At 52.9% G+C, this 62,216-nt stretch overlaps 2 protein-coding genes across 4 annotated transcripts; both read left to right on the forward strand.

Moving 5' to 3' along the window:
- The first annotated feature begins 245 nt into the window (after positions 1–245).
- Positions 246–13,423, forward strand: CSRP1 (cysteine and glycine rich protein 1). Of its 3 annotated transcripts, none has more exons than XM_084246343.1 (5): positions 246–479; positions 6,025–6,193; positions 8,336–8,465; positions 11,692–11,785; positions 12,237–13,423. In XM_084246343.1, the coding sequence occupies exons 1-5, from the start codon at positions 341–343 to the stop codon at positions 12,311–12,313; spliced, it is 609 nt and encodes a 202-aa protein (XP_084102469.1). In that variant the 5' UTR covers positions 246–340; the 3' UTR covers positions 12,314–13,423. The 3 variants fall into 3 exon arrangements, with proteins under 3 accessions (XP_084102469.1, XP_084102471.1, XP_084102470.1); XM_084246345.1 differs by having other exon boundaries at positions 11,692–11,767; XM_084246344.1 differs by having other exon boundaries at positions 8,336–8,447.
- A 15,232-nt stretch (positions 13,424–28,655) lies between these two features.
- PHLDA3 (pleckstrin homology like domain family A member 3) lies at positions 28,656–31,111 on the forward strand. The gene is made up of 2 exons (XM_084245398.1): positions 28,656–29,164; positions 30,469–31,111. The coding sequence occupies exon 1, from the start codon at positions 28,725–28,727 to the stop codon at positions 29,100–29,102; it is 378 nt and encodes a 125-aa protein (XP_084101524.1). The 5' UTR covers positions 28,656–28,724; the 3' UTR covers positions 29,103–29,164; positions 30,469–31,111.
- The last annotated feature ends 31,105 nt before the right edge of the window (positions 31,112–62,216 follow it).

Consider the following 62,216-nt stretch of genomic DNA (forward strand, 5'->3'; position numbering starts at 1 on the left):
CTCTTGCCCTTAGAGAGGCTTCCACACATGGTCTGCTTTGCTCACATCTGTGCTGGGGGCCTCACCCATGAAGGGCCACTGCCCCAGCCCGGCCTTGTGCTTCAGTCCAGCCCTCAGTATGCCTAGCAAGGGCCTGAGTAGCTGCTCCCTGAATGTCAATCTGACTGGGGGAGGAACCCCTAAAATAGGGTCCTGAGGAGGCTGTGGAGAGCATGCCAGAGGAAGTGCCTCTCAGAGTTGGGCCCTCTGGGGCTCTGCCTCCATCTTTCTCTCCTTCCCAGCCGCTGATGGATGCTGTTCTGACCTGGACAGTCTGTGTTTGTACTTCCCTGGAGGAGTCATGCCCATTTCTGTGTTCCTTTTCAGGATGCCGAACTGGGGAGGAGGCAAGAAATGTGGGGTGTGCCAGAAGACGGTTTACTTTGCTGAGGAGGTTCAGTGCGAAGGCAACAGCTTCCATAAATCCTGCTTCCTGTGCAGTGAGTGTGGGGCTTGGGGCTGCTGTTGCCGAGGGTACTGGACCTGGGCCTGCCCACACAGGCTGGGCCTGTCAACACCCCAGGAACTGGTCCCAGGGGATATAAACAGCCTGACATTTGGCCGAAGCGCAGCTGGGGAGGGAAACACTTAAGGGCCTCTTTGTTCCGCTCAGAAGCCGCTTCTTCTAAGGGGATGAACTGGCCAGGGCTGGTGGGGGTGGCGGGTGTTTGGGGGCTTAGAGCCAAGTTGTAGAGACTTGGTTAGGAAAACTTTCCACTCCATTTTCTCTTCTTTCTCTCCCTGCCACAACCCCCACATTTAAAAGGAAGGCACTTTTTAGCCCAATGTTTCACTAGCTTTTGGAACCAGTTATCCCTTGGAATGGCAAGCAAAGTTGCCCTTCTGGGGTAGCTGGTCTGGAGGAGGAGCTGGGTTCTCCCTCCTTAGACCCCAAGTGGCCATTCTGTCCTCACGTCCCATTCCTACTGGCTCCCTGAGATAGGAGCAAGACCACACTTATCCCCGAGCAAGGCTTGCTCTGATCCCAAGCCTGGGTGAGCAGGAAAACAGCAGACCCCAGGCCTGGGGAGCCCCGGGTGGCCGTGGGGTCCTGACTTCACCCCCCCTGCTGACTGGTGCTTGGGTAAGCAGTGTCCACTTGGGGAGGCCGCCCCAGGTTCCTAAGAGATTTGGGTCATTGTGACCAGAGGACCTGGGGAGGAAGAAGAGTAACTCCAGCAAGACGTGTCTTCCCTGAGGACCAGCCACGAGCGGACGGCCATCACTCAGCCCTGAGTCTGAGAGGCAGTCAGTCAGGGGTTGGGTTTGAGTTCAGCTTTTACTATCTGTGCAATAACAAGCAAATTACTTGTGATTTTTCTCATTCTTACAGAGTAGATAATAGCACTTACCTGGGGGGTGGGGGGGGCGCTGTTGTGAGAATTAGAATGAGAGGAGTCTGGAAAACAAATAAAGCACTTAAAGTAATTATGGGTGTTCAAAAAAGGCTAGGCACTCCACACACACATGCACGCACACACACACACACCTCTCACACACATACAACATGCATGCACACCACGCACACCAATACATGCAGATTCATCTCCCCCCAACGCCACAGACACCGCTCACATACATCACACTCACCCTTGACATTCACCGCCCCCAACACACACCATACCCACACACACGGTGCCGAGGGGTCCATGAGCAAGGTGGTGTGATGTAAAGGAGAGAGAGGCACAGGGGCTCTGCTGCTGGCTTCACAACACAAGGGAATGTTGGAATGTGCCAACATTCAATAGCCCCAGCCCATCTGAGACATCAGGCAGTGAGTGGGGCCCCCTCTATCCTGCGTCAGAGTTGGAAGTGTCCCTTGGCTTTGTCTCAGGTGACTCGTGCTCTAGGGTAGGGTGCAGGTGGGTTAAGGGCCACCCGGCTCCTGGCAGTTCACCAGAATTCTACCTGCTATTGGCAGACGAACCAGTATGGCTCCCGGGCCTCCACGCCCCACCAGGCAGCAAGGCCATGTGTGCTGATGGGGGGGTGCCTGAGCTCTCGGAGCCTCGCTGGCCTCCAGCCCCGGAGGTGACCGCGCACAGCAGTGTCCTGTTATTAGCAGTTCACTGCACTTAGCAACTTTTTCCAGAGGGAGTGAGGTCTTGGCAGTGTCTGGGAAGAGCATCCATGGTGGGGTCCTCAGGGCCCCTTTTTTTGCTTCCAACTCTTGCTTAATCACTGATTAAAAGGGCCCGGCGTGGTGGAGAGGCATCATGCCGGCTGTGGGCTGTGGAGGACAGGCTGTTGGTCAGGCACCGGGGAAGCCAGGAATTCAGGGGGTGGCATTGGAAGGAAGGAGCAGGCCTGGTCGGGTGTGAGGGAGTGCTGAGGATTAGAAACAGTTGTAGAAAGTTAGGCTGGGGGCATGCGGAGGGGAGGGCGGGGGTGTTGTGAAACCAGCAGCATGAGGAGCAGTCTCCGGGTGCAGGACTGCGGGATTCCTGGGCATCAGAGCTGGAAGAGGACCCAGCAAAGGGAGGCATCCCCCCAGCATGCTTCTCCCCAGTACCTGGAGCAGCACGAGCTCACATAGGCCCTCGGGAAGACCTGTATGCGCGGAGGAGTATCACTTCTCTTTCTCAGTGACGTGGGCTGTGTGTCTGGTTGGACTTCTGGAATTCAGAATAACCCACAGAATCACAGGCCTTTCCCTCCTCAGGAAGAGAAAGATCAGCAGGGTTTAGGCCTGGAGGTCATTTAGCACCTTAGGCCCTCGAGGGGCAGGGCTGGGTGGATCCCCAAAAGAATCTAACCATTCCTTGATTCTGGATTCCTCTCAGCTAGGCACCCACATTCCCTTTCTGGAGGGTCTGGGACATATAGGAGAAGTCAGAGGAGCCCACCCTGGGCGTGGCCTCTGACCCGGGAGCAGGGACTCATAGGGCATGCAGTACTCTGGCCTGAGAGGCAGCCAGGAGGCTCAGCTCTGTAGTGGGGGGCCTGCCCCATGCCATTGCCCTTCTCCAGGGCAGATTGGGGTGGCCAGCAAAGACACAGGGCATGAGCACAGGGATGGCTCACCACGGTGCTGCCCCCACCCCAGGCCCCGCCCCGATACCAGTGTCTTCTTGCCCACAAGTTGAGGTTTTCTGCCACCCTCTTCTAGCCCCACATGCTCGACCTACTGAAAGGAAGTATAGGCTGGCAGAAAACAGGCGTGCAAATCAGGGCTGGGTTCTGGCCCAACCCTGCTTCTGGTTAATGCTTGAACTTTTCTTGTGAGCCTTGGTTTTCATTCCAGAAGCAGAGAGAATCCATCTCTCCCACCTCTCACTTGGGCTGCTGTTTCCCTGTGCTTCCTAACAGCATCCTAAGGCCTGCCCGAACAGGTAGCATCTGGAAGTATGTTTTCTTTTTTTTTTGGTGGGACCCTCACCGGCGGCCGGGGAACGAGCCAGCGCTGCAGAGACCAGCGCTCAACCACTGCGCCACCAGGGGAGGCCCTGGTAGTATCTTTTCTTAATAAATATACATAACCAGTCTGTAGCTAGGTGTCTTTTTGGCTTAACACAATTTGCTAGAAATTTATTTAGGTCTTCACTCAAACTTTCCTTTAACTGAGTCTTTGGAGGAGAATAGAGGTAACCCAACTACAGCACCCAGATGAAGGTGGAGGGACAGAAGGCCAAGGTGGGGTGTTGAAGGTGGGTCCTGGTAGACAGGATGGGCCTAACAGAGAGGTCTTGACACCGTATGTGGAAGTCAGGGCTCTGTCAGCACAACAGGGAACGCCTCTGGGTTGAGCTTCCCGATCTCTTACTGGAAAGATGGCTCAAAGGAGGACTGTGTTCCCTCAGCTGCTCTTGTCTGGGCTTTCTGTTTTCCTTCTGGTCCTGGAATTTCCAGTTCAACTTGGGTCTTACAGGAAGCAATTCCAGGCCAGCTCCTGACTTCCCACCCTAGAAGGGAATGTTGGAGCCCTGGCCTGCTGTTCTCTCTTGCTCCTTCCCGGGCTCCAAACCTCAGGGGAGGCTGTGGGAAGTTCCATATTTGGGCTGCCCAGAGTCCTGGAATGAGGTGGGGACCAGAGGGCAGGACAGGAGGGTCCTTATTTAGTCCGAGGTCTCTAACCTGGCGCTGGGGTGAGAGAGGAGCTGATGGAAAAAGCTGGACCCTTTAAAGGCAAGAGAATAGCAGGCCTCCCTGTTGGCCTAGGGGTTAAGTCTCAGTGCTACCACCATGTAGGCTCACCCAGGTGGTACGAGTTCAATCTCTGGCCAGGAGGCTGACCCACATGGCACAGCAGACTTCTCCTGTCTCACCCACTGCTCCCCTCAGCAGTTTATTTCAGTAGATCCACCTGCTCTGTTCCCCACTCTGTCTCTGGTGAATCCTCTCACCCCCCCTTGCACCTCTGGCCTACACCCCAGTTTTTCTATGCAACATGAATAAAATAAATAAAAATCTTACAATAAAGGAATAATTCTTAAAAAAGAAAAAAAGAGGATGGCAAGTTGTAAGTTGCTGAGCTGAGGGCCTTCTCAGGGAGATAAAAGGTATGGCTTCTTCACTGGTTTCCAACTTCAGAATGATGTGTTTGGGGTTACGGTCCACTTGGGTGCACTGGATCAAAGTTCAGAGAATAACGTAGCACCAAACTAGTATTCTAGGATGAGATCCAAAGAAATAGAGTTGATAGAAGTTGGTAGAGGTTGGAAGCAGTGATATTTTGAGGCCTGGGCCTGTCCCTCCTGCCCCCTGAATCCCCATGTACTCACCTTACATAATATAATAAAAGTAGGCAACATTTATTATGTGTGCAGGGCCTTGTGCTAAGTTCATCACATGTTAGATATCATTTAATTTAATTCTCACACCCACATTTTGGGGCAGGTTATTATCTGTGTTGACAAATGGGGACACTGAGACTAGAAAGGCAAAATAATTGGCCCAAGATCACACAGCTGGAGAGAAGGGAGTTGGGATTTCACTCTGGGTGGTCCGACTCCTCTTGGCCCCAGGAACTGTTTTACTCTGGACAGCTGTACACAGCTCTCCTCCCAGATGAACCGGAAGATAAAGGAGGCCCCAAGCTTTCTAAAGCATTCCAATTGCTAACTCACCCCATTCCAGTCTTTCTTTCCCAAGAGTCAGGAAATTCTTCCATTTCTGACTTCAGTTCTTTCCAAGGCACAGTGATTTCTGAGATTAGAAACTTCAAATCTTGGGGCCTCCTTGGTGACACAGGGGTTAAGGTCTCAGCACTATCAAGCTATTTCCAGCCACTTGGCCTGAGTTTGATCCCTGGCCAGGGAACTGACCCACATGGCGCAGCAGACCTCTCCTGTCTCCCCGCTGCTCCCCTCAGCAGTGTATTTCAGTAGATTTGCCTATTCTGCTCCCCACTTTGTCTCTGGGTGAATCCTCTCACCCCCCCAAACCTCTGGCCTGTACCCCAGTTCTTGTATGCATAAATAAATAAAAATAAATATTTTTTTAAAAAAGAAACTTCAAATCTGTGGTTAGCAGACTTGCACCCCATTTCAGAGCCCTGCCATGCTGGGGACTTACTATTCCATTTTCCCCTGGGGCATCACTGTGCCTGCATCCTCGCTCCCCAAACGCATACAGATTGTCCTTCGGGCTGCCTGCCGTGGCTGGAGGCAGGGAAACCCTGCCCTTTTTCTTCCTTCCTTTCTTTTTTCTCTTCCTGTTGGGATATGAGGTCTCTTTGTTAAGGCCAGAATGAAGGCCCTCAGCAGGTTTCCTGTGGTTTGGGGTCAGCCTAGGCTGTTGCCCCTGACAACCCTGGGTTGCCCTACAGCCTGGAGGGGCAGGAGGGTGCAGGACAGAGGAAGGCACATGGGCTCCTGACAGCAGGGGCTGGGCCACTCTGTCTCACCCTCTCTCCTCCTGGCTCACTGGCCCTCATTTCCAGGCTGCTCCTGAAAGGTCATGTGTGCAAAGTGCCCCGAGCTACTGCTGCAGGCCTGGCTGGCCGCAGCTCCAGCCCCAACCCCTCACACTTGCTTCCCTCCACAGTGGTCTGCAAGAAGAATCTGGACAGCACCACCGTGGCCGTGCATGGCGAGGAGATCTACTGCAAGTCCTGCTATGGCAAGAAGTACGGCCCGAAGGGCTACGGCTACGGGCAGGGCGCGGGCACGCTGAGCACCGACAAGGGCGAGTCTCTGGGCATCAAGCACGAGGAGTGAGTACAGAGCCTCTCCTGCCGCCTCCTGCGCCACCCCACTCCCTACCTTTGCTGGGTGAATTTTCAGCCACTTTTGGTTAAACACTCCAAAAACCATTGATTTCAAAGGTAGTCTTAGGGATGCCTGTTTATTTCAAAGGAGTCAGTAGCATGCCAATCTGTGGACCAGGGGGGTCCAGTGGTGGTGGGGGGGGAGCTGGGTTCCTCCATATATGGCTTTTATAGGGGTCAGGGCTAGGAGGCACCCCAAGAATTATTTAGTCCAATTTTCTCTTTTTTTATATGAGAAAAGCCAGCCATGGTGGCTCAGTAATTTGCTGGAGTACCCACAGCCCCTCAGTGTCCAAAGCAGGCTTTCAGGTCTGGGAAGCAGCTGCTTTGTCACCCTAGCCTTGCTTGAGCTAGCCAGCTGTTTCTCCCCACCCAAGGGGAAGTCAAGTCTCTTCCTTGGCAATACCACAGGGTGTCACTCCGTCCCCAGCACCCCTGACCTCTGACATGTAGTCAGTTTGTGGGTCAGCAACTTGGCCCTAGGGGATCAATGGAAATGACAGATGAGTTAGCACATTTCAGCCAAGGTCATTGCCCCAGTGGGAATGATTTGTCAGCAGATTGCCTGGGAAGAAAGAATCTGCTGGTGGGCTGGCTGCAGGGTGGGGGACAGAAGAGGGCAATCTTAGCAAATGAGGTGCTAAGTGATTCTGATGGGTTCAGATGTAGTTGAGATTCAGTAAGTGGGGTCCAGATGAATGGGGTCCTTGAGGTCCAAAATCTGAGAAAGATTTTGGCAGTTTCCCCATTCAGTGGCACACAGCGAGTTTACTAAGGAAAAAGGCATTCCCAGGACACAGACAGGCAGAGGCCATCCTTTAGAAGGGCAGGCTTAGGACCTCCCTGGTGGCATAGGGGTTAAGTCTCAGAACTACTGTCTCGCCCGGCCTGCTGCTTCCCTCAGCAGTGTATTTCAGTAGATCTGTCTGTTGTGCTCTCCACTCTGTCTCTGGTGAATCCTCTCACCACCCCCACCCCCCACCCCCCGCACTTCTGGCCTGTACCCCAGTTCTTCTACACAAAAATTTAAATTAAATAAAGGGGACTGAGGTGATGGTGCACGGGTGCATTGGTGAAGGAAACTCTATGGGGACGACACCTGAGGGGGTGGGGGGAAGCAAATATTGTTTAAAAATGAACAATGATGTAAAAAAAAAATAAAAAAATAGAGACATAAATTATTATAAAAAAATTCCTCTTTCAGACCTTCAAAAAAATAAATAAAGGGTAGGTTTATTAGTAAAAAAGAGGTATCTGTGTAGACAAGGGTAGGCAGAGTTGCATTTTGCCAGAGCAAGGGGTGCCTTTTTTTTTTTAAAAAAGATTTATTTATTTATACAAGAACTGGGGTATAGTCAGAGGAGCGGGAGGCTGAGAGGATTCACCAGAGACAGAGCGGGGAGCAGAACAGGCAGACTGACTGAAGACACTGCTGAGGGGAGCAGCGAACGAGGCAGGAGAGGTCTGCTGCGCCATGTGGGAACCTCCCTGGCCAGCCAGGAATCAAACCGGCACTGCGGAGGCTGCGGACAGCTTCACAGTGCGGCACTCAACCCACTGTACCACTGGGAAGGACCAAAGGGTACATTTACAGAGTGTTCTTCTGGGGGAGTTGTTCCTTTGTGGACTTTTACCTATTGTGAAATCTATCACTTCTGAGGTCTGGCTGGCTTGATCTATAAGGCCTGATGTTTCTTTGTAGTGACAGGCAGTTATTGTGCCCACCTCCAGTCCATGCCTACACATCATCCCATAGCAGGTTTAAGGCTCATTAATCATTTTTACCCATAACTCTAGTTTCTGGCTTGAGAAGATTACTTCCTGAATTTTCTGCTCTAAGCTTCCATCAATTCCAGCATTTTACCTAGGGACTGAGGAAAGGATGATGGTTCAGTCAAAGTGACATTGTGTTGAGCCCTGGTTTGCCCATCTGTAAAGTGGGTAATGGTCTGGTGAGACACGAAGTGAGCTGCCCCCTGCCTGGTGCATGATGCACAGGGCTCTCATGCCCCCCCACCCTTTCTGTGACAGTCCCACCTGTATTTCTCACATGAGGACCTCACGGCTGTGCTTCCCTTCCCCACCCAGGGCTCCTGGCCACAGGCCCACCACCAACCCCAATGCATCCAAGTTTGCCCAGAAGATTGGCAGCTCTGAGCGCTGCCCCCGCTGCAGCCAGGCTGTCTATGCTGCTGAGAAGGTGATTGGCGCTGGGAAGGTAAGGCGGGTGCTGGCATCATGGGGAGAGGAAGGGGCCTTCCTGAAGTGTGGGTGCTGGAATGTTGTGAGTCTGACCCCAGCTCTGCTTAGGGGAGCCTGTGCCCCGGGCTGTCAATGTTTCCCTCTGTCCCCGGAGTTGCTGGTCCTGGTGCCCCCCAGATGCTGAGGCCCTGAAATGACTCGTGGGCAGAACAGCCTTGGCACTGATTATTAACAGCCGGGGGCAAGTCAGAGCAAGTTACAAAGAACCACGTGTGTCTCTAGAGTTGGGGACCACAGACCTCCAAGAGTGGGTGGATGGGTTTCAGAGGTCTGCAAACCCCCTAAAATTAAATGCAGTTTTGTGGGACCATGTCTCTTTCCAGGAAGATCCATAGGTTTCTTTGGATTTTCAAATGATTTATGATCCCAGAATGTCCGTAACCACCTGCTAATCCACATCTATTTATTTCATTCAGAGGATATAGATTTCCAGAAACCCTTCGTATACCCTTAAGACAGAGATTTGCAAAGTTTGGGGCCTATCGGAACCCCTTGGGGGTGTTGTAAACTATTTCTAACTGCCACGCACGGCCTTTCCCCATATCCCAGTGAGCATGGCCTTGCCGGTATCTCTGCGACATTCTCATAGTGGCCCCGTCCCCCAAAGCACAGTTAGACTCAGTGGAGGGAGCCCCTGTTTGTCGTGAGCCAGAGCACATCCCTCAGAGAGGCTGGAGTGAGGTGAAGCAGGAGGCTCTGCCGTATGGCTTCCCATCACAGACTGGATCACAGTTTCAGCTCTCCAGCTAGAAAGGGTTTCTGGATCATCACGGGGGCCCAGGGTAAGGAGGGAGTTGGTCATGTCCACGGCAGGCCAGTGGGACAGTGGGGCAGAGGGCCCATCTGCTGCAATTCTGGATGTGGGCTTGGCTTTAAGACTTTTTTACGCTGGGGAATGGACAGGGCACAAGCAGGCCAGACCTGGCCCATAGCAGGCTCTCAGTTCAGCCCTTGCAGGCATGGTTGGAGGGAGGGAGGTATTAGAAGCTCATTTTGTAGATGAAGAAACTGAGAGTCTGAGCTCTCAGGATCAGTGCAGATCTTCTTGCCGGGAAGTGGCCAAGCTCAGGGTCAGGCCAGGCTCCTCTGACCTCACAGCCCTTGTTCTTACTGTGGTTAACTGTGCTTCGGGCCATTTGATCTCTTTGAATCCATTTTCTCAGCTGCATGGCAGAACGGGCTCTTTTATTACAGCATTAAGACCTTGGGTCTTAGCCCAACCTGGTCTGAAATCTAGTTTTGCCACTCACTAATTGTGTGACCTTGGGCATTTAACCTTCCTAAGCCTCGGTTCTGTATCTGTGAAGGGAAGCAAATGATGGGCCCTGACAAGGTTGTTCCAAAAAATGAAATGAGACTAATGCCTGTGTCTCCTCGGCTTCTGCCGCCATTACTGCTTACTTTGTAGGATTGTTGTGAGGGTGGAAGGAAGATCCTTGCCATTGGTTAAATGATATGAAAACAAGAGATAGCATTAATATTATTAAGTTGCAATGTCTATGATAACAGAAAATTATTTAAAAAAAAAAACCAAACCCAAGGATCGGGATCGTTATTTCTAGCAGTTAACTTAAAGTCCAGGTCTTACCACTAGGGGGCAGGGATGAGAGAAATTCGTGCGCAGGAGAGGTGGAGAGAAGCATGGAGCATGGGGGAGCTCTCATGGACAAGTGCTGTGCCACAAGCGCTGTGGGAGGCTGGGCCACAGGAAGGGAGGTGGGTGACTCAGTCCTTCCGCAGCTTGGAGACTATAGGGTGGAGGCCCTGCTTCTTGAAGGAGGATGCTGATTGCTGAAGGCCCAGGACACAAAAGGGGGGGTGTGGGGGACTCAGATCGGGGTCCCATTTCAGCTCCCTGGACCCTGCTGTCCCTAGAGCCAGGAGGAGATGCTGATATGTATAGTCTGGTGCCCAGGAGTTGAGGGATTTTAGTTTCGCTTCTCATCCTCCAACCCAGGCGCCAGTTGGCTGTTCTGAGGGCATCTCTCCCCTTAAAAGGCCTTGTTTTGTCTGATCTGAATGCTGCCTGTCTGGCAGAGCCATCTACACACTGGCCGCACAGCCAGATCAGGGGCGCTGGTGTACAGGCCCCCTTACCGCCTGTAGACCTGACCCCCTTCTCCCTGTAGGCCGTTAGCTCTGTATTGCCTCCGAGCTCCTATGAGAACTACAAAGGACCTTCTATGGCCCCTGGAGAAACTACATCCCGTGGCCTTCACTGCAGAGTTCAGGGCACTTAGGAGACCCTCGCTTCTAACCAAGTCAGCTGGACATTGGCTCTAGGCTCCTCCGGGCCAGGCATGTGACACTAGTAAGGTCACTGGATCCTTACAGCCTCCTGGTAGAGGAGACTCTGCCGCCCTTCCCTCCGGGAGCTGAGGGCCTTGGGGCAAACAGGCCACCTGGTTCTAGAACTTCAAAGGCCAGGGTGGTTCTGAAAGCTCTCAGTTACCCCAGGCTTCCCTGTGCCAGGCCCCAGTGTGCATGTCTAGGCCTCACATCCGTTCTCTCCCGGAGAGGAAATGCTGAGGCTGTGCAGCCACACACGCTGCCAGGACCAGTCAGAAGACCTCGCCCATGTCACTAATCCTGGGCAGGAAGGGTCCGGAGAAGGCTTGTCTGACCCTGCCTAGGGGAACAGCTATCTCGGAGGTGACCGCCGCCCGCCTCCCCTTTGTGGTGGGTCTGGGTGCCACCCAGCTCTTGCAACACCAACTTGAAGGTGGTTCCAGACCTGCTCCACCACATCTGGGGCCCACGCATGCCCTGCCAGTGTGTCTCCAGCACAGCACATTGTCCTTCCACATCCTATATCAAGGGGAACGGAGCTGGGAGCAGGAACCTGCGGGTGGCAGCATTAACTCTTTTTCTTTTCTTTTTTTTTAAGATTTATTTGTTTATGCATAGAAGAGCTGGGGTACAGGTCAGAAGTATGGGGGGGGGGTGAGAAGATTCACCAGAGACAGAGTGGGGAGCAGAACAGGTAGATCTACTGAAATACACTGCTGAGGGAAGCAGTGGGCGAGACAGGAGAGGTCTTCTGCGCCATGTGGGTAGCTCCCTAGCGGGCCAGGGATCAAAATCCTGCTGAAGAGGCTGTGGATAGCTTCATAGGTTGCTTCTTAACCCCTTGCACCACCAGGGAGGCCACGACAGCGTTAACTCTTTCCTTCCCTTTCCAGTCCTGGCATAAATCCTGCTTCCGCTGTGCCAAATGTGGCAAAGGCCTTGAGTCAACTACCCTGGCTGACAAGGATGGCGAGATTTACTGCAAAGGTGGGTGGCTGAGATTTACTTTTGGGAGCTGAGGGGGCTCAGGAGTAAGTACTAACCAGCTGGTTAAATATAAACCAGTCCTGGCCTTGGGGTTAATTCCAGAGTATCTAGTGTGACCCCTTCAGTTTGCAGAAGAGGAAACCAGCCACCAGCCCAGAGGGGAGCACGGTGTGGTCAGAGCCTGTGGAAAATTGGGGTCAAGGGGCAGGGCCGGATTTCTGACTCCCCTTCATGCTCCTACAGCAGATAATGCTTCTCCTGTCATTTTGGGGACAGGGGAAATGGATACACGAGGGGCCAAGAACCCCCTCACTATTGGGGTTGGGGTGCTGTAGAGGTAAGGGGGTGCTGTGGGCTTTATGCTCCAGAGATGTGGTCAGGCTGGGGGTGCGGGGCCAGGAGAGGCAGGAGGAAGCAGTCCTCACCCTTCCCTTCTCTGCTCTCTCTGCAGGATGCTATGCTAAAAACTTCGGGCCTAAGGGCTTTGGTTTTGGGCAAGGAGCTGGGGCTTTGGTCCACTCGGAGTGAGGCCCATGCTGCCCACCACACCCTGGCCACTCCTGTGCTTCTCATCGCCCTTCCCTCCCAGCAGCCTCGGCCACCTCCAGGCTCTGCCTCCCGCTCCCAGATCCACCACACTTCACTAATAACTTGAACTTGGCTGTTTGGCTCCCTTTGGTTTGGGGTCTGCCTGTGGGCCACTCCTCTAAGGGGCATGGCCTGCCTGGACTGTGGCTATGTCACCAGTAGGAGACCTCGGTGTTTTAGTCTGTGTGGGCCGAGGACTCTCTCCCCACACCCCAGCCCACACCCCTCTTTTCATCGCCTTTTAGACTAAGTGCCCATCAACTGTCCAAGACACCGGAGCCCACATCCCAGAGCCCTGGGAACAGCAGGGGACCCAAGGAGGGAGACATGGAAAGCTGTGGTTTACTGGACCCCGAGATGCCTCTGTGGGAAATAGGGGGGCTGCTGCTTGCTGCTCAGCACAGGCTGGGGAGTCATCAAATGGGTGGGAGCAGAGTGGCAGGCAGGGTGTGGAGACAGGAGGCACCTGCTTCTCTAGGCCCCTTGCCTTTGACTTTAAGGATGTCCTCCCTCTCAGGCTTGGGGGAGAAGAAATTGGTCTGAGGACCCAAAGTCAGGACATCATCTCACTTTTCCCGGCATCTAGCTCCCTGTTTGTTGGGGACCCTAATGAAACACCTCCACACACACTCCCACTTACCGGTGGCCCAAATCTGAGGGTAGATCACACTGCCCCTCACCCTGGGTCCCCAGGCTCCTCCCTGTCCCAGCACAGCCCAGGCCAGAGCTCTCTAGGCCCTCTCTGTGGAGGAGCCACACAAGCCTCAGGCCTATCCCGACACCCTCCTTCCTGCACTGGTCCTCAGGAGCTTCCTGAGGCCCCTTCCGCTCCCCCCTTCTCCAGGGACCCTGCTCTGGCCACCCCCCCACCCCACCCCCACCCCCGCCTTCCAGGCCCCAGGGCAGGAACAGCAGGAGAAAGGGGTGGGGCCAGTCCAGGCCACTGCCAGGCCACTGAGGGATGACACTATGGGGCCATGGCTGGAAGGGGCCACGCGGGCTGTATTCAGGCTCACTCCTCATCTGGCCAATAAAGCTGTTACAACAGAACTCTGGTGTCCCATCCTGTTTCCTGAGCCCTGCCGTCCCCTGGGGGTGGGAGGGAGCTTGACTGGAACAAGCTTCACTACCCTAATAGCTTGACTAGCCTGGTAGAAATGAAAGTGCTCAGTTCCTGCTTCTCTCAGGGCTGCTTGGTCTCCTGGGTCAGTTCTGACTGAAGCACCTGCCTGGAGCGATCCCACCAGCCAAACCCCGCTGTCTGGCCTCAGCCCCGCCCCTGGCTGTGGGCACTGCGTGGGCGCTGGAATTTGAGGGGCTCCACTAGGCCTCCAAACCATGCTCAGAACTTCTTCCAGCTTGGAAATTCCCAGAGTGAGAAGGAAAATACCAGACAAACTTACACGTCAAATCCAGAAATCTTACTTCTTTTTTTTTTTTTTTTTTTAAAGATTTATGTATTTTTGCATAGAACTAGAGGTATGAGGTATGAGGTCGGGGTGTGAGAGGATTCATCAGAGACAGAGTGGGAAGCAGAACAGGCAGATTTACTGAAGTACACTGCTGAGGGGAGCAGTGGTCAAGGTGTGCTGCCATGTGGGTCAGCTCCCTGGCTGGGGATTGAACTCATGCTCCAACAGCTGCAGATAGCTTCATAGTGCTGACACTTAACCACTTGCATCACCAGGGAGGCCTGCAGAAATCTTACTTCTGTCCAGGAGTGGGGATGGAGTGGAGGGGCCTAACTCAGCCTGCTGTACTGATAGGGCCCTGTCTTGACCTGTTGGGGCAGCTACAACCAGCCTCCATAAATTGGTGGCATATAAACCACAGAGATGTACTCCCAGTTTTGGTGACTGGGAAGCCCAAGATCAAAGCACTCGCAGATCTGGTGTCTGGTAAGAGCCAGCTTCCTGTTTCCTAGATGACTTCTCAACGTATCCTCACAAGACAAGGGGACAAGAGAGCTCTTTGGGGTCTCTCGTAACGGTGCTGATCCTATCCTAGAGGATGGGATCCTCATGATCTAACCTCCCAAAGTCCCTAGGTCCTAATACCATCACCTTGGGGGTCGGGCGGTGGGGTGTAGGTAAGCCAAAGTGACTCCATCTTGTATTAATGCCATCTTAGACCCGTGACCCACACTGCCCTGGGTCAGTGAGCCAGTTTCCCCATAGTTTCTTTCACATGCATTAACCCGTATTCATGAGCCACACAAATCTATTCACCTTAGAATAAAGACATGTGTGATGCCCCTACTGCCATCTGGCATCAGCAACTACACAAGAAGGATCACAGGTGCTAAGCAGGGCAGAGGAGAGGCCCAGCCAGGGTGAGGGCATGGATGCTGCCCAACCAGATCCCTATCCCACAGCCTCGGCACCGAGGGCCTGTGTGTCTGTCAGTTGCCCTAAATAAACCAAGTGTGATTGATGCTTCGTTCTTCTGACTCAAGTTACCTTCTGAGTTTGGGGGAATGTGTTCGTTTCTGCAGCCACACAAGTTAGGATTTCAACTTAGACATTTTGGGAGGACACAAACATTCAATCTATACCATTCCCAGCTCCCCAAATTTGTATCCGTCTTACATGCCAAATGCATTTATTTGATCCAAATAGCCCCAGAATCTTGACATGTTTCCACATTAACTTTAAAGTTTAAGTCCAAGTTCCCTGAAATGTCCTTTACGTCAGATCTGGGTGAGACTCAGGCACGGCTCCTCCGGCTCTGAAACTGTCATGTGCTTCCCAAGTTCAAGGTGGGAAAAATGTAGGATAGATTTTCATGGACAGAAAGGGAGAAATAGGAAAGAGGAGAGGAGCGACAGCCCAAGTAAGCCCAAACCTCAACGGGGAGAACTCCACTGGACCTGGCAGCTTGAGAATAATCTGTCCTCTGACCCCATTGGGGTGGCAATGTCACCCCACAGACCAGAGAGTGCTGCCCAGGCCTAGGATTTCTGCAGGGTCCCACCTCTGTGGTGGCCCCTGCAGACCCTGTTTTTTGACTTAGGTGGAGATAGCCGTGACCCTTGAGTCTACTCTCTGGGCCTACGACAGCCGTGGTAGGCTGAGGCCCCGAGTCACCTTCCAAGTCATTCTTCCATTGTCTTGAACAGGACTTCTGATGAGATGGCCGACTCCTAATGAGCCTTACCATACGGTCATTTGCCACCCTTAGGGTTCCCATTTCTTGAACTATAGATAGGCTACGATTTCCCCAAATCTTTAAGTTAATGCTTTCTTGTTTGCTTACACAATTCCATCTATAAGTTGTCTCCCACTTGCATTTTGCCATAAGCACTGGAGAAGTGCTAAACCAGTAGTAGTCTGCAGTGCCAGAGGTTGCTCAGCCAAACACCCAACTTCACTGCCCCCGAGTTCTGCCTTCCACAATGCACCACAACACTCAGAGCCAAGTCCCATGTGACTTTATTGCAAGGATCACCTTGTCTCCAGTTTGCAATAGACAGTCTCCATTTCTTCAACCAGCAAGGCCTTTAGCCACCATATTTCTACCCACATTCTGCTCAGAATTCCTTAGGCCTTCTCTGAGACCAGGAGGCTTTCTCTCAGGTCTCCTCTGTTCCTTCTGAGCTCTCACCAGAATCTCCTTTAAAGCTCTGTTCACAGCAAGATGGGTTTATTCTAGCAGACATTTCAAAACTGCCAGCCCGTCTGCTCACCACTGGGCTCCAAAACCACTGCTACACTTCCAGGTATTTGTGACAGCAGCGCCCCACATCTTGGAACCAATTTTTATCTTAGTTCTCGTTGTTATAAGCAACTACTATAAATAGGGCAGCTTATAAACAATTTATTTCTCACAGCTCTGGAGCTGAGAAGTTCATGACCAAGTGCTGGCCCATTGAGCAGCCAGTGAGGGTCAGCTTGCCTCACAGGGCAGAAGGGGCAGGTTCTTACACAGGGCACGGATGGCAGGAGGGCCCTACCCTTGTGACCTGAGGAGCCCAGAAAGGCCCCACCCCCTAACACCATCACTGCAGAGGTTAGGATCTCACCATGAATTTTGGGGAGGACACCAACATTTTAATCTCTGGCAGGCCTCACAGTCAAGCCCGAACATTTTGTTAATGAGCTCATCTGAGGGATTGCAGTGACCTTCACCTCGGAGGGGGGGATGGGGGGGTGTCTGTCTGATGTTTTAGGGCTGGGTTTCTCCGCCCACACAGTGAATTTACAAAACAATACGCAGATGCTTTAACAACAGCCATGTGTGCAATGTCCAGGTCACCAGATTCAGCTTGAAAGGTGCCCTGTCCTTGACTCTGGTTGTGGAGCGGAAACATGTCCATGATCATCAACAGTGCAGAACAGGAGGGAAGCGCAGGGTGAGAGGGGAGGAGCTGAGAGGAAACACCCGCACTGCCTGTGAGTTCCCCGGGAGGGGGACGGAGCTCCCATCCTGATAACGGCCTCTAGGTCAGCCAGGGATGTGGCCATCCAGGTCTCCGGGGCGGGTCTGCACATAGGGAGGATGGATAGATGGATAGATGGATGGATGGATGGATGGACGGTCTGACTGAGGATCACTCTGCTGATGGGCGCCTTTGGGGCTCCAAATTGGGGACAGACTGCCCTCTGCTGACTGCGGGGCGGGCCTCTGGCACCCCCTCACAGCGCCACCCGTCCAGCCGCTCCTCCACGAGCTGTCCAGTTCGGGGAGCACCAGTCTTCCAGACCAGCTGTGTGCCGGGGAGAAAACCGAAGAAGCTCCTGGGGGTGAAACCGGAGTCAAGGCAGAGAGGAGAGTAAGGCGGAGGCCCCAGGCCGGCAAACACTGTCTCGGTGGCGAAGGGCGGGGCGGCAGGGCTCAGAGAGGAGGGGGGGGCACCCAGAGGTGGAGCCGTCTGGGGAGGGGCCCCTAGCCGCCGGCGCGACGCTTGCTCAGAGCCAGGAGCCACCAGGTGGCGCTGTGGAGACGCCAGAAGGCTTCCTCTGCGGAAGCTGGGCTTTGGGCCCAAGTTTCTTGCAGGCGGGGTGCTCTTCTCCAGTCCCTAGATAACAGTCTTCCCTTGCAGGGTGTGCACGCTAATAGGGGCTTGCAGTGAAACAAACTGTGGAACAAACAGTATAACAAACTGACCCACAGGAAGACTGGAGCAAGGATCTTTGTGTCCATCCAGGTATTTCTTTTCTGTTTTCTGTGGTGTCTGACTCGTGTCCAGGAGCGGCAGGGGCTGGAGCAGTGCCCAGCTTGGTCCCAGACTCTGGGTAGTTAGGGTGCGGTGGGAAAGAGCTGCCCCTTCCGATGCAGTGGAAGGAAAGAGCTGCCCCTTCCTCCTCCAAGGGCCTTGCCATCTATTTGGGTGACGTGAGGATAGAGAGAGCAGAAGGAACCAGATGGAGGGATGAGGTCAGGGGTGAGGGAGAGTGGGGTGTCCGTCTGTCCATCCATCCTGATCCCCCTTTTGGAGGGGGCAGAAACCCAGCAAGTCCACCTTTCCCAGACCTGAATCAGGTGAGGGTGCTAGTGATTGGAACAGGATGAAGAACCCACAGAGATCAACTACTGAATGAGTCCTCCCCCACCCCCAAAGATAACCACTGGGGAAACCTTTTAAAATGGACTCCTCCCCTACCCACCCTAGAGATTATGATTCAGTGGGCCTGGTTGGGGCCTCAGCCATTCTGATGCGCAGGTTCGGCAGGCTTGAGGACCTGCCTATTGGTCCCTCCTCCTGCTGGTGCCCACCTGCACTCCACAGTCTGCCCTCTGTGGTAGAGTTGCCCTGGTGCTATGAGCTCAGCGCCCCGCCTGGCAACTGGCGCTCGGTTCTAAAGATTAGCAGGACTTCCTGGAACTTCCTATTTCTGTCCCCTAGAGTCATCCAGAACAGGTCTAATCCCTCTCTTGCGTGACAGGCCTTCAGAAATTTGAAGACAGCTGCCTGGCTGGCCTGAGTCTGCGCCTCTCCAGACCAAACTCCCCCACCCCCAACCCCCCTCTGCCTTTCAGCGGGTCCTGATTGAGGCTCAGGGGAGTCCGGTGAGGCCATTTCATGTGCTGAAAAAGAAAAACACAGCCAGGGCTTGTGGGCTGTCCAGGGGCCAGAGCTGCAGATTGGGGGCCTTGCAATAGGTCAAGAGGGCAAAGCAGAGCTGCTCTTCCTGAGAAAGACCCTGAGCCTATCAGGACCTGACCTCTTCCACCTCCTTTCCTCTTGGACATTTTGGAAATAACATTCATCCATCTCTGGAGCTTCTTTGTGACATAGCCTGTTTGAAGACCTTAACTCAATTAACTGATTTAATCCTCACAAATAACCCTGTGAGCTAAATGCTATTGTTATATCCATTTACAAACGATCAAACTGAAGCCAAGAACCAAAGACCTTAGATCAAGGTCAAATGGTGGAGCAGGCTAGAGATCCAGGCAGCTGGTCCAGGTTCTGCTCCTTGCATCACTGTTCCCAACACTCTTCTTTCTTCTTTTTTTAAAGATTTATTTATTTATGCATACAAGAACTGGGGTACAGGCCAGAGGCGTGAGGGTGAGAGGATTCACCAGGGACAGAGTAGGGAACAGAACAGGCAGATTGACTGAAATATACTGCTGAGGGGAGCAGCGGGCGAGCCAGGAGAGATCTGCTGTGCCATGTGGGTTGCTCCCTGACTGGGGGTGGGACTCGTGCTTCAGTGGCTGTGGACAGCTTCACAGGTTGTGTCTTTTTTTTTTTTTTTTTTTGATTTATTTATTTATTTATACAAGCACTGGGTACAGTCAGAAGTGCAGGAGGGTGAGAGAATTCACCAGAGCCAGAGCAGGGAACAGAACAGGCAGACTGACAAAGCACACTGCTGAGGGGAGCAGTGGGCGGCAGGAGAGGTCTGCACGCCATGTGGGACCCTCGCCCGGCTGCCAGGGATCGAACCGGTGCTGCAGAGGCTGCAGGCAGCTTTGCAGCCCAGCGCTCAACAGCTGCGCCACCAGGGGAGGCCCCACAGGTTGTGTCTTAACCCCTTGTGCCACCAGGGAGGCCCCCAACACTATTCTTTAAAAGAAACTTCCCTGTGCCAGGAGATGCAAGGAGAGGTGCTAGAGCCATAGCAATAGCTAACATCTACTGTGCGTCTGTATACCTGGCACTGTCTGGGTCTCTGCGTCAGCACTATGAAGTGGTTGTATTAGCCCTTTATTATAGAAGAGGAAACTGAAATCCAGTGAATTTTGAGTGACTTATTCAGTCATTGGCCAAGTGGTGGAGCCAAGCAAGATTGGAACCAGCTGTGTGACTTTGGGCCAGCCTCCTCCCCTCTGGGTGTCAACCTCTCATTTGTGAAATGAAGATGTTGGCCTAAATTAATTCTAGAGAAGTGCTTCTCAGGCTTTAATGTGCACACAAATCTCTTTCAGATCTTGTTAAAAAGCAGATTCTAATTCAGTAGTTTTGGGTGGGGCCTGGGATCTGGCATTGCTCACAAGCTCCCAGGGGAATGTGGTGCTGATGCTGCCCATCCTGGGACCACACTCAAGCAGCTGGGCTCTAGGGGACCTGCCCCACTCTGATGTTGGGAGTTTATGGGCCTTGGAAGACTCACCCCGAAGGCCATGAAAATCGAGGTGGCAGTCTGTGTGGGCAAAGCCCTTCATGGACTCTTGCTCTGCCTCCCAAGCCCTTGGTGCCTTTTCTGAAGTACCTGCCCCTGACCCTTCAACACTGCCATGCTGTTGACCTCAGCCCAGCTCCCCCAGAGTTCAAGGGATTGAATCTAGGCCAAGGTGGGGCTGTCGTCTTGAAGGAGTGAATGGAAGTCCCTGCCTCCTGGGCCCAAGGCAGCCACACAGAAGCACCTTTAGGGCTCCTCACAGATGCTCCCCCTCTCCTGGGCATGTGGTAGGGTTATATTACAACCCCCCTCACCCCGGAGTTAGAATGGGCCATGTGGCTTGCTCAGGCCTCTAAATTGAGAGAAGTGACTTGTCACTCGTGGGCAAAGTGCTTGAGGAGTGCCTGTGAAAGTCACCATGTCCCTTTCCCGGCTACAGAGGGCAGCTGTCACCCCTCTCCTGCATTTCACATGCGGTGGCTTGTTTGAAGACCTGAATGTGTGAGTTTGCCCACTGCCCACAGAAGCCTAGGGGTGGGGAGGGGGGTGCTGTCATAATCTCATTTACAGAAGATCAAATGCATCAAGATGAACCTCTGTGGGACCTCCCGGGTAGCCTAGGGGTTAGTCTCAGTGCTATTACCTCTACGGCCTGAGTTCAATTCCCACCCAGGGAGCTAACCCACATGGCGCTGCAGACCTCTCCTGTCTCACCTACTGCTCCCCTTAGCAGTGTATTTCAGTAGATCTCTGCCTGTTCTGTTCCCCACTCTGTCTCTGGCGCATCTTCTCACCCCCACACCTCTGGCCTGCACCCCAGTTCTTCCATGCAAAAATAAATAAATAATCTTTAAAAAAAAAAAAAAAAAAGATGAGCCTCTGTCAACCTGGACTCACAAGCCCACAGTGCACAATCTGAGTATGTGAGATGTGACCTTTGCTGTATTGGCCTTTGGGGCTTGATGGGAGTTTGTTAGTGCAGCAGAGCCTAGCTTACCCTGACTAATGTGCATGCCAGAGGCAGCGTGGTGGTGTGTATGCCCTGGGTAGGCTGAGGCCAGTACTGGGGCCGTGTTTCTCCACCTCCCCATCTCTTCAGGAGGGAGAACATCTCCTTGCTGACCATAGGAGGGAGGCCCCCCCGCCCCCGATGCAAACTCTACCTCCTCTGTTTTGCCAGTTCCCTGTAAAAAGAGAATTAGGACCCACCCATTCATCATAGTATCCCCTGTGTCTCACCTGGTGTCTGGCTTCTGAACACTGAATTCACACAGGCCATAGAACTTATTCTGATGTCCCTTTCCATGAAGCTCCCTGTAGGTCAATCTGAGACTGCCTGGAGCTTCCCCCTCCCCGGCCCCCATGTCCCTGTGCCTAGAACCACCGGTTCATTTCTTCTTTTATTTTTTAAAGATTTATTTATTTTTGTGTACAATAACTGGGCCAGAGGTGAGAGGGTGTACAATAATTGGGGGTGAGAGGATCACCAGAGACAGAGTGGGGAGCAGAACAGGCAGAGCTACTGAAACACACTGCTGAGGGGAGCAGCGGGCGGCAGGAGAGGTCTGCGCGCCATGTGGGACCTTCCTCCGTGGCCGGGGAGCAGCCGGGGATTGAACCAGCGCCGCAGAGGCCACGGGCAGCTTCGCAACCCAGCGCTCAACCGCTGTGCCAAGGAGGCCTTCTTGGAGGCCCAAGAAGGAAATACTTTTGACTGTCACCTTTCCCTTTTCCTTTTCCTCTATGCAGTCCCTGCACTCCCTGCAACCAGCACCATTCCGGAGATCCTTGAAGTGGTTGCTGTTGAGGAGGAGAGGGCAGAGTCACTCAGGAATTCGGGAAATGTCAGCCCTGAAAGGGGACTTCTGAATGGGCCCGACTAGCCCCCCATAGTACCTAGGAGAGGGCTGCTTTATACTCTCCTGGGGGCAAACACATGCAAAATGAAGACCTGGTGTTGTGGTGGTCTCCGGGGTTGGGTGGTAAAAAGACACTTTTGTGTTTTACATTTTTTTTTACAACATAAATGCAATCACGTATTTGCTGCACTTAAAGCCGTCTTTATGGTCAAAGGAAAAGAAAAAGCAAGCAGTGGACCGGAGAGCAGTGCAGGTGTGCAGGTTCACCCTGCTGCTGTGGCAGGTTGGTGAAAACCAGGGTACCCTGGTCACCAGCCAGTCTCCTGATGTCCTTGCCTCTCCACCTGGTGACGGCGATGGTGACACAGTCGCGGCAGGGCAGCCCCTTTGGGCCTGTAACATGGACACCCAGATGCCAGACGACATGGGAAAAGGGAGGTTGTGCAGGCCCCGACCTGAACCCTGGGCCCACAAGTCCGATCTGTGCCAGACCAAGCTGGGATCAAATACCTTCAAGCCCAGACTCAGCCCATCAGAGGGGGCAGTGGGCGCTCACAAGACGAAAGGGCTCTCTGGTGAATCAGGAAAGTTATTGGGCTGGAAAGTGATTAAAGGGCTGAGCGTGGGAGGGGATTTCCACTGAGAGAGCCAGGCCCAGGAGCAAGCCTGGGCGGGCCTGCTGCACGGTTGCTGCCCACTTGAGGTCTGTCGCAATGGTGCCATAAAACCCAAATCATTAGAGACTTGAAACCTTCCACAGCTTTTTCTTCTGTTTCCCTTTAGAAAAAGATCCCAGGAAACCCCAAAGTCCTAGAACAAAGGACTCTGCATCAAAGAGGAGGGGGCATGTCAGGAGAAGCCTGAGGGAGAGTCTGCTGAGGGGGCCAGTCTCCCTCCCCAGGAGAGGAGGGTAGGGAGGGATCTCTGGGCTGGAAGGTGGGTGCAGAAGGGAGGAAGGGGGGCAGCAGAGCTGGGGGAGTCCCATTTTCCTTTCCCACCTAGGTGACCTGATGACTGGAAAGGTAGAGCAGGTGGTGGTGGAAATAGCAACTCAGGGGTGACAGCCTATATAGACCTTCTCTAGCCCCCCTAAACTAACCAGGATTTCTTGCAAATCTAACCCAGGCTTAGTGTTATGAACAAGGAAACTGAGGTCCTAGAGGGGAAGTGACTTGTCCCAGGTGTCACCGAGCTGGTGCTATCACTGGGTACCCTGTCCCCTGGCTGAGTGTCCCTTCCTCTGCAGCGTTGTCTCTCATACTTTCATGGGCATCGAATCACCAGGAGGGCTTATGAAGACTCAGACCACTGGGACCCAAACCTGGACTTTCTGACTCTACACTTCTAATGAGTGCCCAGGCAATGCCAAGGCTGCTACCATTTTTCCAGAACCACTGTTCCAGGCCCTTATCATCTCAAGCATGTTCCATGGACTAGCAGCACCGGGGTTACATGGACGTTTCTAGAAAAGCAGAACCTCAGGTCCCACCCAGACTTACTGAATCAAAGCCTGTATTTACAAGAGCACCAGGTGCACTTTATAGTCTGAGACACACTGGTCAAATCACACAGCCTCTTCCTGTGCTGGGCGTCAAATCCAGGCAGCCTAGGTGGCCTTCCCATCCCAGTTGCCAGGGAACAATGGGACAAGTGCCAGGGGCTTAGGGGAACCTGGTCCTTCTCAGGATGAGGAATGGGCAGGGAACTGCAGAACTGGGGGTGGGGGTGGTCGTTCTGTGGTGCCTGCACCCCACTCCAGGAAGCTCTATGAGCCCGCTCTGGGGAACTGCATGGCCAGCAACTGCCCTCCAAGTCTCTAATCAACCCTTGCTTCCAAGGCAGCTCTTGTGTTTCCAAGTATATACAACACACATGTGTTTATTTCTAAAATAAACACACACATAAAATATATGTGATGCATGCACCTGACATTCATACTCTTTAGAGGATGCTTATTCCCAGGACAACATTCTCAACCTGAAGGTTACAGAGGTGACACTGATATGAATCCTTCCAGGTACACTTGTGCAGAAGAGAGAGATGGACTTTTTGGGATCACATGATATACCAAATCACCCTTACTATGTTGAAATGTTTCCCCATGAAACAGGGTATCTTAGACACCTGTCCCTGTGAAGACCTATAAATCTGGCCATTCTCCTCTGACTCTGCCTTAAGGGTGTGCTGTCACCTGTAATAAAACTTCATTTCTAACTCACCTTAAAAAGAAAGACCTGTACATCTGTTCATTATTTGTAACACTTCCACTGTAGAACATTTGTGTATTGTGCATTTGAACAGATTTCCAAGGGAAGGAATGCATGCACATGGTAAGAAAAAACAAAGGTCAGTAGGACAGGATAGGGAGCCATGAAAAAGCCCAAGTCCCTGTCTCCTGTCTTCTCCTCCCCCAGAGGAACTACTACTAACCATTAGCTGTTTTATAAGCAAGAGGCTTGATTTTCAGAAAAGCTTTACATTTACAGAAAAACTGAGCCAATAGAACAGAGTTCCCACTGCCACCCACACTAAGTTTCTCCTATTATTAACATCTTGTATTGGTGTGGGGCATTTATTACAAATAAGGAACCAGTACTGATAGATTTATTATTAGCAAGTGCCCATGGTTTACAGTAAGGTCATTTTATTTAGCTCTGTGGTCTTTGACAAATGCCAAGTGTCATCCATCCTTACAGTGTCGTGCAGAATAGCCTCCTCCTCCTAAAAAATTGCCTGTGGTTATTATTATTTTAAATAATACACCTAGACTTCTTTTTATTAGTTCACCATTTATTAGTTCATTAACACTAAGTAGCATTACTGACTTGTCGTAAAGACAGGGGAGCTACTGCTTGATCCTTTTTCCATCTCCCTGTTTTTGTCAGTTACATTACCATTTCAGTCACTCATTCAAACATCTATTTACCAAGGGCTTGTTGTGCACTAGCCAGCATGCTACACGCTGGGGCCAGAAGGAAGAAAGCAGGTAAGACTCTCTGCCAGTATGGAGCCCACAGCCTAGTAGAGGAGGTAATAAATAAGAAAAACAAGGAATTTTTGACAAACATTAGAAAAATATAGAAAGAAAGGTGATATAGTGAACATAAGTGAGAGAGAGGGGGAGAGAGAGAGAGAGAGGTTTTCAGTAGGAGGGGAAGGCCTCAATGAGAAGGTGATATCTGAGTGAAGTATTGAAATGAATTGGGTCATGATCTGTGGGAGAGAGTAGCAAGTGCAAAGGCCCTGAGGCAGGAGAGCTTGTCTTGCTGGAGGGATGGATGGTGAGGAGTTTCATGATCGAGGGACAGGTGGAGAGGTGACAGGTGGAGCGGGGGACAGGTGGAGGGGGTACATGAGGGTCAGAGAGGAACTGCAGGTCTTGTAAAGCTGACCTGAGCTTTATTCAGAGAAAGAGAAGGCTCTGGTGGATTATAAGCAAAGGAGTGACACCCCCATACTTCAGTTTTAAATTTTTTATGGTTGTTAATATACAGCCCATTTTGTAAATATAATGATCTTCCATGCTTTTTCTATAGATTGGTATAACAATTAATGATCACAAAACAGTATTTCTAATAAGGGTAAACAAATATCATAGTAAACAGAAGCCATATTACTTTTTGTGTCTCTCTGGGTCCCATTCTTGCCTCAACCCTCCTTAGTCTTTCTTTCCACCCTGTCCTGGGTGGCTACCCAGGATGGATTCAGGGCTCCACAAGAGACACCCAACTGGAGCTTTTCCTGCACTTCAGTCCCTGGCGCCATTTTGTAGTCTAGCCTGTTCCAGCTGGACTCAGCTTGGCTGACAGGGCAGATCAGCTTCCCTGGGGTGGTCAGAGGGAGGAGCCTGCACTGGGCTATGACCAGGGGACATTCTGTCCAGCAGTTGCATGAAGAGTCAACAAGTCAATAAGAATTGAGTGAGTAATTCTGGAACCCAGCACTGTCCCAGCGGAGTGCCCCAAGAAGGGTAAGTTAGAGCTTGCATCCCAGGGGCAGTATAAGGTTTCTCTGGCAAAGAGGAAACATCAACACCAGTCCCCCTGCCTCTCAAATGCTTCTTCATCCTTCTGATAGCCCAAGTAATCCAAGCTGGGCCAGAGCCTCTCCTGGACGGGGCTCCCAAGGAAGATGCCAATTCTGGGGAAAGGTTTAGAATGAGTCATCTCCCCTTGTCCCAGGTCAAGAGACCAGAGGACAGGACTCCCAGTTTTCAAGGACCTACACAGGCCACTGGGGAGGTGTAGTTTGGGAACTGGATGTTTAGTTGATAAAGACCTTTCTCAATAGGGTATGTGATGATGAATTTCCTCCTACGGGCTTTTCTTTACCCACTCATCTTGCTATCCAAATTTTCTGTCTCTTGCTGTTTCTCCTACATCTAAAAGCCTGGCACCCTTCTAGCCAGTCAGCTGAAGAAAGACGTGTGGGTGGCCGGGTCATGTTTAGTAGGAGCCATCGGTGCTCAGATGCCTATGGAGAGTTGGTACAGCATCATCAAAAGATGCTGGGTCCTCTTAGCAAGTCCACATTTTTATCCCCGCTTTGCCATTTACAAAGCTGTGTGACCTCATCTAGGTTGCTTGACCTCTCTGGTCCACTATTTTCATCAGTAAAATAAGTACCATAAAAAAGAAATACCTAGCATGATAATCAAAAACAAATGAGAGGATTCTGCAAACTTTAAAAGCACATATGATTGTGAACTAAACTGGACCCAGGCTTACTGAGCCTGGGGCTCAGTAAGGGCAGAGGAGGAGGTGCTAGCAGGAAAGCAGACTTAGGTCTGGAGTCTTGTTTCCTCAATGTTAGACATTTGGATGTGTCAGGATCCAAACTGACACTAACGCAGGAGCTGCTGTGGGTAGGAGGGCTGGAGGGAGAGGCTAGGGGAAGGCATGACTGGCTCACAGGCTTAGTCCTTTGGGGTCCCTAAGGCAGGGGTGTGGGAACATCCAGTTCCCTCTACTGCTGCCCTCTGGGCTTCCAGAGTTACCTTAGTGGATGCCTCTCTTCCCTCATGGTGCTGTCCACTCCCTACTCCCACCCAGGACAGTTGAGAATTAGGGAATTAGCTGTCCCAGGCATGGGGTTACTAAGGCAGGACATGGGCTAAAAAGCTGTGGAGGGGAAACTGACAGCTTCTTTTCCCTACCTCCTGATTGGGGTGTACTGGGAAAGGGCACCCTTTCCTCCACCCTGTCCCCGCCCCTGTGTCCGTTAGGCTCTGCATCTTTGGGCCTGAGTCTGGAAACACAGGGTGTGGGAACAAAGAGGTCTTATTACTGGTATTGTTACATACCATTATTCCCATAATAATCTGTTATTAACATGTCAATGAATAGGCCCTTAAGAAACTGCAGGCCTGGAGAAGCTGAGAAGGGCCAGAATAACGATCTAGGGGTGCCACCTTCCAGTGCCCAGCCTCATCTTCGGGCCCCTATTCTTCCCTAAGGCAACAAACGTGGGGGAAGGGGAGGAATAATATTTATTGAGACTGAGAGTTGCCAGGCCCTGTCCTGGGCAGGTCTTATGCATGTAATCTTATTCATCACAACAGCTCCATGAATAAGAATAAATCAATGACCCACTGGAAAGAGGAGTAAGTCAAAGGGGATCATGAAATTGCCCCACGGGGACAGGACACAGTAATCAAGGGGAGAGAGAGGAGGTTTAGCCCAACTCTGCTAAGCTTTACAGTGTCTTTTCACGTATTCTTCAGGCGGAAAAGGGAGGGGAGCCTTCTCTCTCCTCACCCTGCTGCAGCTCAGAATCCAGGGAGAAGGCCACTCTTAGGAGGGGGAGGAGAAGCAGGGCCCATGCTCAGGCCTGGGGAGACTCTGTCAGGCATGGCCAGCACGTGGGGTGTGCCCTGGTCCCTCCAAGTGTGTGCAGGGACACCCTCAAGGCTCCACTCAGTTGCCTTAACTCCTCTCTTCTGGCCTCCAGCTCGGGAATGCGGGTAGGGGAGGAGGGGGTAGTGGGTTCGAGCAGAGACAGCTGTGAGTAGCTTCTTTTGTGCCCGGCATAGAGAAATCTGCCCAAGGGGGAGGAATTCAACACAGGCTCTAGCCCCCCAGCCCCGCCCCCAGGTTCTTCCTCATTTTTCAGATTGCACACCGCCGTTGGGGAGCTGGCCAAGTTAGGGGCTGGGGGCCGGGGGCCGGGACTCCGCGGCCTGGGAAGCGTCCAGAGGTTGTCTGATGCCCACCTTGCCAGGCCTCACCGCTGCTTCTGCGGAGCCCTTCACCCCTCGCGCCAGCCGCGACCCTCCCAGCGAGGACCCGCTCCCCGCCTCCCCGCCTCCACCTTCCCCCGGGGTCCCAGGCCGGGGAGCCGTGGTTCCCGGAGGCGGCGGCCTCCCGGCCAGGCGGCCCCCTCCCGGCCCAGCCCTCCCCGCCCGGCGCCCGGCGCCCGGCGCCCGGGGAGAGGGACGGCGCCCCCGCCGCGGCCCCGCCCCCCGCGGCCCTGCCCGGGCGGGTGCGCGGCGGAGGGGAGGGCCGGCCGGGGCAGGAATGCGGGGCGGGCGGCGCAGGAGGCGAGCGGCGGAACATGTAAGGGCACATCCCGCGAGCTGCCGCCCTGCGCGCAGACGGAGCCCTGGGGAGCGCGCGAGCGGACCGCGGGCTCTCGGCCGGGAAGCCGCGGGGGCAGCGGGCAGCGGCGCGGCCGGGCAGCGGGAGCCGCGCGGGGAGCGGCGCGGGGCCGAGGCGGGGCAGCGGGCGCCCAGCGGGCCGGGGGACGCTCGCGCGCCGCCGGGACTGCCGCGTCCGGACGAGCGCGGGGCGGGCGCGCGGGGCAGTCGGGGCGCAGGTGGCCGGGCGCGCGGCCAGCCCGCCCGGGGCGCCTGAATCCGCCGGCACCGCCGGGAGGGGCGCCGCGCCCGCCGCAGCCGCCGGCTTTCCCGGGACCGGGGCGCCCATGACGGCGGCCGCCGCGGTGCTCAAGGAGGGCGTGCTGGAGAAGCGCAGCGGCGGGCTGCTGCAGCTGTGGAAGCGCAAGCGCTGTGTGCTCACCGAGCGCGGGCTGCAGCTCTTCGAGGCCAAGGGCACGGGCGGCCGGCCCAAGGAGCTCAGCTTCGCGCGCATCAAGGCCGTGGAATGCGTGGAGAGCACCGGGCGCCACATCTACTTCACGCTGGTGACTGAGGGCGGTGGCGAGATCGACTTCCGCTGCCCGCTCGAGGACCCCGGCTGGAACGCCCAGATCACGCTGGGCCTGGTCAAGTTCAAGAACCAGCAGGCCATCCAGACCGTGCGCGCCCGGCAGAGCCTCGGGGCCGGGACCCTCGTGTCCTAAACCGCCCCGCGCCCCATCTTACCTTCACGCTCCCCACCCACGAGGTGCGGAGATCCCTCCAGGTAAGCGTCCTGGGGGCTGAGCCCGCTTTCTCGCCCCCCCCCCCCTTCTCTTGCTCCTAGAGGGATCGGGGCTCCCACTTCAAAGCTGGACCATCCCAGGGCCGACAGAGTAGGAGCTCCCGGGGGTGAGCTCCGGGGCCCCAGAGTTGGACTGTCTCTGGTGTCTCTGGCTGTCAGGCACGAGGGTTCTCAAGTGACCAGGGCCTGTGAAGGATGAATGGACCGGCCTTCTCCCAGGCTGCTGGGTACTGTCCCCCAGGCTGCTGGGCCTCTGCCCGGGCTGTGGCTTCTGGGAGCTGAGACGGTGAGCCGGGAAGGTGGGATGAACCAAAGCTTGACCCTCCTTTGAGGACGAGCATTTGTCAAGAACGGAATTAAGAAAGACAGTGACCCTCGGCAGAGTCATCAGGGGTTGGGAAGAGAACCAGGAGTTGCAGCACCCACAGTGGGGCCTCAGCAGGAGCTTGGCTGGGCCCCTGGGTGCCAGTGTCCACTTGAGTCCTGAGCTGGTGGGAGGCCAGGGGAGTCAGAGGGTGGGCAAACCAGGCCAGAGGCCAAGCCAAGGAAGCCAAAGGGAGTGGGCCTGTCTGCCTTCCCCTGAGTACCAACCTGTGCCCACTGTGCCAGAGGAGACGCTGTGGGAGGGGCTGGGGCACTGGAGCATGGTAGGCGGGTGGGGTGCAGGATAGGGTCATGATTGGTGATGTCTTAATCCTCCTTGAGCCGCAGAGTCGTGTAGAGTCGGGGGTGGGGGGTGATTTGTGGTCAGAAAGACCCAGGGGAGGGACCAGGAATAGAACCTAGAAGCCCTGGCTCCAGCCCTGTGCCCCATGCCCTCTTCCCCAGATGCCACTCCCTCCCCATGGGAACTAGCAGCAGGTTGGAGGAAGAGGTTACAACCTTCTAGTTGAAATTTCTCTGGTGGAAACCTATACCCAGTCACCCCACTACCACCTCCTACACACCTTCACCCTCCCTGCCCTGCAGCTTCTCCACCTGAAAACATGAGGCCAGTGAGCCTGAGGGCCCCACGTGGGGTTCTAGAGCCCTGGCCCTCCTGTTAGCTGACACCTCAGGTTGTATTGAGGCTCCGAGGGGTGCTGAGAACTGACCCACACTGATCCTCAGGCCTCAGGGAGGCTGTGAGGACACAGGTCCCCGAATTCACTTGTTTGTTGCACACATGCTGCTGTTTCTGTGTCCCGATGTGGAACACGTTGGGGGCCCCTGGGGTACAACAGCTTCCAATAGATGCTCGTTACCCAGGTGTCTGCCCCGTCCTGACTGCTGTTCTTTCTTACCAGCTTCCCTGCCCCTTTTGGCTTATGGGGGCATGACTGTGCCCGAAATGGCGAGGCAGAAGCAGTGGACATGTGGAGGAGACACTGGAGCTGAAGGAGTGGACAGGGCCCGGGGAGGAAGGCAGAAGGCCGCGAGGGGCTGAGGATGAAGATTCAGCCCCTGGACACTTTCAGATTCTCAGGACATAGCCAGCTATGGGCCTCGTAGCCCCTGGCCTGGCCTCTGGCATCGTGATGGAGAGCTGGCATCAGAGCCCCTCCCCCGTGCTGGCCCTGCCATCTGTTCTGCAGACTGCTGTTGGGCCCCAGCGTGGTGCCTGCCTGGAGGAGCGTCATCCCCATGGGGTTTAAGCCAGAGCCTCAGGACTTCGGGGGCCAACCTGGTACCCAGAGGAGGAATCATCCTGGACTCATCATGGCTGGGGGAGCTGATGGGCCTGATGCTCACACTTGGGGGTCTTCTGCTGCTTAGGTCCTTCTGGGACCCCCATCCATCCAGGCCCTCTCTTTGCACACTTCTTCCTCCACCTCTTGCCCATCTTCCCTCCTCTGCGGTGCCAGGCCTGGAGGTGGTGGGGGTCTGGTGGGGGTTTGGCCATTACCATTTCATACCTATCCCAAAATGAAGTTGCCCTGCTAAGGGCAGTGACCACACTGTTTGCTGAGTGAAATTCTTTACCCACAGCCACCCAGTACTTGGAACATCTCTCCCCACCTCTACTTCCCCAACCTAAAGCTCATTCTGAAATCTCTAGCCTGGGTTGGGAGGGAGGGGACACAGCAACCAGGGAGACATGGCTTCAGTGGTCCCAGGAAGGAGGGATGTTAGGCCCAGGGCGAGTGGGGAGTGTCTTCTCCAGGAGGATGCCATCCTGGGAATGGCTCAGCTTTCTGGGCAGCGCCTCCCTCCCTGTCAGTTACACACTCAGGCTTTATACATGTGCAGAGCAAGGCTTCTGCTCTGGACGGTTGAATGGAACAATTTCAGCACTGGGGAAACCAAGGTACAGGGAAGTAGCTGCCCTGAGTTTTGCAAAAACTATGAATTGGTCACCCAGGAGATCTTTCCAGGTTGTCAGTTCATTCCACCTGCTTTCCTGTGTCATCCACCCACTTCTGGCCTTCCTGGCTGCAAACCAGTGGCCTACTTCGGAATCTCTGGAAAGAGCAAGGAGGCTGAATGGCCTCCCATAATTTTAGTTGCATTTTACTAGCCTCTTTGTTCTTCCAACCGGTTGGGCTCCCTGTCAGATTTATACCATCCTCTTAAAAACCTCTCTGTCCCACGTCTCATTCCCTCAGCCACCTCAGGAGCGTCTTGTTCATCTGATATATGAACTACATCTCACAATCGGATAAGAATTTACTGATTAGAAATCTTTCCAAATATCTGTTATCAAGTTGTACACCTGCCCCCTGGGCAGCCTGGTGCCAGCATGGAGGACAAGCATCGTCTCCCCACAGTGCTGAGAAAGAGCTGGGGGATCCATTTGTCTGTCGTGGGGTTTGGGGAGAAGGTTGGGGAGGGGTGATGGTGTTTGCCATTCCTTTGATTCAAGCTCTGCCTGTGGGAGAACATCTCCCGCCTGTAAAACAGCAGCCTCTAAAACAGACTCCTTGCTCTTCCAGAGGTGATGATGGGAACACCAGCATAAAGAAAGGTCTCCGGGCGGTCAGATATGGGAGCCTGATGGAGCAGATGGAGTCGGGATCCGGCACTCTCATGCAGGCAACCTGCTAAGTGCCTCCACTGGGCCAGGCCCTGCACTCAGCACTGGAGATGGGAGATAAAAACGACCCCACCTGTCCTGCCCTAGAAGCCCTGAGGAAAGTGGGGGGACCAAATGGCATCCTGTGCCAGCAGAGCTGGCTGGGAGCAGCCAGGGGAGCGCTGGATTGCCTGCGCCCAGCACTGTGGCTGAGCAGGGCTGGGAGGGATGGTTCTGGGAACTTGACAGCAAAGGCAAGAGGGGTGGAGGGATATAGGGAGGAGGGGAGCTAGAATTTGTAGCTTTTTGAAGACACCAGGAACTCAGAGATCTGGGCTCACACACCCAGTCTTGTTTTTATTTGTAAGAATCTGTGATGTCTGCAGAGTCTGCCTTGCCGGGCAAGGGGCAGCCAGTATCCTGGGCCCAAGGGTGTCCCCAGTGTTCTGACAATTCTGAATTCCGAAGGAGCACAAGCCCTCACCCTAGGAACACTTGGCTGGACCACAAGTAGGGTCAAGGCCTCCTTGGGGGCACGAGCAGGCGGCAGACACGCACACACGCGCACGAATGGAAGAACTGTGCTCGGTTGGCCTGTGGGTGAGGGAGGTGGGGAGGGGCTGCTGCCACCGTCTCTCCCCCTGCCCTGGCAGCCCTGGCACCACCCCGCCCACTGCATGAGTCATCAATGGGAAAATGAGACAGGGCAAGTCCCAGCTGAGCAACTGGGAGTCCGATGAGGCGAGGGGTGGGGAGGCTGAGAGCAAAAGGGATGGGCTCGCATGGTCAGGGTGAGCTGGGGCTGGGAGCTGAAGTTTTGGCAAGAGTGAGGCTGTTGCCAGGGCAGAAGGAGCTAGAATTAAGAGTCCCTGAGCTGGAAGTGCAGAGGGGGGGGGTGTGTTGGGGGGGTTAGGAAGGTTTGTGTGGGGGAGGGATGGGGTGGCAGGGCAGTGCTGGCAGATCCACAGGGCGTCATGGTGTGTACCCCTGACATCTGGCCTTTCCCAGAAGGCAGGATACATAGATGTCGTGGGCAGCTGTTCACCGGGGCAGGCCCAGGACCCTGGCGAGACTTGCTGAGCTTGCTGACAACCTCAAAGCTGTGCTATGAGCTCTGCGTTGGCCTACTCCAAACAGCTTCTCTGTCTGGAATGCCATTCATTCTGCTCAGAACCTCCAGAGGTTTCCCTGCGACGTGGGAGGAAGGACAAACTCCTTGGAAGTGCCACTTTCTACAATCGGGCCACTTTCTAGTGTCTGTCCCCACCACTCCCATGCCCTGGGGCTCCCTGTGCCCTAGGCCCCCCTAAGCCCTGGGCTCCAGCATTGCAAACCCACCCCCTTCTGCAACTGACAAAGGCTGCCTCCTACCTCCAGGCCTTTGTACTCTGACACTGTGTGTTTGCCTCCTTGGCTCACTACCCTGCCAGCCTCCCCTGCTCCACAGTGTGGTTGAGTAACTGCCCGCTGCTCGGCACGGCCACCCCTTCTCCATGCTGCTCGCTGCGCTGCACTCGCAGGCTTACTGATCTGCTGTCCCCCTAGATTGTTAGCTCCTGTCATTTTTGTATTCCCATTACTTTGAAGTATCTGGCACACAGCAAATTCTTACGAATAATAATAGCAAATTGCTGGGCCTCCCTGGTGGCGCAGCGGTTGAGCGCTGGGTTGCGAAGCTGCCCACAGCCTCTACAGCGCTGGTTCGATCCCCGGCTGCTCCCTGGCCACCGGAGGAGGGTCCCACATGGCGCGCAGACGTCTCCTGCCGCCCGCTGCTCCCCTCAGCAGTGTGCCTCGGTCCTTCTGCCTGCTCTGCTCCCAGCTCTGGCTCTGGTGAATTCTCTCACCCTCCCGCACTTCTGACTGTACCCAGTGCTTGTATAAATAAATAAATAAATAAATAAATAAATCTTTAAAAAAAAAAATAGCAAATTGCTTATAGTGCTCTGACCTGCGATCTGTACCATTATTGAATCATGTGATGCTCCAATTCTGTGCCGGAGGTAGGTGCCATCATTAAAATGTTTTACTTTAAGAAGCTGGGGCCCAGAGAGGTTAGGTGACTTGTTTGGAGTTGCACAGCAGCTAAAAAGTAGTGGAACCAGGGTTCAGCCCCATCAGTGGGGCTCTAGCCTAGCCCAGTACCAAACAGGTCAATTCTCACTGCATGAATGAATGAATGAACGAACCCATGATTTTGCTTGGAGAAGTTTAGCCGTAAGACAGCGAGAATGAAACACTGAGGAGTGGGGACCAGATGAAAGAATTTTCTGAGAGCTAGGGAATGAGGAAGCTTCACGGAGAAGTGACTAGCCAGTCCTTAAAACGAGGTGAGTCTAACTTCAGGAAAGGATGCAGGGAGGTGTCCTGTGGGCTGGGAGGATCTGGCCAGCTTGCAGGAACACGGTCTGGGGCAGAACCTGCCCGGAGGAACGGAGGGATACCAGAGTGGGAAGAGGCAGTGAGAACTCTGGGTGACATGGTATCCCAGGCTCAGAATCTGGTCCTGTGTTGACCCCAAATACTGCTTATCTCATGACCTGGGTATGGGTTGCCCCATCCTTCAGGGACAAAGGCGGGCCTCAGCAGATCTGACCCCATGCGGCAGTAGCCTTGGCCCCGAGGCCTGTAGGTAGGGCTCACCCCTGCTTCGCTGGCCAACCATCCCAGTTGTCCTTGGCTTTTCCTAGGAAAAGTGTTGTCCAGCAGAATGCCCCTGTCCTGGACAATCTGGGACAGGTGGTCACCCTACCCCCAGAACAGGAAGAACAGGAAATCTTGCTTCTCCCACCCTCTTATCCTCTGCCCACAGCACTCCATCCCCTGTAGGCCCAGGCAGACTCCAAGGCTGAGAGTGATATCACTATGGCGAGGGCCACACAGCCCCGACTCAGGCCATCCCAGGGGAGCCACCAGCATGCCAGCTGCAGGAGCTCTTCAGTCAGCTCTGCCTCTCCTGGACCCCAACACAAAGCAATTCCGTTCACCTCAAGCCAGTGCTGTGTAAGCACCTAGTGTCGTGTGTACAGGGACAGAACCCCTCCATTATGCCCAAGGTGATGGAGACAGAGGGGGTGGCAAGAGTAGCAAGGTGGAGACGGACCTGTGAGAGGTAGGGCAGGGAACATTTGAGGAGGGCCTTGAAGGCAGGAGAGGATTCTGATTATAGGGGTGGAGGGGATGAGGGTGGGAGGGGACAAGGTGTTTCAGAGGGAAGAAATTGCCTTCAAAGCCAGGGCTGGAAAGGTGAGGTGGCTTGGGCAGCACAATAGGTTTGCACAAAACCTGGCAGTGGGCAGCTGAGCATAGCGGAGGAGGTTTGGCTTGAGGCCACTGAGTACTGGCCATGGGGTCTGGGGATCTTCCATAGCCAATGGGAGTGGATCACAAAGCTTGTGTTGTTCACACACACACACACACACACACACACACATTTATTTTTTCTTATAAAAATATGTTCATTGAAGGAAAATGTGAGAGTTATAAAGAAGAAAATAGCAATCACGTTCCCATCTCTCAGATGGAACATTTAGCAGCCTCACATGTCATGGAGAATGATTCCATATGTGGAATATGTAATTTCTCCCACATGGGGTCAGAATTTACATGCTCTATTATTTCTGATTTTTTGTGTATCAATATATTGTGTGATGTCAGGACATTCAATTTTTAATGTCTGTCATTCTATTTTATTTACTATTATTTCTTTGATAAATTTATTTGCAAAACCAACCCCTTATAGTTGTTCTTTAATTTTTTTCTGTTATAAATAAGCTGCAGTGAGCACTTGCTGGGTGAACTCTGTCCCTGTCTCTGGTGGTTTCTTTAGTAGAATTCTAAAGTGGAGTGGCTGGGAGCAGAAGAGGTGTGGTGAGTGGGTAGGTGGTGGTGATCAGGGGCCAGGGGAGCAGGGAAATCAGTTGGAGGTAATGAAGCCTTGGAGAGCTCTGGTGGGAAGGGCAAGGAGCAGGTGGGAGACAATTATGGGATAGTAAGCAGTTAGGGTCAGGCCAGATAAGCAAGTTCCTCGTGCCACCCACATGGAAGCTTCCAGGTAGCAGATAAAAGCCAGCAAACCTGATCACAGGCCTGAATGTGAATTCCTGCCCTGTCTCCTACTAGCTGTGTTACTGGGGTAGGTTATTTGGCACCCCATTAAAACAGGGATGATAATAGCTACTTCCTAAGATCATTGTGAGGGTAATTGAGAGAATGCCAGTAAAGTAGATAAGGCGCATAGATAGTGTACAATAAATGTTTGTTATTATAGTAATGTAATAATTCTCCTGACTACCTTGCTTTGCCTAATACCCTTCTAGAAAAAACTCCATGTAATTAACAACTTAAATTAGCAATGTTTCCTAGAGCTTGGACCTAACACCCTGCTCCACGTGTGCTGGAGCACAGACCCTGGGCTAAATCACACCCTTGCAGTAAGTGTTCTTCTCTTACAGAGGATGAAAGTGGTGCTTAGAGAAGGGAGCCGTGCTAAGGGGGTCAGGCTCAGTACTCCCTCACTGTCTTCCTCCCTAGCACCACCTGGTTAGCAGTGAGGCTGCAGGACGCAGGCAGGCTGCGTGGGGAAGCCTCTGTCATCAGATTGTACTCATTGTCATTATCTTCACTGGCACCGCTAACCAGGCTCCATTCCAGTGGCTCAGTGCCCTTCACACACAGAAATGCCCCGTGCTCCTGCCAGGAGCGAGGGCAAGTTGCACAACCATCTGATTTCACACAGCGTGTGGCCGACCAAGCTGGGCAGAGAAGGTGAGAGTCTGGCCCTGGCCAGTCCAGAGCCCTTGACGGATGCCCTTTTGCGGGGATCATGGGTTTCTTTCCATGCTGAGTAAGATGGCACAGCCCCCCAGCTGAGCTCGACAGCCACCCAAGGGAGCCGACAGGGCAGCCTCTGCTCAGTGTACTGGCCGGGCTGACAGGCTGCCGTTAGGAGTTTTCGATAGTCACGCAGAGGGAGACTTGGACTCTACTTCCCCCGCTTACAGAACACAAGCCTTCAGGGACGTTTCTTAGTCTGGGAGGTCTCCCCACAGTCCAGGACAACACCTAGCCCCTCCTGGCCAGGGTCTGGAAGAACCCCCAGCACACGCACACACATGCCCTGCAAGCTCCCACAATCCACTGGGCCTAGGTGCTGGCCCTGGGAGGCCATCTATCAACACCATCTCGTTCCTCCACTTCCTGATTCTCCTCAGACCATAGCTTGTCCTTTATGATTTTCTTTGCCAAATTGACTCTTGTCAAAATATCCCTTGAAGAAGGGAGACCGCATGGGACAAGTGGCTTCTGGCCACACTCTACTGTTTGGGTCTAGGTTTTCATAAATGTAGACTGAGAACAACAACCTCTCTTCCTCTCTCCAGGAAATACACGCAAAGAAATGAACTCACAAAGACAACACGAGGGTCACTCTGGTCCCAGGACCAGACACCCAGCTGCAAGGCAGCCCCTTTTGCTCTCGCTTTTCTAGACAAGCCGCATGCTCTCTGGAGCCTCTGTTCTGGCCTGCCCTGCCCTCTCAAGTCCTTACTGTTCCCCTCATACTCAGTGTGAGATCCTGGGGGATCCCAAGAAGGCCCCCAAAGATCTCTGCCTCCCAATATTCTTGTCTAAATCCCTGGCCTTGAGAGCAGATTGGCCTGGTGATTTGCTTCTAACCAGTTGGAGGGGGGGTGCTACTTCTGTGATCCGGCAACAGCAGACTGGGGTCCCTGTCTTGCTCATGTTGACAAATTGACTGCCAGTTTGGAAAGACCTCAATGGGAGACCCCTATGTTGGCCTCCTCTGGCCAGCACCCAAGGGAACACAATCGTGCCAATAAGCAGCTGAGTTTGGAAGCAGACTCTTCCTCAGTCGAGCCTTTGAGTGAGACCCCACGCCCGGCTGCCCTTTTGATCCCTGCCTTGTAAGAGACGGAGACCCTGGAGCAGAAATCTGAGTTCCTGGCTCAGAACTGTGAGACAATGAGTGTGTATGGTTTTACACCACTCAGTCTGTTACATGGCAATAGCTAATTAATATGCACAACTCCCCAGGATTCCCTCACACAGGGCAGGTGGCTTCCTTGCTCACATTTATCACAGCCCTACACATACTCTTGGGGTATAACTTTGAATTATTTGTTTGTCACCCTAAGTAGGGGCTACGTTCTCTGTGCCTTTGATCTCTAGTGCCTGGCCTTGTGCCTGGCACACAGGAAGATTCAGTGTTTGCAGAGTGATTGAGATTCTGGCATCTTGCCCTCATTACCTCCCCCCCCCCCCCAGATCTAAGATTGTGGGTGAGGTCACCCTGGGGTTACTGACTAGCAGGAGATAGCAGAGTGCCTGGGCTGGAGAGACCCACAGAAGAGGCCCAGGGCTCAATCCAGTGGTCTTGGAAGACTTGTGAGTCACCAGGAAGCTGGGGGCTGGGAGCAGCAGAGCGGCTTCCACCATTCCACGTGGGCAATGCCCCTGGTCCTGCCGACCTGACCAGTACAGGGCACCCTGCCTGCCTATCTAGAAACCCTGGGAAGTTTTGCGCTGATATGATGTCCTTGGCCACTTAAGAAAGCTCCCCATGGCAGGGAAGACAAACTTGTTAAAAAAACAGTAACAACAATTCTCCAACACAACCTAAAGAGAGCTTACCAAGAGTCAGAACCAGCATCGGCTCTCCTGATTCCACCAGGCAGGAGACTGGGACCAGTGGCTTCCTATGGCTGCTGTAACAAACCATTGTAAACTTGGTGGCCTAAAACAACAGAAATTTTTTCTCTCACAGTTGTGGAAGGCCAGAGTCTGGAATTAGTACAGGACTGATACTGGACTCAAACACAGGGGCCTGTTTCCCTGCAGGCTTTAGGTCAAATTTGGTTCCTGGCTCTTCCAGCTTTTGGTGGCTCCACATAGTCCTTGGCTTGTGGCTCCATCACGCTAATCTCTGCCTCGTGGTCACATTGCTTTCTTCTATCACCTCCCTCTGCCTCCCTCTTATAAAGATGCTTGTGATAACATTTACTGCCAACGTGGATAATCAGGATAATCTCCCTATCTCAAGATCCTTAACATAATTACATCTGTAGAGCCTGCCATTCACTGGTTTCAGGGGTTGGAACCTGTATATTTTGAAGGGCCATTATGAAGCTTGCCCCAGAGGGTGTGCCTGGAAGGAGAGAAACTGAGCCACAGAGCCACAACATCATATTTTCGCCTAGAAATGGAAGCCTGGATCTGACTCCTGGCCCAATTTCCCTGCCACTAACTACTGTCCCCAAAGGAGTAGGGGGAGGCCCAGGGCAGACAGGGCCCCTCTGCCTTTGCCCATGCTGGCCCTGCCTTCTCCCAGATCCCCTGCTCCTGGCTCTGCCCACTGCTGGCGTCTGCGTGGGAGGCCTGGCAGCCTGACAGGGGAGCCTGACCACAGAGAGACACTTCCTTCCCTCTCCCCTCCTCCCCTCTCCGTAGAGAAGCATCTCTCCCCATCTCTGCCCCTTGGAGGGGGAGGCTGCAAATCCCACCACCCGCCCACTGGAAGCAGCTGGTCCCAGGCACATCCTGTAAACTTAACTCTTTCTAGGCCTGCCAACCGCACCCTGGGCCTGTGCTGAGAAGGGCAGGGCCTCTTAGGGTCCAAGCAGTGGGGCTGCTCAGCTGTGTGACCCTGGCAAATGGTCCCAGTATCGTTTATTGGGGGACTTAAAACTGCCCATCCGGCCAGAAGTCAGGAAGGGGTGGGTCTGGTTAACCCCTGATGTGGCTGGAGGGGGGTACCAAGCAGGAAGGGTGTTGCCTGGGGCCCACGAGCCTCCTCTTGGGTCATCACTAGCATCCAAAAGCCCTTTGTTCAGAGCCAATTACACCAACTCTGGGACTAACCGTGGACTAGCTGGAAATAGCCACACCAGCCCCGGGGCGGGGCGCTGAATGGAGCTGTTTACTTAGCTCTCCTCCCCAGCCTGCCTGTGACTAGGGAATCGGGCCTGTTTACTTTCGGCAGATGGTAAATTCTATATTAATGACCTAACTGACACCAAGAGTCTCCTGCTGTTTCGAATGATGTTTCCGACCTCTTCTGACAGTGGGGTCCTTTGGGGGAAAATTACATGGTTTGAAGGGTGTGAAAATGCTTCGGGGAAGACAGAACATCACACCCCTGGGAATAATGAGCAGAGGATGAGCAGGGAGAGGGCACCTGGTGTCCTGTAGCCAGTGGACTCAGCATGAACCCCTGTGAGGTGTGGCTGGCGGGAAAGTCTCTTGGGGCTTGTGACCACTATCTTATTTGATCTCCCCGACCGCCTGGAACAGAGATGATCCTTGTCTTGCTCGGTGCATAAAGAAGCTGAGCGTCTGGAGATGTTTAGTAATTTGTTCAGAAACACACAGCGATCTGAGTGATGTTTGGGGCTGGCTGGGGTCAGAACCAGGTTTGTTGGGCTGAGGACTGCCTGGAGCGCAGCAAGAAGATGCTGAAAGCTGCAGAAAAGGCAGGGCCAGCAAGGCCAGGCAATAAACATTCAAAGTGAGGCCCTGAGTAAAGGCCTGGGAGGATGCAGCCCCTGCTCTGGGAAATTTAGGGTGGTGGCTTGGGAATCATAGCATTTCATTGTTCACTGTGGGCAGTTTGCTACCAGGTGTATTGCACGAACGATTAACTGATAATCAATTATTATTAATATATAACTGATATATTTATTAACAATTCTACTCCAAGAGAGCAGAAAATATGCGGTGATGGGTGCTACCTCGGCTTATTGTGGCGATCATTTTGCAGCGGATACAGATATCATTGTGTGGTACACCCGAAACCAATATATAATGTTAATGCCAATTACAGTTCAGCTAAAAGAATAAAGAAAACAATCCATTTCATAAAGACAGCAAAGCAACAAGGACGGGATGAAGGCTGTGAAGAGAGGCTGGGACTTGAGCTTTCAGAAGGGGAGGGGAGGGGCAGGGCATCCTGAGTACCAATCTCCTTTGCCCAGAGGCTGCAGAAAGAACCAGCAATGTCAGGGCCACTGTGGGGTGGGAGGGAGGTATCAAAACCCACAGTCAGAGCCCTGAAGGAACTGGGCTGGGGTGTGAGAGGTCACTCAGGCCAGTGCTGATGGGTCCTGGTCTGGCTGCCCCTCCCCCAAGCCATAACAGAGACAATAGTCCCGAGAGACTCCTCCTTGGGACAGGACAGAGGGTGCCAGCCTGCCCACTGGGACAAGGAGCCCTTGTGCCGGCCTCGGCCTCAGATCCTGCTCCACCCTCCCTGGCTGTGGGGGGTGGTCGGAAGTTCAGATCCTGGGTGGGAGGAGGCTGGAGCTCATACTACAGGGCCAGCACTAGGGCTGGGGTCACCTGGAGGTCTCCAGGGTAGGGCTGGGTAGCAAGTTTTGGGTTCCTAGAGCTTGGAGAAGGCAAGGATTGGCTGCCCAGGGCTACTTCTGCTGAAGCATGAGGCGTGGCCTCCTTTTACAGAAATGAACAGAGATGTTGAATTTCTAGATCTTTCTCATTTGATTCTCATACAACCCTGGAGGGTTTGAATGGAAGGGATGATTACCCCATTTTACAGATGAGAAAACAGAGGTTCAAAGAGTTTTACCTGAGGCCACTGAGTGAGAGGGAGCTCCAGGATCTGTACCAGCTGAGGCAGTGGGGGCAGGTGGTGGGGTGTGAGAAGTTTACCCCAGGCTAAGTGGATTCAGGAGACCCGAGGGCCATGGAAAGAGCAGACGTCAGAGTCCTGTCAGCCAATTCTGTAGCTGAGCCCGCCTCCCATCACTTCAGCTTTCCATCCACTGCCACTGCTCCCCTAGTCCCTGCACCCCCACCCAGGCCTCTGGTAGCCCAGTCCAAGCCTGCAGCATTCCAGGGAAAGGAGGCCCAGGGTCCAGTCCAACAGTCCAAGTCTATTCAGCTTTTCCTTGAAATTCCATACACCCTGGGCGTTTGGCAGGAGCTCGGAATGCACTTCATGTGAACAATTTGTCTTTCATGGTGCATTTGCATCAATTACTCCATTGTTCCTTTTGCCTTTTCCTGGACCACTCTGGCTGGGGGAGGCTTGTGGGTGTGGGAATGTAGGGTGTGGGAAGGAAAGGGCGCCCCCTGGTGGCACAACATGCACATACCCATCCAGGGCAGGAGCAGAGCTGGCATCTGAGGGCTTTTCCCAGGCACCACATCCTATCCCAGCTGGCCTGTTCCCAGGGCCCCTGGAATGTGGCAGAGAGAAAGATTATTGGAGGTGAGTAGGCAGAGGTGGGGGCAAACACTTCATAAAAGGAGGGGTACTGTTGTGAAAGAAGGGACCATCCGTGTCCAGGATCGAGGTTCAGTCCCTGAATTGCCCCCAACACCTGTGTGACTCTCCTCTGGCCTCAGGGTCTTACCTATAAAAAGAGAGATGTGGCCTGGAGAACTGTGCTCCACAGAGCTAAGTCATGGGCCTGCAGCCTGGCGCTGCCATTCGCTGGCTGGGTGTCAGGTATTTGCCCGTGAGCCTCAGTCTCTTGCTCTGGGAAACGGTGATGACAACGTCTCAGTTCTCACTTTTTGTGGATTCCATACTTGCAAATCAGCGCACTTGCTGACAGTGGTTGGTAGCCCCCCAAACACTACTTGGGTGCTGTTGTGGTCACTGGCGAAAGTGGACAGAGCTGTGAAAAATCTGAGCCACGTTCTCTCGAGCAGAGGGCCAGCCCCGAACTCCGCAGGTCACTCCCGCTCGCGGGCGTTAACGTCTTCGTCCCACAGTCTCTTCTGTGCTATGCTTTTTGCACATGTGTGCTTCTTTTGGTGATTCCACTGTTCAGATGAATTTTTTTAAATGCTTTTATTTTTTGAGCATGTGAAAGCATACCATTTAATTGACTTAAAAGCAATTATCTCCTTAAAGAATATATTTAAGACAAACTTTTAGTAGCAATGCCTATGGAAATGTAACATGTTGAAATTTAACATGTTTTATAATTAAATTATTTTATTGCAGTAACATTGGTTTACAACTGGGCATGCTCTCCGGATATAAGCTCACACCTGCAGATGTATGTTACCATACCACATCCCACCAAAGCTCCATTAGCCTCACCAGCCTTCACTGGGTCCCCTCCTAGCCTTGTTTGGCACCTCCACTTTCTCTGCTCTGGTAGCCTCAATTGATCTTACTGTTTTATTTTTTTTTATGTTTTTTTGAAAAAGATTTATTTTATTTATTTATGTATACAAGAGCTGGGGTGCAAGCCAGAGGGGTGTGTGGGGGGTGGGGGGTGAGAGGATTCACCAGACACAGAGTGGGGAGCAGAACAGACAGATCTACTGAAATACATTGCTGAGGGGAGCAGCAAGTGAGACAGGAGGGGTATGCTGTGCCATGTGGGTTAGCTCCCTGGCCAGGAATGGAACTCATGCTGCAGTGGTGATAGCGATGAGACTTAACCCCAAGGCCGCCAGGGAGGCCCCTGATCTTACAGTTTTAAATGGCCCCCAAATGTAGCATTGCAATGCTGACAGCTTAGGGCTCCTGATTCAAGAAGGCAGGCTGTGATGTGCCCTGTGGAGCTAGTACTGATGGGTGAGTGACTCTGTCCTTGGCTGTGAGGTCAATGTTATTGAATCAACAACATAGACTAATAAGGTGCTTTTAAACAGAAACACACAGAACAAGGCCATGGGCTGAATGGTTGATGAAAATGTGACCAGAGGCCCCTCAGAAGCCAATCCTGCATCTCCCTGGCAGGCAGCTCATCCATCCAGCATCCGTTAATTGAGCACTTGCTGTGACTTTATAGAACCACCTCCAAGAACAGGAAAGACTGGACTTGCCTCTCAGCCCTGCTCTGGGGCCTCAAGACATCTTCGAGAGAACCTTGAAAATCTTGCTGCTATTTTGTTCCATGAGGCGAGAGGCCCGCAGATCCCTGGAGGACCTGAGCCGGGAGGCCTGGAAGTGGGGTCTGCCATGTGTCGTCAGGAACACCCCAACCTGGCTTTGCTCAGCCTGAACACCCACCAGCAACTCTTCATTCATCTGGTTTCATGCACTTGCTGACTCATAGGCTCTTTCTAGATGTTGTCTCATTTGATCCTCAAACAGTCCTGTGAAGGCAGCTTCACTGTCCCCATTTTACAGATGAGCATGGAGTTCAGAGGGGCCAAGTAGCTAACTCCCCTCCCCCAGGGTTATAAGAGAGAGTCAGAAAGCTTCACAATGCTGTCGCTGCCACCAGGCTCTGCCCTGTTAAAACATCAATGAGTAAGCAAGAATCTGACCTTGGCACTGACACTTGAGTTGAAGGGGTGCATTGAGGTTCCCAAGGACACTGGCTGACTATCTGAGCATCTCCTCCAAAAGCCACCTCCCACCTGCCTTTTGCCTGCAGTCCCTGTGGCTCTGAGTCACCTGTCCCGGTCACCATGGCTACCTTCCTACACTTAGGTGTGACATTGTTGCACAAATCTCTCACCCCCCTCCTTACAGCCCCTCCCATATCTTCTCAATAAGTTTAGCTTATCTGAAGCTGGTTAGATTAAAAACATTTGCATGTTTTTAACTATATAAATATTTTCACATCCAAGCCATGTTACATGTTATGATTAACATTCCTTTTTTATACAACTTTTGATATTCTCATAACATAAGTTGTTATGAGAATTCTCAACATAAATTGTGTTTTTATTTGTTTAGTTGTCTGTGTCCATGATGACAAAATTAGCCAACATTTTTTTTTGAAGGCAGAGTGACCCGCCCCCCCTACCCCCGCAACTCACAAGGAAATCTAAAAATGTCCCCTCCCAACCCTCCCCTCCCCTTCTCCCCCCTCCTCTCCCTTCCCTCAATTTTCTTTCTTTTGTCTTACACTTCCCCCCAAGTCTCTTGACAGCTTCCTTCCCATCACTCTGGGAATCACTTTGCCTCTTCGTGGATCCTCAGTTTCCTGGAGCCCTTCCTTTTGTGCACTTGTTTCTTTCACTTTGGTGAAACACCACCTCCAGAAGCTTCTGGAAAAAAAAAAAAAGGCAAGAGAATTTTGAAGCTTTGCACATTTAAAACTATCTTTCTGGGCCTCCCTGGTGGCGCAGTGGTTGAGAGCTGGGTTGCGAGGCTGCCTGCAGCCTCTGCAGCGCTGGTTCGATCCCCGGCTGCTCCCCGGCCACAGGAGGAGGGTCCCACATGGCGCCCGGACCTCTCCTGCCGCCTGCTGCTCCCCTCAGCAGTGTATTTCGGTCAGTCTGCCTGTTCTGTTCCCCACTCTGGCTCTGGTGAATTCTCTCACCCTCCTGCGCTTCTGACTGTACCCAGTGCGTGTATAAATGATAAATAAATAAATAAATAAATATTTAAAAAAAAATCAGTGTAGACTTCCTTTTAAAAAAAAAAACTATCTTTCTTCCATCTTAACAGTTGATAGACAGTTAAGCTGGAGATTTAGTTGCAAATTATTTCCCCTTACAATTTGTAAGGCATTTTTTTTTTTTTATTGTTTTCTAGTTTCTAGTATGGTGGGGCGAGGCCTGGAGCTGTTCAGTTTTTCTCTCTTTTGTATGTGGCCTGTGCTTTGCTTTCTCTCTGGCCGCTTGAGGTCCTTCCTTTATCTCCTGAGCCTTGAGCCTTTGCTATTAGCGGAGCCAGGTGCTCAATGAGCTGGACTCCCTCAGCTCTGAGAGGTTCGGGCTTCATTCCTTTGATAACTATCTCCTATGTTATCTGATCTCTCTGAAATCCCAAATGGTAAAACACTGGACATCTTGGATTACCCTTTAATTTTTGATTTTCCATCTTTTGGGGTACTTTCTGGAAGATTTCTTCAACTTTGTCATCCAGCCCTTCTAATAAATATTTGTTGCTATCATATTTCTAATTTCCCAGAGTTCTCTTTATTTTCTGAATGTTCCTTTTCCTTTTTACATGGCACTCACTTCCCATGACAGGGGCAAATTCTATCAATAACTTCTATTAATCATCATATTTTTAAAGATTTTATTTATTTATTTATGTAAGTACCGGGCACAGTCAAAAGTGCTGGAGAGAGAATTCACCAGAGACAGAGCTCGGAACAGAATAGGCAGACTGACGAAGTACACTGCTGAGGGGAGCAGCGGGCACAGCAGGAGAGGCCTGCGAGCCATGTGGGACCATCGCCCCTCGCCCGGTGGCCGGGGATTGAACCGGCGCTGCAGAGGCTGCGGGCAGCTTCGCAGCCCAGTGCTCAACCGCTGTGCCACCAGGAAGTCCCCAATCATCATGTTTTAGATGTTTTGCTCTGTTCCATGCACTGTGTTTTCTGCAGATTGCTTTTTAACCTGTTTTAGTTCTCTGTTAAGTTAGAGATTTCCCTCAAATATCTGGTAATCCATAAGTGCCCACTGATGTGTATAAATTCAAGTCACTAGACTGCTGACCCGCAGCTCTGTGTGTGTGTGTGTGTGTGTGTGTGTGTGTGTGTGTGATGGGGGAGCTGGTGTCTCAGGCTCTAACTCTGGAGTGATCAAGCTGGGACACCCCTCCAAGTCTCATGGACTCTGGGGTGCCAATGCTTCTCTTGGGATGGTCAATTTCCCTGGATCAGAATCTTCAAGTCTCCTGCCAGGGAGTGAGCCCTGGAGCCTGTTTCTGGAGCAGAAGGGGAGGGGGTGGTGGTCTTACCCTCCAGTTCCTGACTTTCCTGTAACCTCTTGTTTTTAGCAGAGTGCTTGTCCTCATCTGTGCCTGCTTCCTTGAATCCCAAAACTCCTGGCCCAGCTAAAACGAGGTTAAATGGTTAAATTGTTCTTAGATCCTGGAATATATAAGAAAACATATCTAATTTTTCTTTGTGGTTTCTTCACAACCGCAGTTTTATCTGACCCAGCCTGAGCAAACACAAGTGACTCACACTGAGCTAAGGTCCGAGGCTGATTGGAGCCAGGAGGCTTCAAAGGCAGAGAAGAGGGGCTACCCAGAGGTGAGGCGCCCACAACCAGAAATTAAAAACTTCTGTTGGGCCTCCCTGGTGGTACAGGGGTCTCAGCGCTATCAAGCTATCAGGAGCCTCTGCTGGTGAGTTCAATCCCTGGCCAGGGAGATACCCACATGGCGAGGCAGACCTCTCCTGTCTTGCCTGCTGCTCCCCTCAGCAGTGTATTTCAGTCAATCTGCCTATTCTGCTCCCCACTCTGTCGATGATGAATCCTCTCAGGCCCTGCACCTCTGGCCCGGCACCCCAGTTCTTATATGCATAAATAAACAATTCTTTTAAAAAAATATTTTTTTTAAAAAGGAAAAAAGTCATCAAGTCCAGGATCTCTGGCTTCCAGCATGCAGACTAGGTTTTGTGACTTACTACCACCCCACATCCACTCCCAGCTCCAATTCCTTTTGCTTGTTCCCAGCCTAGTCCTTCACACCCTAGTAAGAGCAAACTCCTGTGGTCCCCCTGCTCCTGGGCCCGGTGCGTTTTCATGCCACGGTGTGATTGCTCAGTTTGTTCCTTGCATCTGCAATGGCCTTTCTCTTTGTTTGCCTGATGAACACCTATACTTCCTAAAAGAGTCAGCTCAGAGGTTACCCCCTATGTGAAACTTCCCTGAGCCCCCTCTCCAAGCATTAATTATAATTTCTCAGTATGCAAATAAAACACACATGTTATTAAGTGTACTAGAAAGGTTTGGGAGGTTTCTTTTTTTAAAGATTTATTTAATTATGCATATAAGAACTGGGGTGTAGGCCAGATGTGGGGTGGTGGTGAGAGGATTCACCAGAGACAGAGTGGGGAACAGAACAGGTGGATCCGAAATGCACTGCTGAGGGGGGCAGTGGGGGAGACAGGAGAGGTCTGCTGCGACATGTGGGTCAGCTCCCGGGCCAGGCATCCAACCCACACCTCAGTGGCTGTGGATTGCTTCAGAGTGCTGAGACTTAACCCCTTGCACCACCACGGAGGCCCGAGGAGTGTTTTATATATTCACGTGGACAAGTGGGAGATGAAGACTTCTGTTCTGTCTATATTTCAGTCTGAATTAGGAAGAATTCCCATTTATCAAGGCAGAGAGAGGGGGTAACAACAGAAAGTGCAGAGCAGTGTGCATTTCATCCCAGACTGCACCCCTTGAGTTACTGAGAGGTGGCTGCACAAAGCGGTGGAGGTGTGGATGAAAATGAGTATTTGTCACAGACTGTGAAACATCTTGGGACCCTCAATATCCTTAAAAAGTGGGATTTTCTTCACACATTTATCTCCAGAGGAGTCAGGAAGAGGTCCCCGCATTCCCTGCTCCACAGCGCCCTCTAGTGCCGGCAGCGTCTCCTGTTCCCTCTCAACCCCTCAAGCTCCACCCTTCGCAGCACCGCCCTTGGCCACGCCCGGAGCGGCCGGGCTGCAGGTGCCGCCTCCCTGGAAGGAGGGCCTGGAAGTCCTAGAAGACAGTTGTGCCCCCACGATGGGCTCAGGCACCACCCCCGCCCCCTCGTATGTGTCCTTGAGTGGGTTTCAGAGGGTCTCTGAGCCTCCTGGAATTGGTGTATGTAAACTTACTGCTCTCAAAGGAAGCTTCACTCCCCTCAAAGTCAAGAACCACTTAACCACTTAGATCCTTAAGGGAGCCTTGAGCTGCAGGGAGAGCACACTTTATGCAAGATAAACATTTCAAAGCAGTTAAACTGGGGCTGCGGTAGCTGCATTGCAAAACACTTCCATCAGATAAGCTGTATCTGAGCTCTCCAAGCTTTAGCTGGAATTGACCCAGATTTCCTGTGCGAACAAGGGATTCGTGGAGGGACGGCTCCGCCAGCGGTGGCTGAGGGCCTGGGGCCTGGAAGGCTTTGGTGGTTTATCCCCTGGGTGCAGGGGCGGGAAAATGAGAGAAGGGACATTCACATAGGCGAGCCAGTGAGAGGTTTTCACACAAACCATCTCGATCACGTACACACAGTGTGTAGGTAAAAACGCTCTATCTCTCTTTTATACACGCGCGCACACACTCGTAGGCGTGGGCACACACTCCTGCACGCACACGGCTGCTCCCTCTGGTGGCCAGGAGGAGAATTTCATCCCCACCTCCCAGAACCAGAATTTCAGCTCAAGGAGCAGACCTGTTAACCCCAGAGTTTTCCCACCTGCAGACATACACAGAGGCTGTTTCACGCAGTTCCTTCTGACAAACGTCCTGAATTGTCATTTTCGGGGCATTTTATTAAACCACAAAACGACAAAATCCCGAGAACTCCTAGCAAAGGCCAATTCCAACATTCAATAACTTAAATAGTAAAAAATATTTTTATTGATTTGTTATTGGTTGCCATTTGGCAGCATTACAAAGCATATTTAAGTTTTCCTTGATTTTTTTAGGATTTATTTTTATGTATTTATGCATACAAGAACTGGGGTGTAGGCCATAGTTGCGGGGGGCGGTCAGAGGATTCAACACAGACAGAGTGGAAAGCAAAACAGGAGGATCTACTGAAATACACTGCTGAGGAGAGCAGTGGGTGAGACAGGAGAGGTCTGCTCTGCTAGGTGGGTCAGAAACCTGGACAGGGATTGAACTTGTGCTGCAGTGGCTGGCAATAGCTTGATAGTCCTGAGACTTTAAGCCCTGCACCAGGGAGGACCCCCTTTAAATTCTTTTTTGAGGACTCTAAAGATCTTTTGCTGAAGTCATTCGGAGCCATCAATATTTGCCATATTAAAATAAAAATGGAGAAATTTTTAAACTATCACTTCATTTAAAAATTATAAGAAGCCTATCTTATGGAAACACAAATATAGTATTTTATAAATGTTATCAATAAAGTAAACATAAATACCTACAGATAAAATGTCATTTATTATAAATAAAATATTTTATAATAAAGATATGAAACAAAAATAGCTTCTAGGAAGAGTGGCATTATTTTACATTTCTTTATAAAGTCTGGCTTAGTAGAACACAGATGGATTCCCACACGTACTTCTACAGGCAATCTGTTATAATATGTTTTGCTTTAAGTATATAAAAATTTCTAGTCTTTCCCAGACATGTAATTGGAAAATAGAGTATTTTAATAGCTTTTTATTCAGAGAATTTCTTGGTTACAACATGAAAACCCAGTTTTTTTAAAAGTTAGCTGCAGTCTGGATTCTGAAACTTTATCAGCGAAGTTTGTATAGTCTGTTATGCTAAAATCCATTGGTTTGTCCACACTTTGGATAGACCTTATACCCATCTGTGGTTTTGTCTCACCATATACTGGTCATCTGGAAAATACTGGTGTTGTGAGTTATACAGATCTTTCAAATACTAACACATTTCATACACTATGCACAGATCTAGAAAATCATATTCTTTACAGTACTGCTGATCTTATCAGAAAAATGTACGTATTTGGAGTTGTTAAGCCCACAAAGCTAGATATAAATTTGCCAAGATTTAAATATTTTTCATTTTTAAATTTAGAAATTTATTCTGTTTAATCTACATCTTCATATACCTTTAGTTAAAAACAAACAAACAGGAAACAAGGGGTCTCCCTGGTGGCGCAAGGGGTTAAGTCTCAGCACTACGAAGCTATCACCAGCCACTGCAGCACCAGTTCAATCCCTGGCCAGGGGGGTGACGCACATGGTGAAGCAGACCTCTCCTGCTGTGGTTTTAAAGAGGGGGTCCTGAATCAAGATCATCAACATCACCTGAGAACTTGTTAGAAATGCAGATTTCCTGGCCTCACCCTACTCTCCTCCCGTACTTGCTGAGTCCCCTGCAGGGGATTTGAAGCACTATAAAGCTAAGAACCAGCTGAGTGGCAGAGGCCGCTCTGCTGTTCCCCTGAGTTCTGAGGGACAGAAGCAGGGTAGAAGCCCGATGCCTGCCTCCTGAGAGGGAAGGGAAAACTAAACCCTGTGAGAGGAGACCCAAAGCCCAGAAGCCAGTGAGCAGCTCAGACAGAAAGTCCAGTGACTGGAATGGCGCTGAGGAGTCTGGGAAGACTTCCAGGAGGAGGTGGCTTCCCTGGGGCCTAGAAGGATGAGCAGCATCCAGTGGGGAGAACAGGGCAGTAGCGTTTCAGCTTTGGAAATCTGCGTGCTCTTACATGAAACAGTGGGAAACCACGACACTGGCTGAGGCAGCAGTTGCACTCTTGTGGCCAGGGTGGAGGTGTAGGCAAGCTGGGGACTGAGCAGGAGATGCTCTGCTTGCTGAGCAGCAGTGCTGGGGTACATGGCAGTGCAGAGGGATGGCAAAGCGAGAGAGCGAGCTGGCTTCCCAGTTACCAAACTTGACACCTGCTCATGAGCCAATTCCAGCAGAGCCAACTGTACTGCATTTCAGTAGAGCTAACTGTACTGCTTCCCACTCTGTCTCTGGTGAATCCTCTCACTTCCCGCACCTCTGGCCTGTACCCCAGCTCTTGTATGAATAAATAAATACATCTTAAAAAAGAAAAAAAAGTGGAGCTGCGGGGGCTCTTCCCCAGTGCCAGACCCTGCTGGGGCTCATGGGGTGGGGCCTCTCCCTGCTGTGTCTCTCTCTTGCTTCCAGATGGCCTGATGTTACTCACACCCACTCTCTGTCCCCACCCGGGCCTCCCTGGGGGAGAGGAGGGAAGGACAATGCGATTCTATCTCAGCCTTGATAATCATGGTTAATACCATTTGTTGCTATGCAGCCAAATTGCTTACAATTAGGCAGATAATCTGTAATCAAAAGCGTCACTTACAGTTTTTTTTAAATTATTTTTTCTAAAAAGATTTTTATCTATTTATACAAGAACTGGGGTACAGGCCACATGTGCGGGAGGGTGAAAGGATTCACCAGAGACAGAGTGGGGACCAGAACAGGCAGACTGACGAAATACACTGCTGAGAGGAGCAGCGGGCGAGACAGGAGAGGTCTGCCGCACCATGTGGGACCCTCACTGGCTGGCAGGGATGGAACCCACACTGCAGAGGCTGCGGACAGCTTCACAGTGCAGCGCTCAACCCCCTGCACCACCAGGGAGGCCCCACTTACAGTTTTTAGTGTTGGAGTATATTGCATGGGCTTTGGAGGCCCAAGTCTTGTCCATTACAAGGTCCCAGTGAGAGTCACCACATGGACTGAAGATGAAGGTCTCCAGGTGGTGACGGTGGCCCCTGTGTTGGGCGCCCCCCATGCCAGGTGGTTAAGGAGACAGAGGCCTGGGCATGGTTTCAGCTGTGCCTCCTCTTTGCTGGGGCACCTTGGGTGAGTTGTTAACCCGTTTCCTCACGGGTAAAATGGGATTAATAATAGCCCCTACCTCAGAATGTTACCTTGAGGCTTCAAGGGCTAGTGTTTGTTAAGGGCCTGTGTGTGCCAGGCCTATGCAAAGCCCTTTCCACATGTGAATTCAAGGCCCCCACGGCAGCCTGCCACTTGGCCAGAACTCACCTTGCTTCACGGAGGAAGCTGGAGGCTGGGAGGGCCGGGGCACTTGGTTACAGTAGTGAGGCCGGGCTATCTGCATCCAGGGCCCTGTGTCCATTCACTGTGCATCCCTGGTCCTTAATGCCATGGGCCTGGTGGCTGGTGAGGCTGATTTGTGACAGAAAATTGAGGGGGCTACATTTCAGTCCTTTGTTTCTTCTGTTCTAGTCTCCTCAGACTGCAGTTTTTTGCCTACTCTCTCAGGAGCAGGAAACCTGGCCCTGGAACACTGGTGGGCTTAAGAGGGGCTGGAGCAGATGGCAGGGAGGCAGCCTGCGTGGGTTGTCACCTGGCGGGGCCCTGAGCAGTGGGGAGGGGCACATGACAGCCGGGGAGGCAGAAGCACTGAGCCCTGTCACTTGCTAATTTGGGCTCTGCGCCTCCCAGACAATGACAATGACAGGTGTCAGCCACGGGGATGGGGCCTTGACTCCACAACCCATGGCCTCCTGTCAGAGACAATGAAACTGGGCACCAGGAGAACAAGAGGCTGGAAACCTCTTCAAGCCTCCTTTCACCTCACCACCCTCTCCCCTCCCCTCCCCCTACATCTGGCAAGCCAGGTTCTCTCTTTTTTAAAAAAACATTTATTTATTTATGCCTATAAGAACTGGGGTGCAAGCCAGAGGTACAGGGGGTAAAAGGACCCACTGGAGCAGGCGGATCTACTGAAATTCATTGCCGAGTGGAGCAGCGCACGAGACAGGCGAGGACTGCTGAGCCATCTGGGTTGCTCCCTGGCAGGCCGGGGATCGAACTCATGTGCAGTGGCTGGCTGTAGCTTGTTAGCTCTGTCTTTAACCCCTATACCACCAGGGAGGCCCCAAGCCAGGTTCTCAATCCTTCACCTGACAACTGTTCTCATACTGGAACTTTCCACTGAGCTGAAAAGTCCCAGGAGATCTGAGAGTGCCTGGTCCACACGGGCCATTTCCTTGGGATTGGGCTTCTGCTCCAGGCTGCCTGGATTCCCCCTGGAATTAAGGAGAGGCTAAGGTAGGCATGGAATGCCGTCAGTCTTGTGCCAGGATGGGGTGTCCCCCTGGGGGCCAGGCTTGGCAGCAGGTCACCATGCACCTTTAACCTAGTTAGTGAATGAGGAAGCCAAGGCTGGGAGAGGACTGTGCGCAGCTCGGTCAATTCTGCAGTGTCCGTAAATTTGGGCAAGAATCTGGAAGGCCTGCAATAGGTAAGGGCTAATGATGGGAGCCGGAGCTAGGAACTCACAGTTCCATGGAGAGCTGGGGGTGGAGCCCGGGATTAGGCATATGAACAAGACCGGTGTTAGCATTTCACACAAAACCATGCACAACATGGATTAGAGGAGGCCCAGTGACCTCAGGCAACCAAGCCAGGGGAAAGAGTAAGATGAGGGTATTAGTGGTTAGAACTGCCACTGGAGAGCTGGCTGGGAGCAGGCAGGGACCAGGTGAGGAGCTGGTGGAAATATGGTGGATCCTTAGGAGCCACACGGAACTGTGGTGCTGAATCCCTGAATCCACCAGGAGGGGGCGCTGTTTTCCAGTTCACAAAAATAGCCCCAATGACCTGGTAGCGTGGTAGATTAGGTTCTAGCTTTGTGACTGGGTTTGGTGGGGTTAAAAGGAGGGAGAGTGCAGGGGTTAGAATCAGGCCAAAGCCAGGAAGTGAGTCCACTGGAGGGGCAGCTTGACATGCTCCGGCCTGGGGTTTAAGACTTGGCCCACTCCCCTGCTCTCCGGGTTTCCTCAAGGGCACAATGATCCCACTGGCCGGTCTTCCCGCTCTGCCATCCTGTTGGCAAGTTCGACCCTCAACCATGAAATGCAGAGCCCAGCCAGTTCTTGCAGACATAATAGTTTATTGCTACTGTAACAAATCAACATAAAAGTAATGATTCAAAACAGCACAAATTCATTAGCCCACATTTCTGGAGGTCAGACGTCCAAAATCAGCCTCCCTTGGGCTAACAGCCCTTCTTCCCCTAGGGGCCCTGAGGGAGAGGGAGCCTTCCACATCTTTTTCAACTTCCAGAGACCTTCGTATTCCTCAGCTCACAATCCCTTCCTCTATCTTCAGAGCCAGCTGCAGCCTCTCTGCTCTCCCACCTCCCCTGCTGGTCCTTATGTCAGGCTGTGCCTAGGGTTTGCACAGCCGGCGGCACCATTTCTGGCTCTGTCTGTAGAGGCTCCTCTCTGCTGGGTGCCAGAGCCTCAGGTTCCAGGCACAGCTCTGCAGGCAGAATGGGAGACGGGTGGGCTGGTCCCTGCACCCACGAGTGTTGAGAAGGGGAATTTTTGTGAGAACAACCGTAGTGTGGGGGAGGCTGCCGCAACTTGGCCAGGACAGAGAGTGGGGGCCCCTTACCTGGGTGTGGGCAGCCTCCTGCCAGAGATTCCAGGCCTTTGGGGACTGTACCTACTCCACACACAAGGGAGATCGGGGCATGGGCAGGATGCCTGGTATCACCATCTGGTCTCTGGAGGCCAGCGGGCGCAGGAGAGAGACCTGGAGAAACTGTGTCTGAGACGAAGCCACTCCTCTCCATGCCTGAGCTGGGGGCAGATTGGGGGGACTGAGGGTGGAGAGGTGGATCTGTTACAGGGCAGGGAGAGGGGTACCCCAGAACCCCCAAATCTGCCTGCTCTAGATAGATTCTGCCATCCCCTGCAAACATATAAGAACTTCAGTGGAAAGGAACTTTAATAGAATTAGTGTGTGACATAGAAAAGGGAAAGAATAAAGTTTCCAAATTAAGTACCTGAAGTTACCCATCCCCTTGTGGGTAAATGTCCAGCCAAACACAGTTGGCCCAAAGCAGGGCCACTGAGGCCCCAAAGCCTGCCCCAAGTCTAAGGCACCTTCAGGTGGGGACCATAGAAAAGGGACAGAAGGCCCCCAGTAAGTCTGGAAGGAAAAGAGCCAAGTCAAAATCAAAATCATAGCTGCCATTGTCAACCTCCCCGCGGGTCTCTCACCCACGTCTGTCTCAACCAGTCCGAGACCGAGAAGCAAGAGCAGCTTCTGTACATGTCTCTGCTCCATGTGCCTCCTCCAGGCCTCCTTCTGGCTCCCCATCCTGCTTCCTTCCTTCCCCAGTCTCCTCTCCAGCTTCTTCCCTCCCTGCTCAGCTCCACCCTCCCTTCCCCTGGGACCGCCCTGTTACAGATTCAGGACACTATGTGGTTTCATGGGCACTGGGATGAAGTCCCCTCCCCTCTCTGCCTCAACAGTTCGAGGATGAACAGCAACCAAACCCTCAGAGGCCCCGATGCCCTGTGGCCCCTGTAGAGGACTGCATCGCCAGGTCTTGCTGAGAGCATATGACTCCAAGGGCATTTCGGCCTCCTTGACGGCCCATTAACCAGGGTGAGCTCCCAGCGCTGCTTCTTAGGTTGACCCGCTTTTGCTCTTTGGTTTGTTAATCTGTTCTTGGTCTTTCTAAAAATCATGTCGCTGATTCATTTTTGGGAGGTGCAGATTAAGATCTTATAAGACTCACAAACAAAATAAATTCCAGTAGACTCATCCTCCAGCCCTGCCCCCCTATTCATCTGTGATCCCCAGCTGTTTAACTGGTGCCTGTCTTTTTTTTTTTTTTTTTTTTTTTTTATTTGTTTGTTTTTGTTTATACATGCACTGGGTACAGTCAGAAGCGCGGGAGGGTGAGAGAATTCACCAGAGCCAGAGCGGGGAGCAGAGCAGGCAGAAGGACCGAAGTACACTGCTGAGGGGAGCAGCGGGCGGCAGGAGAGGTCTGCGCGCCATGTGGGACCCTCCTCCGGTGGCCGGGGAGCAGCCGGGGATCGAACCGGCGCCGCAGAGGCCGCGGGCAGCTTCGCAACCCAGCGCTCAACCGCTGCGCCACCGGGGAGGCCCAACCTGTCTTTATTTTCTATCCCAGCCCCTCCATATGGAACCCTGTACCTCAACTCCCAAAATGTCCCAGACCCTGATCTTTCTCCCTGGGAGGCTCTAGCTTGGAGATTCCCCAAAGCTGAGCTGACCAGTGTTGAGTTAGAGCAACCTCAGCTGGGCACCAGGACAGCAGTGTCAGAGGGCAGGGCTTTACCTTTCCATGGCACCTTGCGCGTGTCTCCCCAGCTGCCTGTGAGGCTTTTCCCTGGCCCCCCAGAGGGTCAGTCTCCTGTTTGTCCTGCCCCAACCTGGGCTCCTGACCTATGAGCTGACCGACCATAATAGCCATGGGATTAACATAGCAGGCATTGTCCTTCTCCGCCAGTAGGGTGGGAATTATGTGCTCGTCACCCATCCTAAAAATACCCGGTGAACAGGTGCAGCCCCTCGGGCACTAGCTCCCTGGATTCTGCTGGCATCTAACTGGAGACAAAGGATAGGGAGAGGAGAAGGGGAGCTAGAGTCCCCGAGTTCCAGGCATAGAATGGGTGCCTGGTGGAAGACACGGGATCCCCTTTGGAACCAGGGAACGGAGACTCCTGGGCACCCACCTGGAGAGGGTATGGAGTGTCTCGGGACTCCAGAGTCCACGAGCACAAAGGTGGGCCCATGGCTGTGACTTCAACCCCACCCGGGACACCCCGGAGTCTACGTGCAGCCTCTTCTCTCTACCCCCCAAGTCCCGCATCCTGGTGCTTATGTTCCAGGGTCACCAAGGAGGCTTAACAGTGGGCCATTGAGTCTCTGGCTCCTAGACTCTTAGAGTGTGGGTTCCAGGGCCTGGTTTCCACATTTTCTTGTAAGAGATGAATGGTCAGCATGGTAGCCACTCCCCCAGTCCCTGTTGCCCCCCTTCTCCTGCAACCTCTCTGGAGCCCCAGCCCCCTGCACCCCTGGCCCTGGCCCTTCGGCTGCTCAGTGCCCTATCTGCTGGCTCATCGCTCTCCCTTCCTTTGGCTGGTGACTGCCTAGGTGGGGTGCCGGGTGTACCCTGTGGGCAGCCTGTGGTGTACAGATTTGTGTGCACTCTAGAGCCTTGCTCACCAGCGTCTTCACGCCTGTGTGTCTGTGTGTGTCTGATCTGAGAGGCGTGTGTGTCTGTCTGTGTTGGGGGGAGGAGGGGTGGTGGGTCGTTTCTATTTTTACTGGCCAGTTGCTGCTGGTCTGGTTTTCATAGCCTCCCCTGAGCTCTCCCCCACAGTCTGCAGTCAGCTGGAGACGCGGGCAGCCCAGCTCACGGACGGGACGAGGTGAGTGTCCACAGCTCAGAAGGCTGGATGGAGGAGGAGCCTGGAGTTTCGGGAGAAAGCGGGCCTTGGAGGTGGAGGGAGGCATTTCTCCCTGTACAGCTCGGTTTGCTCGCTTAGGCCCACAGAATGTCTGTCCTTTTGCAACACTCTTGTTGGACGAGTAAAGGCTCATTTTCAGTCTGGCAGTGAAGAGCCGAGGGGTCCGCAATATGCTCTTGTCAGGAGCAGAGCCTGGGGGTGTCTTCAGTCGGGCTCCCCTCGGAGTCAGGAGGGAGGGGCTCCCAGGGGAAGGGGTGGCACTGGGGGTCTGGGGGCTGGTCCAGAGGGGCTGCATCTGGAAGCTTAGCTAGTGCCTGGTGAGCAACAGGGATGCTGCAGTGGGCGAGGAAGAGGCTCCCTGCGCACGGCCCTCCGGGGAGCCCAGAGACCACGGTGCCTGCCCACCCAGGAAACCATCTTGCCCCTTTGTTCTCTGTCTTTGAGGGACACACTGCGCTCCTTTGCCCATCTATCCAGTGAAAGCCGACTGCCAGGCCTTCTCTCCCACTCTGGGGTGGGGAGGGCGCTTTGGGGAAGGCAAATGATGATAGCATTTGGGCTGCAGACAGGGGAGTCTGTAGACACATAATTGAGGGCAACTCCCGTGGTGGGCTCCGCCACTGGGGCTGGGGTGGGCGTCTTTAACTGGGGAGGCAGTCCCCCCACAGCTCTCAGATCGGGCTTTCCTATTGGAGTTGAAGATGGGGGTGGAGTGTGTGGCAGACAGAGTTGGGATCACACCCCATGTTAATGGGCTGTCAAGGGGGACTGAGATGCCCTTGGACTGGGGTCCAAGGTCAGGGAGGAGGAGTAGGGGGAAGAACATAAACCTAACTAGGGTTGTGGCCCTGATTATTAGGTGTGGGAAGAGATCACACACACGATCCCTTGCACACTTCCACTCAGACACACTCAGACATACACGTAGCCTCACCCTTGAAGTCTAGTGATATTTCATTCCACCTCCTGGGGCCTCGGGGATGGGAAAGCTGAGGTCAAGCCCCAGGTCCTTTGCTCCCTCCCTCTGACTGTGAATTTTTGAATTATCTCCTAGCTTGCTACTTGTGGGGGATGGAATGCTGCTCCCCCTCCCACTCACTATCTACATTCTGACTTCTTATCAGGTCCCTGCTTGCCTTCCAGGGACATGTCAAAGGGTCCTGTCTGGCAGGTGTCAAAACACAGGCTGGGGACCCCTTGACTTCGAGTTTGACAGAGGGGCAGGCTGGGGGCAGGGCCTGGAGCTTGGCAGGAGGCCTGGCTGGGTGTCTGCAGGTGGGCCCTGCTCTGGGAGAGTGGGTTCTCCGAAGGTGCGGGGGACAGGGTCACGTGCCCACCCAGGGTGAGGCACAGCCCTGGTCACCGAGGTCCAGTGCCCTCTGCGGGCTAGACACATGAGAGGGCGACATGGTGGACAGATGAGCCCTGGGGCGCTTCTCACCAGCTCCTGTTTCTGTTTGGACTTCCTCAGTGTCGTTGGAGGCGCAAAGCCCTCAGAATAAACAGCTGGTGATAAAAATCTAATTTCAGCCAAGTATCTCAGGAATTTATGGATTGGCTCCTACCTCTCCCTCTGCGCTCCAGGGTGACAGCTGAGATTCTGGGGTCACACTCCCTGTCCCCCTCCTCTGCCCCCTCCTCACTCTCCCCTGGGGGTAGCGGGGAAGGGGAGGGTTCAGGAGAGGTGGCCAGGCCCAACTTGTGGGGTTGAGAGGATGCTTCAGGGGCACAAAGGAAAAAGAGAGAATTAAGGCAGAAGAGGGTGACTTGGAATGAAATTTTGGGAGGTCACTTCACCAGTGACCTTTCAATTTGGCCTCCCCCGTACTTAACCAGGTTCTTGGACCAAATCCCACTTTCTGACCCTTGTACCATGACCCTTTCCCCAATACACACTTCCCCCCATCTTTCCCTTCACAGCAGCTCAGGGTCCTGTCCTGCCTTGCACACCTGTCATACCCCAGTTGTCCCCCTCCTGCTGGTCTTTTGCACAATCCCCTTCCCCCTCCCACTGGAATGCTCTTTGTCCAGGCGAGATGTCACATCAGACTTGAAAACACGCCCCTCTGTCCCTCTGCAGCCTCAGGGACCCCAACTGTTGGGGCTAAACGGAGACCCAGGGTCACTGGGTCAGGGACCTTCAGGCTGGCTCCATGGCCAGGGATCCAGCAGGCCACAGGGCTGCCGGCCAGCCAGTGCAGCCTGTTCCTGTTGATTGAATTTGCTCCCTTCCAAGGAAAATTTGGTTTGAACAAAGGGTTCAACTGCTAAATATTAAGTGGAAACAATTGATCTAATCTCCAGTTTTGTAGAGAGGTCCCAGGAAAGTCCTTTCAATGTTAGAGTAGAACACAGCTTGTCCTGAATCCCCAGACCTCCTCCAGCAGGGTCAGCACCTTGCAAGCTGTGCAGAGAGCCCCTGGGCAGTTACCCCCATCGTGTGTGAATGCCATGCCCTGGAGTTGTGCCATGCAGCAGCCACCTGTATCCCATCTTCATTCTGCACCATTCATCTTCCAGATCCTTCTCTCTGTGGCCTCCAGTGGCCACTCATTATCCACGGGACAGAGTTTAAACTTGGCCTGTTTCTCAAGGCCTGGTGGGTGAGGTTCATGCTTACTTTCCAACCATGTTTTCTGTGGATTTCATTCTGTTGCCCTCAGGGGCTGGCAGGCTTTCTCTGGAAAGGGCCAGTGAGTAAATGCAGGGGATTTGCAGGTCACACAAGGTCATGTTGTGTCTTGTCTCACACCCTTTAAGCAAAAACAGGCTGGGACCAGAGTTGACCTGTGGTCTGCAGTCTGCAAGACTCTGCCCGACACACCTGTCCAGTAGAACCAAGTTTGGTTCTTACATTGTTCTGTGTCTTTTTAAGACTCCTTTGTCTTGTGAGTGAATGAATAAGTGAGTAATGGGGGCGGGTGGGGGAGGAGATGAAAAAAATAAATGCACAAGAATCTATCCCGTCTATATGTGCTAGAACCCACTGAGTCTGCCTTCTTCTTGCTGTCTGACTCCACCCCGCAGGGCGGCTAGGCTGTGTGGAGGGGCAGCAGTGAGGACTTTCCCTCACTAAAGATTCTTTTGTGCCCTCAGGTGCTGCCGCCATCATGCCAGAAGTGTAAGTCGTCCCACCCCCACTGTGGCTGCAGGAAGGCCAGGTCCTTTGCTGGGGATTTCAGCCCCATAGTTGAGGGACTACCTGGAGCAGTTCCTAAGACAGGAACAGCTGGAGCACCTGCGTCTGCGCTGTGGCCATGAGTCTCCTAGCATTTGAGCAGAGTTCATGATTCCTGGCTGCCAAGGACACCTTTGGCCTGAATTTCAGTCTGTCTCTCCTGATTAAGTGAATCACACATTCCGGGCCATGAGCTTATGTGGCTCCAACTGATGAGCTCCCAGTTTCCCCCTAAGCCCAGGGATGGCAGCTTCCTTGCTGGAATCCTGTGTCCAGACTTCCCAGACCTTCCACCTCCCCATTATCCTGGCTAGTTTCTCCCAAAAGAGCCTCTAGCAGCCTGAAGGGTCATTGGGTTTTTATTTGTTCTGCTGGAACCCTTGACCTGGTCCCCCTCCCTGATGCCTGGTTTCCTTCTGGTGCACCCCTGCCTGCCCCCCAAGCTTGCCCACACGATTCTACTGCTGCTCATATTTACTCTGTGTTCTGCTCTCCCCCCGCCCGTTTCCTGTGGTGGATGCCTGAAGTGAGGTAAGTGATATTTGGGGGACCTCTTGTTCTGGTTAAGTCTTCAGATGGGTGAAGGTGGGCTGAGCATCTGAGGAGAGGAGAGGACTTGGGTCAAGGCTGGGAGTGGAGTGCCCAGTGACAGAGCAAATGTCTAAGAGAATGTGAAATTTGGGTGAGGATTCTGGATGTGGGGTTCCCCAGGATCCAGGGAGTGGGTGCCCCAGTGCAGTGTCACTGGAAGGCGGTCCTGGGCTGGGGCTGCGGTAGGGCTCAGTGTGCATCTGTACCCCACTCTGAGAGCAGCCCTGTCCGTCCAGCCCTCATAGGACTAGTACCCAGCAAAGCCACACTTGGAGGGGGAGGGGGAACCGATGGGTTCTTCCGCCCCTGCTCTTTGGCCCAACACTGAAGGAGGTGTCCTTAGACCCCCCTCAAGTCTTGGATAACCCTGACCCAGTTCAATCCAGATTTATCTGCGCTGCTGAGAATACAGCTGGTGTAGAACATGGGTGGGGGCCGTGCTCCGGTGGGCAAGGCTGGGGATGAGCAGCATCCCCGGTGGAGCATCTAGCACATAGATTCAGTGAGAATCAACTGTACCTTTCCCAATAGCTCTATGAGTGTCTAGGTTTTGTGGAGGCTCATATTAAAGTGAGTCCCAGGGATTGGGGTCAGTGGTGGGAAAACAAGAGTACAGGAGACACTTGCCCGGGGCCATCGTAGTGAGAGCGCCAAGGGCGGGAATGACCTTAGCGAGTCGCCATTTCT

Source organism: Talpa europaea (assembly GCF_964194135.1).
Source record: "Talpa europaea genome assembly, chromosome: 10".
NCBI classification, from domain to species: Eukaryota; Metazoa; Chordata; class Mammalia; order Eulipotyphla; family Talpidae; genus Talpa; species Talpa europaea.

What these genes read in the sequence shown, in the direction of transcription:
- CSRP1 (XM_084246343.1), top strand. Translation starts at nt 341, where the DNA reads ATGCCCATTTCTGTGTTCCTTTTCAGGATGCCGAACTGGGGAGGAGGC. An exon ending in TAAATCCTGCTTCCTGTGCA is followed by an intron (nt 480 to 6,024) that starts GTGAGTGTGGGG and finishes TTCCCTCCACAG; the next exon opens with TGGTCTGCAAGAAGAATCTG. An exon ending in AGGTGATTGGCGCTGGGAAG is followed by an intron (nt 8,466 to 11,691) that starts GTAAGGCGGGTG and finishes TTCCCTTTCCAG; the next exon opens with TCCTGGCATAAATCCTGCTT.
- PHLDA3 (XM_084245398.1), top strand. Translation starts at nt 28,725, where the DNA reads ATGACGGCGGCCGCCGCGGTGCTCAAGGAGGGCGTGCTGGAGAAGCGC.